This window comes from Coptis chinensis, chromosome 7, assembly GCF_015680905.1.
Source record: "Coptis chinensis isolate HL-2020 chromosome 7, ASM1568090v1, whole genome shotgun sequence".
Lineage (NCBI taxonomy): Eukaryota > Viridiplantae > Streptophyta > Magnoliopsida > Ranunculales > Ranunculaceae > Coptis > Coptis chinensis.
The window spans coordinates 4,431,541-4,498,269 of NC_141462.1; the positions used below are offsets into that span (position 1 = coordinate 4,431,541).

A 66,729-nucleotide genomic window follows, 5' to 3' on the forward strand; every position below is an offset into this window, starting at 1 on the left:
TATAATATTCATTTCAAGCAAAGCAAAAGATTAGCTTAGTCGTTTAATTTCAACTATGCTGATCGGAATATTCAGCTTTGTAAACCTAGGAGGCCCTCATAATTCGTCCGGCTTCCTAAGGGAAACCAAGGGAAAACGCTAACTATGAAGTTGGATGGGGTCACAGCATCAATGGACTTGTGAAGTTGCTGATTAGAAAACTATAACTCTGAAAGTGTGTGTATTTGACTTTAACAACAACAACAAAAGGCCTCAAGTTGAGGATTATACACTTATTATACCGTGTATCATATATTCAGCGGACACGCATTCCAATAGATTCTCCGCAGTGGGTTTATTTTGTTTTTGTCCAAATATATCAACAGCTCAACACACTTTGCCGACCAAAACCACAAAACACGCTTGCAAAACAGACTTTTGATTGCTGGTGTTGTAGGACTTGCAGAGTTGTAGACATTCAGCAACACAAGAGCCTGATATATTGACATCATCCAAATATCCAATGTATCGGACACCTTAATTCGGAAGATATAGATTGTCAGTATATTGTAGAACAAGAGTCCAATATACATTTTGCAATCGCACACAGCTCCAAATGTTTTTATTCATTAATGATGATCGTGAAAGAACCCACATTGTTGCATATGCTCATAAATGAGTTCCAAACTCCAAAGTATCTTTCCAAACCTCCAGTGAAGATCATGGTCTCGCAGCTCAAGGAAATTCAATAATCAAATCCAGTATTGAATATTGATCATCAAAATTGAATGTATTTGTGATCTTATCCCGTCTTTTCTATTTAATTAATTTGCTAGCTAGGCGGACATATACTATGCTATCAATATCGGATATCTAGGCCGATTAATCGCGTATATCTTGTAAATCGATTGTTTTTTACTCATTTTGTAACTTTTCTCACTGAACCGATTTAATCATTGAATTGACCGATTAATCAGCCGAGATGACCGATTTCTCGCTAAACCGAGAAAAATAATATTATTTGAAAATATCGGTTCTCTATCCAAAAAAATACGTAAAATTAATGAATTGGATTCTTAAACCCTATTAATAATAATAAAACCCAATCAATACACAAAACTAAAAATTTACTTATTTTTCTTTTTTAATGAAAATTAAATATATAAATTATTGTATTATCTCTCTAATAAACATTATCGCTTTTCAATCCTCTTATTTATTTAAATATTTAACGTAATTTTTGTGTTTTACATATATGTAATACTTTAAAATTGAACTAGTTAGATGTGATTATGAGAATTTAATATTTTTTATTGTATTTCGGATCACTGTATATAAATATTTAATATGATTATATTATTATATATTTTGAAACCGTCAAATATATACATCCAGTATAACCGATTAATTGCTCCTGAACCGAAAACGATTTTAACTGATTAGGACATATCTAGTACAAGGATGTACCAAATGTAAAATTGGGCCTAAATTTGGGCCTAGTATTTTTCCGATATGAAAGTGTACGGCGATCACATAGGACTTGCGTAACAAAACAAACAACTGCAAACACACGTGGCAGATGTACAGTTATCCAGCTCGAAAACGGACCCACTAAAACAATGAATGGGACCAGTTAAGAAAAACAATCAAGGGTGGAGAATCTGAAGTGGGCCAATCTTAAAACGGCGGGACCAGTGTTTCGTACTTCCATGTGCCTACTACAACAACAACACACACTCTCTCTCCTCCAAGTGCACTCTTCTTTTCTTTCTTTCTTTTAAAAAGAAACCCCCGTCATAAAAAGCCTCTGCCCAATCTTTCATTCACTCAGAAGCTTCCCAAAAACGTAACAAAATAAAGGTAAAAAAACAAACACAGACTCGAATTTATTTACTTTTCCAAATATTTTTATGTGTTTTTTTGGTCGAATCACTATCTTGTTTTTGTTGTTTTGTTTATTTTAATGTGTTTTATTATAGTTGAATTGGTAGGTTTTGGAATGGTTTGTAATATGTTATTGATCTGATCACTCTCTTGAAGTTAGGTTTAAACTACTTATTAGTTGAGAATAGAAAAAAGGTTTATTAACTGATTGAACACTGCATTCAATTTTTTTGGACAGATTAATCAGTGCATACATATATAGGTAATGTGAATAGTAAAGCAAAAGGAGAAGGTTAGGGTGTAGGACGGTTATAACTGTTATTTTACGTATTTGGGCTTAACACTACCCCAATAGTCCAATAACAAGTGAATTAATGACACATTTACCTCGAAAAAGCTTCAAAATTCTGACAGTTAGACGATTAGTCCATCCTTCCTTATTATATAGAAGATAAAATTTTGAATGCATAAACCTTTTTTTTTTTGGTGTTTTGAAATCAAATTTATTTGAATTTCATTGCTCGTACTCTATGAGAATATTTTTAGATTAAAAACATTGATATTAGAGACGGTGGATGTATAAGAAATGGTAACTCTAGAGCTTGTGTTATAGTTATACCCTTGACCTTACTTCACCTTATAGTTTTAATGTTCAAGTGGGTCAGATTATACTTTGATATAGTCCTAATTGAGTAAAGATTACGCTTAGTGTATGCCTTCGGTTTGATTTCATTTGTATCCTGGTAAATTGTTACTCAAACTTGCTCCAAAGTGGAGTGTGACAGCAGAGCTGTCAGTGCCTATGGAGTGTTGATGCATGGACTTTCAGGTGATGGGGAAGGAAGAACATGAGGTTAAATTGTGGGGAGTAAGATCATGAGTTTAGATTGTGGGACTTTTGGTTTGGTAGCTCGATGATGTTGTTGATAATGGGGAAATCTACCGGACTTTTATATTCTGGCTTCTACAACTAGGGCACTCTACTTTCTACCAGTTTGTTATGTTAGTCACCATTTCGTAGTCCATGTTTTAGGTACACGTGGACACACTTGGGTTTTTGTATCAGTTTTATGTAGGCCAGTGAAACTTTGTGCTCATGTTGGACACAATGCACGTGTTCATGTAACTGTTTGCACAGTAAAGACCTTGATATTGTGTTTTTTCACCATGAGATTTCGTTTTTTAAACGAACAGTAGTTATGTCTACTATAAGATCTTGTTTACTTGAAATGGTTGACACTTGCTCATTTTTGTATCTTTTCTAGGTCAATGTTTTAAGCTTAAGGTGGGATTAAAAAGTTACCACATTTCTTCTGCGAGGACCAATCTATTTGTTGAATCTCAAACCATGTCAAGTGGAGAGAACCGAAAGGTCTCACGTGATGACATACAACTGGTAAGAAAATATTTTGAGTTGGTATATACTATGGAATATCTTCTACACTTTCGTAATTTTTTTGATATGTTATGTTGTTTTTGACATTTTTATTCGATGGTATGATATACTTCTGTTGTTTATATTCTTGATTCTTGTCCATCATGTGTTATAATTTCTTTCAAGTTTTCTTATCTTTACAGTTCTGCTTTCATTTGCCTTAGTCTGTTCTTAGTGATATCGTTATTATCCAATACATCTATATCTGTATCCGTATCTTTCTAGGTTAGGCTGTATATTTTTAATTAGATGTTTACTCCTATTATTTTGAGATTTTTATAATCGTTATTACCACAAATGTCTCAATATCAATTACCCCCGCCCTCATTTCACTCCCTACTTTTAGATATTATACAATATTCCAATGTATAAAATTTCTAATAATAAGCTTCTAGTAATTATTAAGCTTCCAAAAAGAAATATCCTTATTTTTTCGTATCTCACAATCTCATAAATTCGGTCTTCTAATAAATTTCTCCCAAGTCCCAACCAAGTTCCTGTCCTAATTTTTACTAATATACAATTTTCAATCCAATTTTTTTTTGGTATATGTGCGATTTTCAGATAAGATTTTCAAGGATTTGTACATCTATATTTTATTTCTATTTTCACTTGTTATCTTATGCTTAGTACTCAACAAGCTATAAATCTTAGTCTATAACTGATTAACTGTTATGGTCTGCTAATATAGATATATGATATGCATACCCAGCAACCTTTTGGATCTACAAAACAACTGTAGTGCAAGAGTTATCCATCCCATGAGTTTTCCTTATGTCTCTGTCCTTGTTATTGCAGGTGCAAAATCTTATTGAACGCTGTCTTCAGCTATACATGAACAGAAAAGAAGTAATAGACACTCTTTTGGCTCAGGCGAAAATCGAGCCTGGTTTTACTGAACTTGGTATTATCATATCTTATTCACTACTTCATATGAGTCTGGAGCATGCGTAGTTGAGTTGATTGGGATTTACTATCTTTTTCTATCCTTCTTATACATTTAATCCTTTTTATAATTTTATCAGTACGCCTATTTCAGTTTTTCAGTTAGTATATACCTGTACTTGATATGTCTCTAATTCTCTATGAAGAGATACGTTCTTGTAGAATATGTTTTTTGTATCATAAACAAGTGATCCACTATCCTTACACTCATCACTCGCCAGTCGGGTTTGGAAGGTGTCTGAGAGGGGGGGGGGGGGGATAGAAAATGGGTTGATGAATTATTATAAAGTCTTCTGGAAATCCGAATATGAACAGTGTCCAATATTCTTGTTCTTGCGTGTGTCTAGTAGATTGGTCAAAGCAAGTTTTGGTTTGGTTATTGCTTATCTTTAAGTTACGAGGCTGGCCTTTAGTAGAGTCAATTGCCATTTTAGCTTATTGGGGTTTGGTCGAGGATTTTTCTATGGTTTAAATCTTTACGATGTTAATTTCAGAAGTAGAGAAGAAATGAACTGATCTTGCCGCAAACTTCAACATGTAATTTGTACTCTCTAGGTATGATGTGTAGAATACTACTATGAGTCTAGGGGTATTCAATTTTCTGATTTAGTTTCGTGCATCAACAGGCTACTTAATTGCAATTTTTCTGCCGTGTATACTAAATTACAAAATAATCATCAAAACCATTCAATGTAGTACCTTGCAGTAGCTTTTGCCATAACATGAAGGATATGGAATGCCATTATTCTTATCAGTATATACTGAATAACACTTAGTTAGTTATTGTCAGCTCTGATATTTAACTACTTATAGAAAAAAGGTTCTGATATTTAACTATGAAAGAATAGTAGTGCAATTTTCGAAAAAAGCAATTTAGTAGTTTACCAAAGCAAGGTCCTTTACCTTGGAAAATGATCCTTCTTTTTGGTGCATCTTGTGCTCTACACTTCTAGATATCTGATGTTCTTTTTTTGTGTTTCATGCTTGAATTTCAGTTTGGCAAAAGCTCGAAGAAGAGAATCGGGAGTTTTTTAAAGCTTACCATGTCCGTTTGATGGTGAAACACCAGATAATGGTTTTCAACAGGCTGCTTGATAGACAGATGGAACTCATGCGCACAATGTATCCAGCTGGAGTAGCTCCTCTATCTATTCCAAATGGATCTCATTCCTCAAGTATGACCTGCTTCACAGTGATGTGTGTTTATATAAAATTTGGTGTTTCACCTGCATGTATTTTTAGTATGGGAAAGATTTTTCAAAAATATATTCTGCATGAAGATCTGATGGTGTGGTTCGCTTGGTAGATCTATTGTTATATACTTTGTTCGACTCAGTTTTTGGGAGTGTTTTATTGCATTTCATTTCTCTACGTGGATGATGCTGCCATGATGTTTGGCTCATGATAAACAGTTTTGTGAACCGAAAATGCTGTGTAGCAAGTTTTGCGCCCTCCTCCATCTTTAATTCAAATACCCTAATTGATCATTCCATATGCTTACCTTTGGTGATTTTTTCTTTCTGTTATAAAAGATATGATAGGTCTTGGAAGTCAATTGTAACTTGGTACTATGGTCTACTATATAATATAAAATCTGGCCAAATTTGTCAACCAGACTGACTTTTGGTGTTTTTCATGGTTGGTCGATATCTGTGGAGTGATTAAGAATGTGCAATTGATCATCGCTAATATGCATGTGACGGCGTTGCCAAGAATAGATTAATTTTTTTGACCTCTGCTTTGAGCCATGCAATAAATAGATTACCGATGAAGAAGTGTGTCTTTTGTGCTACTTATGTAATTACCCTTAGAAAAAGTGTTGGTGTTGATTTACACTGTCAATGACACCTTTCACATGTTTGACAGCTTGTATTGTTCTGACTAGTAAAAAAAAGTGTTTGTGTTGATTTAAACGGACAGTGATACCTTTCACATGTTTGATAGCTTGTATTGTTCTGACTAGTATACTGGGTACAAAAAAAAAAAAAAAAAAGTATACTGGGTACAAAGAAGAAAATATTTGAATCAGGCATCTGTATTTTGTTGGTTTATCCTTTTCTCCTGCCTAATGTTTCTTTTTTTGCCTTTACAGTGCACCAGGGTCAGGCTCCATTCTTTGTTGCAGAGCATGCAGTACCACTTCCAAGGACTGAGAGCATCCATCACCCCATTGGTCCTCCGACTACGTTCTCAAATGGTAGGCCGTCAATACATGGTAACATGCAATCTGTTGATGATACTGCACTTCATGTTGGGAGAATGGATGTATCATCAAACATGCACTCTGCTCAAAATTCACACATGCGGATGATACACGGAATGAATGGGGTTGTGATAAAATCAGAACCCGGCTATGGTGATGGTTCTGCTTTCACATTTGGTGCTGATGGAAATGTCCTCGGGATGCCTCCAACAGTTGGTGATACAGCAGTCCCATCTTTTGGCAGTGTAGAACCTGGTCCTCAACCTCTGAATGGATCACTCTTGGATACCGACACATCTTTATTTGGATTTTTGGGACAAATTCCTCGCAATTTTAGTCTTTCAGATATAGCTGCTGACTTTTCTCAGAGTTCCGGTGAGCACCTTCTGTAGTTTTATTTCCTTTCCTTGCCCTATTTACTTTAGTGCTTTGGACTAACTGCAAATTGAAATGTATGCAAGAAATACTGGAGAGTTACTCAAGATCCCCATTTCTTGGAACTGATGTTGGCGACTTCTTCAATTCCCCAGGAAGAGATTGTCAAGGTGAAATATGTGCATTGAGTCATTGAGTATTCTCTTGGATTTGGTAGCTTATACTTATGTCTTGGTTCTGCAGGAGACAATAGGAGATTGGACACAATATCAGAAGGCTTGAGCTATGATGACTTTTGTAGTGAATGAGTGGATACTTTTGATGGTAAGCTTCCATTGTGCCATAATTTGATGAATCCTCCTATGAAAGACCTTCACTGTGTAAAGCCTAATTGGATACTTCTTGATGGTGTTTTTTATTTTCTTTTTCTCTTTACACTGGCATACCGCTCTTGCTATCAGGACTAATTGTTCACTGTATAAGCCTTGTAGAATTTCAAATATTGGCATTGATAAATTAGGTAGAACAAAACTCAACTTTCTAATTCTAGGAATCCACTCTGAAAGTTTTATATGCCTAAAAGGGGTTGTAGAACAGAACTCAAGTTCTAATTCTAGGAATCCAGCCTGAAATTTTTATGCCTAAATGGGGTGGTTTTGGTTGTTCATCTCATTTTGCGAGTAAATTGTTCGTAAATGAAAAGGCATAAACGTGTAGTATTTACTTCCAATTGTCAAGGATCTTTGATCCTACTCTTTCCAGTAATCTTATCTTTGTATTAATGCGTCTAATCTTAAAAATGTATTAATGGAAATTGTTTCCGGGACTCATTGTTTCTTCTGTTGCTTTTCTTGTTTTTGGCAGGATGAGTAGTTGATCTGTGGACGTAAATATTTGTACATAGCGTTACAGAGTAGAGAGGATTTGTTATCCCTTAGATGGTTTGTTTAGTGTTTAAGCTTTCACTAACTGATTGGCTGTTGAGATGATACCTAAGGAAGGCTTCTGCAAGAGTTCAAACTGTTTGAACCAATGGAATGCATAGAGTGTCATAGTTTGATAATGATGGTGATGGATCAATACAGGGTTGTGGTGTGGTTTCTTACATTAAGAGTGTATGTTATAAAATAAGATACAGGGAAACACTGAAATCATTTTTTGGAAATGTACAATTTTGTGAAATAAGGTGGAGAACAAGATCATTTTTGGCCTTCGATATAGAACTAACAACTGTGGATGCTATTGATTAGTATTATTATTATTTTATTAACAGTTGACTTTGCCTTTATCTTACTATCGCGTCCTAGTTTTAGGAGTCATCGAGCTCTGTAACGGGTAATTTTAAAGTGGGGATCAATTTAATTATTTTCATCTCCACTGGACCTTTTGTCTCGAGTTACTGGTCAATGGAATTATGTACTTCTTCACCTGCACCTTGTCTTTTCTCATCATATATTCATATTTGGAGATGAATTTAGCTCCAGCTTCATTTAGGTAGTGTAAGTCTGTAAAGGCGTTCTTGTGGTATTGGTCTTGGACCCGAAAGGTATACTTATTAGGTTTAGAGATTTGATTCTCAACTGGTATAGACCATCAATAGGTAAACAATGTATCTCTACTATGTTGCTAGTGATCCTCTCTCACCACAGTATACCATTACGTCTAGTAATGGCTTGTGTATGTAACCTCTTTTCTCCTATTAATAAAATTCAATTATCAAAAAAAAAAAAAAGTCTGTAAGAAGCAGAGTTGGGAAATCATTTCTTCCAAATGATTTAGATTTGCCTGAAAAAAAGTAAACATTGACGAAGTCTCCTTATATGAGCTGTCAGTCCTTGAGACGTTTGCGAGCATTTTGCAGTTGAGACCGGTTCCTCTATAACCGGGTACAGAGATTGATCTCTGTACCACACACACACATCTCGTATCTCGCACACACACATTTCGAAGTACACACACAGATATCGAGGTGCACAAACACATTTTGGATTTGAATAAACGGTGAGATAATATGGTTACACAGATAATCTCTGTACCCGGTTGTAGAGATCTCGAGTCCTTTGCAGTTATGTAGGTTTGTACATACGGGAATCAGCAGTGACCTGAGGCTTAAACAAGATGCATTGTCAATTTGTTTAGTGTCATACTTTCGTTCATCACCAGTAGTTTTGGGTTTCAAGACTTGAACCATGCTTCACGCCATCCTCTCACACCACATGGCAAGTGGGTCCAATTTCTCGGTTTACCATTCATTTTAAGCATCTGTTTCATCCACATTTTCTTAGTACCTCTTTAGGCTTATGGCCTAAATTTGTTGATGTTGTGCAGGGACCCTTCACCTGTCTATGTTTAGTTCCTTCTCTGTTCTCATCCACAATTGCATTATATTAGAAGTAGCATTTTATGCATAAAAAATGCAAAAACATTTGAGATGACCAAGACACGAAGTGGCTTCTTCTCATGGACTTACAAACACGTGGGACCATAAGACATACAACGCAGTTATCTTTGTAGGGCCGAGGACCATTTTTTTGGTGTGGCTTAAATTTCTTAATTATCTTTCTAAAGTTTATAGTAAGACTTTAATCCAAGACAAAGTCCCAGAGCATTTCACCTTTTCTTCTTCTATCTTCATATTGATTTATCAATTTATTTTTATGTAACTTGATTGATTTAATTAAAAATAAAATTAAGCTTGTGTGATCATATGATATCATGGCATTGAAAGGTGTGGAGATGTAGACTGTTTACTTTTTATCCCAAGGCTTATCTTGCTTTATTACTCGAATTTATAAGATTCCAAGTGACGTGCCTGTTATTGCCAAGTGGGCCCATAAGCTGATGTGGCTCTCAACCAACCTTATTCTTATGCCACGTGAACATCCCTTTTGACTATATAATCCAAAGTAAGTGACTGTTTATTCTGCCCAAAACAAGTAACAAAATCCAAACAGAAAAAAAAAAAAAGTAGGATCAAACAAACAAACAAACCACTTCTCTTTATCAGCAAATGAAGCAGACTGTTTTCTAGCTATGGCGAAAACCTCAAAGCTTGTTTCTAGATTTTTCAGAACTAATGGGCTTTTAAGTACACTGACAAAAATCAAACCTTTTATGTTCTCTACTTCATTTTCTACCCATGCAACACAAAAAGAAGCTCAAGTATTGGGTTCTAGACAGTGGGGTTTTGAGTTGTTAGGTGTTAGAGAATATGAAGAGTATAGAAGATCACTTTATGGTGATATTACTCATAAAGCTCTTTTAGTTGATGCTGTTGGTACTCTTGTTGTTCCTTCTCAGCCCATGGCTCAAGTTAGTATATTTATTTTATGTAAAGCTATTTGTTTGGTTTGTTTTGTAGATTGTAATTCTCTTTGTTGTTTGGTGTAGATTTATAGAGAGATTGGAGAGAAGTATGGAGTGGAATATTCAGAAGATGAGATACTGAATCGGTATCGATGGGCTTATGGACAGCCATGGGGCAGATCTAGACTAAGGTAACTATGTTTTTCTTCTTAGTCTGTTTCGAAAGATGAAGAAAGAGGTCCTTTTGCAGTGCATTTTATTTTTTATGCTTATTTTTGTTTAGTAATTTATATGTATGAGTTTAGTTTAGCAATTATCTTTTCACTAGACAATAAAATTATTCAATTAGTTGATTGGGAAATTTGTAGTAGGATATTATTGTTAATTGTTATTGGTCTTTTGTTTTCCTTATGAGGGTTAAGATTATTTTTGTTATGTTATTTCTCCATGGTGATTTTTGGACAATGTACTAATATTCAAGGACCAAAATATCGAATTTGGTGAATATCTCGATGTACTCAAAAACCGAAATATATCGGATATATTGGAGATATCTGTTTTTTTGTTGACCAGTCAAAATTTTGTTTTGTATATCGATATATCAAAAATATCGTCAATTATATCGGAAATAGCGGGTCAATATATTTGTCAAAGTCAACAATATTTGGTCAAAGTCAATAATTTATATCGGATATATCGGTCGGTTGATATATATCGTTATATGGGAAATTACAAAATATATCGGAAAAAACATATTCAATATTTGGTTGAGATATATCGGCGATATCTCAGATATCTATTCAATATTTTGGGCCTTGCTAATATTATCTCTGATAGTTGGATAAAAAATATGATATGTATTGGTGGTGAGAAATGAGAGCATAGGTAGGTTATTCATGGCCATATATATGACAAGAAGGTATTAGGGGGTTGAACCTAAGAGTCTGATGATAGTAATTGACTTGCCTTTATCCTCATTCCTCAACATTTAAGCACTGGCCCACTTACTGTATGAACAGCAACGGCAAAGACTTCTTCCAATTTCCAAACGTCTGGGACCGGCTATTGATTTGTTATTAGGTGTTCCTAGTTAGACACCTTCCACACACACACACACACATATATATATATATATCATTCACTGTTCTGATATGGGCAAGTGATGTATTATTTTGTCCTGGTCGGAAAGAAGATATTGAAGTACCCATATAATATGGTCTACTTTTGATTTTGTTTTTTGTTTTTTGTATTTTTGTATTTTTGTTTTTGTTTTTGTTTTTGTTTTTGTTTTTGTTTTGAACTCTTTATACTTACAAAGAGGGTGACTAGCCACAGACCAACGTATCATTGTTATGCATGTTAAAGTTTTCATGCTAATTTAGTTGCATTTACTATAGCAAAGATGCTGGTATTATCCTATGCAGTCTAGTCGTTTAGGTGATTTTTGCAAGCTGAGGTAGATATACTGAATAAAATTGGATAGAAAGATTATGGTTTTTCTGAACTTGCTTTACTGTATAAGTTGGAGTGTATAAATCATGTTTCATCCCAATCGCAGATATGTGGATGACGGAAGAGCCTTTTGGCAGTTTATAGTCAAGTCTTCTACTGGTTGTTCAGACTCTCAGTACTTCGAAGAACTGTATCACTACTATGAAACTGAAAAGGTTCAGATACTCTTACTTTTATTTTTCAAAGGTTCAAGCGCAGTGATACTTGTCGAACGTCCTCTTAGCTATGTTTTTGCTTTGCATGTATTCATAGGCTTGGCACCTCTGTGATCCTGAAACTGAGAGTGTCTTTAAGGCCCTCAGAAAGTCTGGTGTGAAATTGGCTGTTGTGTCAAACTTTGACACACGATTACGACCAGTCTTAAGGGCTTTAAATTGTGATCATTGGTTTGATGCAGTAGCAGTGTCAGCTGAAGTGAGTGATTTCTTCTTTTGGCAGCTTTAGTGTTGCGATAGAGCTTCAGTTCTTGTGGTCATAATGATTCTTACTGCAGGTTGCAGCAGAGAAACCAAACCCAATGATATTTTTAAAGGCTTGTGAGTTACTGGGAGTATCTCCTGAGGATGCTGTGCATGTAGGGGATGATCGCAGAAATGATATTTGGGGTGCTAGAGATGCTGGTTGTGATGCTTGGCTGTGGGGGAGCGACGTTCACTCTTTCAAGGAGGTAAATTTGTTGATGCTGCTGCATTTGTATTGATCAGAACTATGGTTTTGCACTATATACTTGTTGGTATTGTGAATCATAGCATTAATCACATGAATACTTGAACTACTTAACTCGGACATGGAGCATGTGATAGTGCGATAGTGCAGTAAGCGCTGTAAGCAATTGACATTCCAATTTCGTTTGTTCTATTTATTGTGACCAAAAGGGGAACTTGACGCCCCAAGGGATTTGACATTTGAAAAGCTATTCTGCTTTTATGCCTGAAAAGAAAAGATCCTGTTAGTTTTATGATACTGGAACTTAATAGCTTATCCTTGATTTAGTTTTAATCACCATTGCTAAAAGTATGATATTCAGATTATGTCTTCTACAGTTCCACCTTTTGTCTCTGTTTTTTGGGGATAAGAATATATGCGGTCTGTGTAAAAGCATGGGGCTTTGAAGTTGCTGCTATGTACTTGTGAATTCCATGGTGTTTTCCATGGTGTTCGAACATAAATATGGGGACAAGGGTGCTATACAGTTTTTCTTGCTTCTTGGAATTTAAATCTTTTTCTAGTTCGAAGTTCAAACCGTTGCTATAGAATTTTGTTTATATTTATTGATTCCCTCTGTAAACGGACTAAACGCCCATATTTTAGCTAGCTACTTACGAAAAAGAGGTAGTCTAGTCTTTGTATCCTGCAATTTCTTATCCACTAGTCTTTGTACTGAATTACCGATGGTAAGCATCAAAGCTTGAAAATAGCTGCTTGGATGCCCTTTCATGAATGATCTGTTTATATGTAATTGGAAATTATATCCTATTCATTTTCATGTTTCCCTTTCAGAGAAAGAACAGGAAAGCTGTTCGAACATATTTATTTTCTGTAATTGTCTGTGTCTGGTGGTGTTGCATCAAGTGTATGAAGAAAATGAGGATAATTTTGCAGGTTGCTGAAAGGATTGGTGTGCAAGTGTGAGGTGCATCTTCTGCGCAGGTTGCTGAAAGGAGCGGTGCCCGTCTCAGGAAGACTGCAACATCACCGACATTGTGAAAGTGACTACATATTATACAAGTCACCCCTTGTATCGGAGTAGACTTCTAATGTAAATATAGCCTTTTTCTCAACATGTATAGTGACTAAAGCTGAATAATGTAGCAAGTAGAAGAGATTTTACTGGGTGAGACAATAATGAGTTTGTTCCTCCATTAGTGGTCCGACCACCTAACAACATGTTCGCAAAAGCAAAACCTCTTATTTCTACCAGATGCTGCGAGCTTTCATTGGCGCTGGTGGAATAGAAAGACTGGCCTGGTATTGGTTCACCTGTTCTCTGCTTGTTTGATCGGATTAAAGACTGATTTGCTTCACTCCCGAGCATTTGGCTTTGCTGGAACTAACTTCCTATGCCTCTTTCATCCACCGGGAAATGCTCTTTTGGTTTTGTACTTTTTACCATGTTAAACTTTCTAAACTGTTGTAAGGCGGACTGGCCCCTGGCGGATCCTTTGGTTTATTTGGGATAGAAAATATTTTCTAGCTAAAATCTAATGTTGTGATCTTCTTAAATACTCATTTTGTATACGAGAAACACAAACTCTGCAACAACCCCCCCAAAAAAAATGAAAAGAAAAACCATCAGGACGCTCAAGTAATGCTGAAAGTTTTTTATCCCGTCTCACCCTTGGAAACCGTCAACTACATTGAATTCTGTTGGATGAGCTGTTGATTAAACTAGACAGGGAGAGAACCTTCTCAGAATGCAATATCACTTCCTCCCAGTGCCTTTATATAGCATATGTCTTTTTTGTTTTGATAAAGAGGGTAGAGCATAGCACAAAAGAAAGCAAAAGCGTATTAAGAGGGTAGTACATAACACAAAAGTTACAAAAGCCTCAAACAGTGAGTGAGAACCTCACTATTTTACAAATAAAATAAAACAGAACAACATCACTCACTTGTTTACCAATAAAATAAAACATAACAAACTAACTACCCAGCATTACTCTTCTGTTTCCATCACTCACTGTTTTACAAATAAAATAAAACATAACAAACTAACTACCCAGCAAACCCCCAGCATCACTCTTCTGTTAATACATGCGACCAGTCTAAAACAAGGTCTTTGAACCTATAATTCCCTACTCCTAACCTTTAACCTATAAAGGTCTTTGAATATATAATTGTTTTTTGTTAGACGCCATATCTTGTCACTGAAGTATCCCTATCTTCTCCTAGGCCATACTGATAGAAAATCTTGTAAAGATTCAGCTTGATCTGGTGCCTTTGTCATAGCCTCAGTTTAATACTTAAATTCATAGCACAAGGTAACACTGCTACTGTGTACTCCAACTTACATGGACTTACCGTGCACAACATTTGTGAACTCTGATTGTAGTTGTTTCAACAATATCAATATCCAAAATAAAATAAAAATGGTACTCATCTAGTCATCTGCATATAATCACTTCTGTATGATAAATATCTGTTCAACAGTACAGCCAGTAACAGGAATGTAAATGCTATCATTTTTGAATTATTTAACATTTCATATCCATATACTTCAAAAGAGCATAGTTGCATACAACAGTCAGACCTATCTCAATCAACGTTCTCTTTGGTGGTAAGAACTATAAAGCAACAATTAACAAAGAACTCCATTTAACATAGCTCTTCTAACTGCAGGTCAAGTGATGTAATTTGGGGAGTTCTAGTGTCTTTGAGGAATAACAACGCCCTTTTCATGTTCTACTCTCAACTTTTGACAACGGAACAGGCGAACCTTCAGATTTCGGTCTTGCATATCCCAGACTTCTTAGCTTCTGTATGAGTATCTTCTCTGCATCTGCCTGAGAGACACACAATATCAACAACCCTAACAAAAGTGGAAATAAATAAGGAACACGTTATAAGGGCATATGTTCATGTACAGACATAAAGATAAGTTTAAGGTTTCCGTTTAATGAAAATTATCTACAATCTAATTGTACAAATAAATGCAGTAAATCTACTACATAGTTTGATTTGAACATTTGTAGATGGTATAAGACTGTGAATCTATTGTGTATTTAGATGACATTTGCGGTGGTTATGGATGTCAAAATCAGCTAGATTTTGGGAGGATCATAGTACATGATATCATTTTCACAAAAACAGCCACTGACTCAACCTCGGCTCTATGCGACTCCCATGAATGTGCGTCATGAGGAGTCCAAAGGTGATAAAAACGCCATAATAACTTTGGCAGTTGGCCCAAATGGAAAGCCGTCACAAGTGAGCACACACACACACACACACTTATAGAGTACCTCAAGCATTGGGCTGTTTTTCGGAATATTGCAAGCCAGGACTATATTCAGACCAGTCTTCAATACTGTTAAAAAAAAAAAGGCATTCTGGATCAGTAGTCACTTCAAGAAACAATATCAAAATATCACAAGTATATTCATTCTACAGGTACTAGACTTGTACCTAAGCGCCGAGCGATGCTTGAACCTGTGTTATCAGAGGCGCCTCCGAGTATGGAAGCAACACTCACCATGCTGTTCTGAGACTTACGCTGCATAACATGGCATTAACATCAAGTCCAACAAGTATAGGAAACACAAAAGAGCCTAATTCGAATGACACTCACAAGTGCAAAAGGAGCAGCGGCATACAAGTGTCCAAATTTGGCAGAGTTGCAACCAATCCACACAAAAATCTATACAATGAGAAGAAAAACTTAGAATAACAAGCTTGATATGCATCATTTCAACAGAAAGAGAATGAGAACCTGTTTCTGAAGACGAATGATTTGAAAGTGTAGAGTGTAACTTTCCAAATCCTCTGTAAAACAATTTATCTGAACCCCATCTTCATTATTGTCATCACAACTAACTATTTCTGGGTTATGGGTTGATCTCACATCTCCCTCCGCCATTTTTCTCAACTGGTTTATTTTATTAGTTCTTTGAGTTTTTAATTCGAAATTGTTCCGATATATTGGGGTTTCGGTATCGGTTTTTTCATTTTCACTTGATAAGAAAATATCAGAGACCGATATTATGAAATTTCAACAAGTTGACTATTATTCACCTCCATGTAGACAGTATTTTTCTTTTTTTCAACCATTTTGGTGAAAAAAAAGTGAAGCTGCCCAATGCAAAAGTGAATATTAATCTGATGTCAGATTCCATTTGAAGGTAAAAATCGAAAAAACGCTCCGAATGGAATGAAACATCCCATGTGAAATTAAAAAACCCGTATGAAATTTAAAAAAAAAAAAAGAAAAAAGTCGAAAAATCACACGAGACGGAATCCAACATCCCGCCCGAAGTTCACAACTCAACCACTATCTCAGTTGAAGGTTTCACCTTCGTTTTGACTTGGGAAAATAGTCACCACCATATCCACTTTTGCATTGGCAAATGTTTTGAACAAAAAAGAAGTGAATAAAGTCACAAACCCACCATATCTACATGCATTGGTTTCAGGGTAAAAACCATATAAACATTGCTTTTTAAAGTCCATTAAAACCATTACATTCTTTTCAAAGAGCTCGAAATTAAGTAAAACATTGCTTACATGCTGAAGTTGTAGCTAAATGAAATTATCAATACTGGAAATGGTTCTTGCTATTGATTCAATCGTCCAACACAATTTGAGACTAACCAACATTGTTTAAATAGACCTTTTACACCACAAGTGTATTTTAATTACAACAAAAGACAATCAACTCGATAAAAACATAAACACTGATTGACAGGAACAATCATTTAGTGTTTGTGCTCGGATGATTACAAGTAAGTTTTGGCCCCTGTATTTATAACCCCATAGAAAGATTTGGACATTCAAGATTGGCACAAATCCAACGGTTTCCATATAAAATATTCGTCTCTTGAGCATAACTCTGATTACTTTCAAGAATGTGGCTTCGGTCAATTGCATTTTCATTCTCTTTGTCAGTATATTAATTTTCTACCGGAATACACATGAAAAGAAAGACGGAAAAGAAAATATACAGTAGATTAATGGAGAAAACCACAAATGTGAGTAAATGTATATCTACATAATCCCACATCCCTTTTAGCCTCTTCAAACAACATGAATTTCAAAGCACACTACCATGGCTCGGAGTGATTTTCCAAAGAGTTTCTAAAATTTGAAGGCCTGGTCTGACTGTCCTCCATCAAAATGAGGTTAAGACGAGTCTTCAGTTCCTCCACAGCATCGTCCTCCAATCTTTTGAGTTTACTGGAAGACCTCTTTCGTTTCAATGATGATATCTAAAACAGGTAAAAATGAAACTTCTGTATATTAGAATCAGTGTCACATTGATTTCAGGTAATCTTAATAAAAAACAAGCTTTATTTTACCATTGAATTCCTATACTGGCTGAGATAATGTGAAGATTCCTCATAAAATCCGCAATGATAAAGCAAAATGCTGTAATCTCTCAATTCATCCAGATCATAATCCAATAGGATAAGACGTTCAGAGGCTGTCAAAAAAGACAATAAAAACCACTTAATGAAAACGTTGGACAAGAGAATCACGCACAGTGCATTGTTTGAAAAATATATGACATGATTATGAAAACAATTCTTAGTTCTAACAAAATGGTCATTACTTCCATGGTAAGATAATATGACCATAAACTTTGAGTGGCAAAGTTCTGAACATAATAATGTTATGGCTTATGCAGGTCATTTAGAGAGGAAAATCAATATAGAAATAAATAAATGTCAGAACTCACAATGGATATTACACTATTACTATTACCTAGGCACATAACTCCATAAGCAATGATGCAGGAACCTAGCATATTACAACATTCTGATTTATAAGAAAGTGTATCAGTCATTCCAGGTATCAGACACAAGATCACTCTTATAAGGATTGACCAGGATGTTTATTGACGGAACCAAGATTCCAAGTGTGGGTGTGAGTAACAGAACCGTAGAAAAAGAATTTAGAGGAGCAGTAGTAGAACGATAAAGAAAATTTTGGGGGTTTAAAGTTTGGGCAAACTTATAGCTAATTACTAATACAGTAGTAAAGTTTCGCCACAGTAGATTTCCAGTTCCTAATAATGTGCTCTGTCCTTTTCACCATTTACGTATCTCAGTCATAGCTTACCAATCAACAAGAAAAAGAAAAAGGAAGCAACACGCACCAGATAATGCACGCCTCATGTCTCCAAGACAAACACTGGTCCAAACTCCACGTTCTAGCCTATGTTGAGCAGCCTTAGCAGAAGGCACGCTCAAAACCACTGCTCTTAAAAGAATATTGCAAAAACTCAGACAAATTTATTGAGAATGAAATAAACATCAGTTGTGTATGGACTTTACGTTTCTTCTACTGTGTTTGGTCCACTGATACACTTTGCTGCACTTGCCGCCCTTAAAAACAAACTCCTGCTAGGGTCATATCGAAATGGCCAGAAAGCCTCTTTTAGATTTTTCAGTATCTGCACTTATAGCATGGTTTGAGGATCAAAACCTAAGATAAAAAAATCATTCTAAGCTGAAATCTCATCCATTAATTGTAAACTAAACTGTAATAGTCAAACGTACCTGTACTAAGAGGGATTGGGTTGTCAATATATGTGGTTGATCAGAATCTTTGCTTTTCAGTTTGTGGTAGCCTTTAGGAAGACTTACTTGATCATGAGGGCAGTATATCTCCACATCAAACTTCAAAAGTCCCCACAAGCGTAACATTTTTAAAATTTCAGAATAAATAAGTGAAAGCATAACTGCAGAGCCTGAACGATGTGTCAGTACCTGTTACAAGATGACAGAAATATAAAAGAGAACATTATTTTGCTTAACAAAAAAAAAGAAAAAAGAAATGGATGCAGAGGCATACTGAATGAAGATATAAAGCCCGCGATTCAGGAAGGTTGGTACCAGCTCTCTGGAAACCCTGTTTATATAAAAACCACAATCCACATCATGATTCGTGAATTACAAGCGAACAAGTAGTCACCATTTATGAAAGATAAAAAAGCCTCAAAGGCTACTCGAGTCAGTTGTTCATTGAAATATGTTTAGCCTGAATCTGGCTCTTTGGTTCTTGTACAGATATAAGAAAGGAACCCTAGGTACATTCTCCGTACACAACCTAATATAAACCAAAACACAATGTTTAAAAGCAAGTATAGGCACACATCTTCATCCCTGGCTTAGGAGAGCCAGTGGGACAAAGTCAAAGGCAAGGATCCTGAATTTCAATTGTTTACAACCCTCACTGAAGCTCATTCGAAACATGGAATTGCAACTTGGTAATAAAAAGTAATGTTTAGAACATTCAATCGGGGGAAAACTTTTCCTTATAAATTGAGCTCTACCATAAAAATGATTTCCTAACCAACTTGACATAGAATTATGTGTACCACTATATGATGATCAACCACACTCCACAATGATGACTTATCCCCTTAAGTGCATAATATATTTTCCCCCTATACTCTGACATGCCCAAAAGCCTTTCGGTTCCCAACAACATGTCATAAAAGATATAGCCCAGCCTGATGTTTTCTAATGGTATACACTAAACTAGCACGACAAAAATAAGAGAGGGGGAGACTACCTTTCTTTGATCAGGTACTTTGCCTCATTATTTTCTTATACATGAAACCCACCTTCAGAAGAAGACTATCATCTACTGCATTTTCAAGCCATATCAATACGTACAAAGAAAGTCCTTCGTACTTTTTACATAAGGTCTTCAAAACATCAACAATACCACCAGTCCTCAATACACATAGTGCTGTATCTTCTAGGCATTCAAAACACTGTTTTCCAATATTTGCACATGCTTCATTTACATAGACAAATATTTAAAATCTACAGCCAACAAAATGAAGGCCAAATTACAGTAACATTTATCTGCAATTGTAAAAAAAAACACAATATCTCACTGACTTAATACTATACTAATCGAGTGAGCAGAGCGAACGTTCTTGGAACCTAGGAATATAAATTACTCCAACCCCACCTCAAAGTCAATACAAAACATTCAAAAGAACATAAATTTTACCTTATAACCAAACAAAACTTCTCCAAATTTCCCAGAAAATCTTCCGGAGACGCTTTCAACGAGGAGCCATAATATGAACAAAAACCCATAGAAAGATCATCTAACCTTTCAAGAAAAGAAGAAACAGGTAGTGGAACAGAAGAATGAGACACCAATGCATCATCTTCTGCACCAATAAACAAAACAGTCCTTGCTAAATCAATTTTCCTATTCACACATATACTACTATCTCTTTCCACTTCACTCAACCATTCTATTTCATTAACATATCCTTCTCTTGCCACCTACACCAATATAAAAAACACACAACCATTTAGTCACAGTAACTAAACTTAAACAAAAGTGTATAGGAGAAAAAAGTTAGTTTGTGTTACTTTTGCATGGGTGATATCGATTCCGGAACTTTGAAGTGCATCATGGAGAATGAATGGTAGGTGGTTTTTTGATGGTTTTTGAGTTCTGCAGAAGATTGTACGTGATGGATGTGAGTTGGTTTTTGTTATATTTGAGGATGGTGATGGGGAATTTGTAGTGGTGGAGGTGAAAGTGAGGAGGAAAGTTGATGATGATGATGATGTTATCGTGTTCATCATTTTTCTTTCTGATTGTTTTCAACTGGTTCTTTTTTTTTGTTCGTTAAAATTCTGTTTGTTCACGTGTGGTGCACGTGCTTTAAAATGATGCACTTTTGCTGCTACACTGACACAGAAAATTTATCCGACATATCCGATGTGGCAGATGATACATGTCTTGTATCATCATGCTACAAATTATATAATTGTGATACATGTCATATATCATTGTGTAAGAAGGTAATACATGTCACATATCATGTTGATACATAACTTGTAACATCCGCCACGTTACTGTGTCGGATGAATGTGTAAATTTTCTGTGTTAGTGTAGAAATATTGTTCTCTGGGTACATGCCCAAGAGATGCCTTAAAGCTAGGCGTATGTGCTAATTTACTCGGTGGGCTTGTTACTGTTCAAGTGGGTATGTTGTCCTCCTGATATCCCTTGTTGCGCCATTATCAAAGGCCTTGTTGAACTTGAAGCAGCAGTGTGCCTTTGCACTGCCATCAGAGCCAAGAGCCAATGTCTTGGGCATCAATCTTAATGTCCTACTTTCACAGTTTCACTCAGCTTGCTTCTTAACCCTTGTGGAAAGAAGGCCCCAACTGGATTTCAATGTGCTTAAACCTGTTTATTTATCTCTTTGATTCGTCTACCAATTGTTTTTGTATTTTTTTTTTAATCTTATACTGGTATTCAATTGAATTTGATTTATTATGTCAATTATTATTTGTTAAATCAATGAAAGGTGTTATTACATAAATGGAATAATGGTTGTAACTTTTCTTAGACTTCGATTTGTAACTATGTTCTGGAAGGTTTCGAACTTAATCAGCAAATTGCTTCTACCATTGCTCTAATCAAACCTTCCCTTTGATTTCCTTTTTATATTATGCATAAAAAAAACAGAATACCATAATTAATCCGTGTGCAGAAAAAATCACATTACTGCTGAGTTCCTTGCTGAGTCACACCGAGTTCACCACTTTCTCCCACCTGAGTTCACCCCTTTTCTCACACCTGAGATTGTTTTTTCGTATCTAGAATTTGGTAAATCGAATCTAGGTGTTTATTGTTGTTACAGATAGCTGTAGGCTTTGATTGGTTTACTGTGTTAGTTTACGTTCAGTTTAAATGACTGCATATTAAGACACATCTCCACAAGTCCACACGTACTAAGTAAGGAATAAGTTCAATAAGTTTCTTGATTTAAAACCACAGCTTGTGGCCAAGGCTGTGCTCCTTTCACCATCCACGAGTTACCGAACAAATGCAATCAGTGAAAATTCATACGCATGTAAGGCATATTAGTAGTCACTGGTAAATGCACTTAAGTTTACAAATTCTTCGAGATCTTCAACACCTGTTTTATTATGATAAGTAGACAGAACAACAGAAGTAGATAACAGATAGAATGATAGATGAGATGGACTGATAGTTAGACTCTTAATGCTAAAAAAAACTAAAGGGGTACAATTATTATCACTGACTGGTAATGGCAATGCCAATAATTGAAGATATAAATCAAACTCAACGTGCATCCACGAACGATTTGCGTATCCAAACATTTTGATTTGCCAGCAGAACTGTAGAGAAAACGATTTTTTTTTTTCTCTTCCACGTTTAGAGCGCCAACTGCGCCTCAGAGGGACGCGACCTGCGCTTAGCATTCCAGTGTTTTAGGCGCACCTGCGCTCAGAGTAAGCGCGATCTGCGCTCAGCATTCCAGTGTTTTAGGCACACCTGCACTCAGAGTAGGCGCACCTGCGCCCAAGTATGTTTTTCGTGGGCCTCGCTACAGTAACCGCAAAATTTGTTTTTTGGTATAAAAACAAAATTAAGGTTTTGGAAAACCTAACAAAAAGAGAGATTACAAGAGAGCAATTCTTTGTGAGTTGAGTGTTCATTCTTTGTGAGTAAATTTGAGAGACTTGTAACTGTTACTCGGATATCTAGTAAAGCTTGGAACTTCGCGATGTGGACATAGTAGGCAAATTCTTAGAACCACGATATATCTCGCCTTGTGGTTTGTTCTTCTTTTTATATTAATTGTTTTACTTTATATGCTTGTTATTTGATATTGAGAAGTGTTGGGAGATTGCTTGGAGGGTGTTGAAGTCTTGTCTATTGAGAATGATCGATCCTTGTGTTGGATTGATCCGTTTGTTGTGGGTAACGTTGTTTTCGCAGTTTATTATTCACAATAATTGGTATCAGAGCGTAAGTATACGACCTAGGATTTTGAGTTTAGTGTTCGAAATTTGTGTAGACAAGGTGTTCGATTAAATTCCGAGGTGAATTTTTTTTTTTTTTTTTTTGTTATTGTGTGTAACTTGAAAGATGGCTCCCAAGATGTCAAACGCAAGGTTTGAAGTAGAGAAGTTTAATGGGAAGAATAACTTTGGGATTTGGCAAGTCCAAGTAAAGGACATCATCATCCAACAAGGTTTGCACAAGGCTTTAAAGGGAATTAAATCTAAAGGCGGCGAAGTATGAGTAATGATGATTGGGAAGAGTTCGATCTTCGGGCTTGTTCATCAATCCGGTTATGTCTTGCCAATGAGGTCATGTATAGTGTGATGGGAGAAAATACATTGCCGGTATTTGGCTCAAACTAGAGTTTATGTATATGACCAAGAGCATGATTTAACAAGATGTACCTTAAGAAGCGTCTTTATCGGTTACATGATGGTCGATGGTTCAACGATGCAAGAGCACGCGTTAGTGAGTTCCGTTGGCGTCTAGCGGATTATTTGAATGTTGGTATGAAGATGGATAATGAGGATCAAGCGGCATGTTTAATATTCTCTTTGCGAAAAGCTATGAGCATCTAATCTACTACATTTATTAACGAGAAGACGTCGATCTTGACGAAGTTCAGAGTGTACTTCTTTCTTATGAGTTGATGAAGAAGGCACGTGTAGAGAATAGCATTGATGCAGGTCAGGGGCTAGTGGCAAGAGGAAGGTCGTATGAAAAAGCTTCTACAAGCAATGAGAAGTCTAGGTCCAAGTCAAAGAAGCCTTTAACACATGTGAAGTGCTACAATTGTGATGAAAGGGGACATTACGCAAGTAATTGTCCTCACCCGAAGAAAGAGAACAAGAGAGATGGTAAGAAGAAAGGTAAGGCAAAAATTGAGGCAAGTTATGATTCAGGCTCTAAAGGGGACGAGTTGAGTCTCTGTGTGTCCACACAAGACTATATGGCCGAAAAGTGGATTCTTGATTTCGGATGTTCCTACCATATGTGCCCGAATAGAAAGTCGTTTACTTCTTATGAGAGCATTAATGGTGGTTCCGTTTTGATGGGTAATGACATTGCTTGTAAGACGGTAGGAATTTGAACTATACGGGTTAAGATGCATGATGGTATAATGAGGACTTTAACTGATGTGAGGCATGTCCCTGAGCTAAAGAAAAACCTTATTTCTCTTGGTACCTTGGATTCCAAAGGCCACAAGTTTGTGGGCGAAGGTGGAGTCCTAAAGATTGTCAATGGCTCTTTAACAGTTATGAAGGGTCAAAGACACGGAACCTTGTATACTTTGATGGGTAGTACAGTGATAGGCGATGTAGTAGTGGGTGCATGTAGTGATGATTCTGAATGCACTAAGATGTGGCATATGCGACTAGGGCATATGAGTGAAAAGGGTTTGTCTGAGTTGTGCAAGCGAGGGTTCTTGAAAGACTTGAATAAGCCAAGTATGGGTTTCTGTGAGCATTGCGTCTATGGGAAGCAGTGTATAGTCAAGTTCAAGTCAAGCAAGCACACGACCACAGGCATCCTTGACTATGTGCATACGAATGTTTGGGGACCCTCTAAAGTGGCTTCAAAAGGAGGTAACCGCTATTATGTCTCATTCATTGATGATCATACCCGCTGTGGGGGTGTATATGATGAAAACGAAAAGATGAAGTGTTTGAGACATTTAAGAAGTGGAAGGCAAGAGTTGAGAATCGCATTGGATAGAAAGGTAAAGACACTACTACGGTCCCGACAATGGTACGAATATACCTATGGGCCCTTCCAAGAGTTTTGTCGCGAACATGGAATTGCCGATTAATGGACAATCAGGGGCACGCCAAGATAATGGAAATGGCGAGAGAGGATGAATAAAACCTTGCTTAAAAGAGAGAGATGTTTGTTGTCTAATGCTAGTCTAGGCAAAAGATTATTGGGTAGATCACGGTGTCCATGGCGTGTTACACCTATAATAGGTCACCGCCCAAATATAGATTGCAAGACACCTTATGAGGTGTGGTCGGTAACCCAAATTGATTATAGTATTTTCGCGAGTGTTTGGATCGACCGCTTACTACCATGTGAGGGAGAGCAAGCTAGATCCTAGAGCTAAGAAAGCCATATTCTTAGGCTTCGCGAATGGGGTAAAGGGATACTGATTGTGGTGTTTAGAATACCACAAGTTCCTGGTCAGCAGAGATGTTACGTTTGATGAGACTTCCGTGTTATCTTTCTTCGATGGCCGGAAAGAGTTTGCGTAATGGGCGAATGGTGAGTCTATAGAAGTTCAAGCCACCGAGCTTGAGTTGTCCGATCGCCAGATGATCGGTTTGTTTTATGATGAGGTACCAAATCATGGAACCACACAGCAACAGGAAGAAGAGCAAGAGCATCCGCAACTTATATTGGCTGACCCTAGGCCAAAGAGATAAATTAAAGAAGTGCACAAGTATGGGCACGAGAAGTCGGTGAAACACTATGGTCAGGTGGATTTAGTGGCATATGCACTGAATATCGAAGATGATGAGCTAGATAGTTTCAAGGAAGCTGTTAGAGATGCTCATTACAGAGATTGGTTGGTTGCTATGCAACAAGAGATGAAGTCTCTTGATAAAAATAACACATGGGACCTAGTTTTATCGCCAAAGGGCAAAAGGACTATCGGCAGTAAATGGGTGTTCAGAAAGAAAGAGGTCCTTCCTGAGTCCGACAGTACTGGGTATAAGGCAAGAGTAGTAGCAAAGGGTTTCTCACAGAAGGAAGGAGTCGACTACAATGAGGTATTTTCCCCGGTGGTTAAACATACTTCCATTTGTGTGTTATTGAGTTTAGTTGTTCACTTCGACTTGGAGTTAGAGCAACTTGATGTGAAAACCGCTTTGCATGGGGACACGGAGGAAGAGATCTATATGAGACAACCTGAAGGGTTTGTTGTTGCTGAGAAAGAAGATCATGTATGCAAATTGAATCGGTCATTGTATGGGTTAAAGCAATCGCCAAGGCAATGGTACAAGCGCTTTGACACATTTATGATGCAATATGAGTACACCCAAAGTAAGTATGACTGCTGTGTCTACTTTAGAAGGCTTCGTGGTAATGACTTCATCTATCTCCTACTTTATGTGGATGACATGCTTATTGCTTCCAAAAGCATGATGGAGATAGACAAGTTGAAATCTCAACTTAGCTCTGAGTTTGAGATGAAAGACTTAGGTGGAGCCAAGAAGATACTGGGCATGGAGATTGACAGAGATAGGAAGAAGCGACGGATAGTTGTATCTCAGAAGAAATACCTTCAGAAAGTAATTTCACGATTTGGTATGGAGAATGCAAAGTCGGTTTCTACACCTTTAGCTGGGCATTTTAGGCTTTCAGCTAAGTTCTCTCCTAGTTCGGTGGAGGAACAAAAGCATATGGCTAATGTTCCTTATGCAAGTGGTGTAGGTAGTTTGATGTATGCTATGGTGTGCACACTCCCAGACATTTCACAGGCAGTTAGTGTTGTAAACAGGTATATGGCAAATCCTGGGAAGCAGCATTGGGAGGCAGTGAAATGGGTACTAAGGTACTTGAAGGGTACCTTGGATGTGGGATTAGCTTATGGTGGAGGCACTTGTTATGTCAGTGGGTTTATGGATTCTGATTATGCAGGTGATCTAGATAGACGACGATCGACTCATCGGTTATGTGTTTATGATGCATGGTGCACGGTTAGTTGGAGGTCTATGCTACAAAGCTATAATTGCTCTATCTACTCTTGAGGCGAGTATATGGCGCGTGCGCGAGCGATGAAAGAGGCACTATGGCTTCGAGGTCTTCTAGATGATATGGGTATTGAAAGCAAAAACGGTGTTGCTTTATATTGTGATAGTCGAGTGCTATTCATTTTGGCGAAGAACCAAGTTCATCATGCTCGGACCAAGCATATTGATGTCCGTTATCACTTTATACGGGATGTCGTTGAGGATGGTGATGTAGCACTTGAGAAAGTGGACACCCATGACAATCCTGCTGATATGCTGACGAAAGTTGTCACCGGAGTTAAGTTCCAACACTGTTTGGACTTGCTCCAAATCCTACATGTTTGAAAGAGCCTTGTGTGGGCATAGCCGCCCGAGGCGATTGATTCGCGAAGTCTTCCTTTTTGCTTTGGATGTGTTCCTACTGGATGTGTTCTTGCTGGATGTGTTCGGCTTGGTTTTATGTGTTAAAACCTCACCGAGGTGGAGAATGTAGAGAAAACGGGATTTTTTTTTTCTCTTCCACGTTTAGAAATTTTCCGCCTCGGGAGGGACCTGCGCTTCGGCATTCCGTGTTTTAGGCGCTTTTCGCTTTCGAGTAAACGCGACTGCGCTCAACGTTCAGTGTTTTAGGCGACTGCGTTGTGAGTAAAGCGCTTTGCTTCCAAGTCTATTTTTTGTGGGCCTCACTACAGTAACCGCGAAATTTGTTTTTTGGTATAAAAACAAAATCAAGGTTTTGGAAAACCTAACTTTTTCCAAAACCAAGAAAGAGAGATTACAAGAGAGCAATTCTTTGTGAGTTGAGTGTTCATTCTTTGTGAGTGAATTGAGAGACTTGTAATCTGTTACTCCGGACATCTAGTAAAGCTTGGAACTCGCAGTGTGGACGTAGGCAAATTGCCGAACCACGATATATCTCGTCTTGTGGTTTGTTTTTCTTTTACACTAATTGTTTTACTTTATATGCTTGTTATTTGATATTGAGAAGTGTTGGGAGATTGCTTTGAGGGTGTTGAAGTCTTGTCTATTGAGAATGATCGATCCTTGTGTTGGATTGATCCGTTTGTTGTGGGTTTCAATAACTCACCATTGATAAAACCCTTCAACTTTATTTGTTGTTTAATAATAGAAGTTTGATTGAAGTTTTGTGAGATTATTTAATAAGACGAAGTTCATATTGAAGCTACTTGAATAGCAATGTGTTCTCAATTATACGAAAAAGATAAGATAAACACCGTTTTAAATGCAAAACTATACTTATCGAGACATTCCCATAACATATAACACAACTATATTTTGAGGTTAGTTCAATGCATTTGCATCCAGTTTCTGATTTTCTGTTATTTATTTTTTGAGGTTAGTTCAATGCAGTTGCATCTAGTATCTGATTTCTTGTTAATTATTATTTGCAGTTAGTTTAATGCATTTGCATCCAATTTCAAATTTCCTGCTAATTATTCTTCGAGCTCAGTTCAATGCATTTGCATCCAGTTTCCGATTTTCCGTTAATCATTTTTTGAGATTAGCTCAATACATTTGCATCCAGCAGTTTTCGATTTCTCATTTATTATTCAATGAGGTTGCATTTGCATCTAGTTTCTGATTTCCCATTAGTTATTGTTTGAGGTTAGTTCAATGAATTTGCATCCAGTTTTTGATTTTCCGTTAATTATTTCTTGAGGTTAATTCAATGCATTTGCATCCAATTTATTTTTTGAAATTAGTTTAGTGTAGTTGCATCCGGTTTCCGATTTTTTGTTAATTATTTTTAAAGATTAGTTTTACGCATTTGCATCCTGTTTCTAATTTATAGTTATTTTATTTTAGGTTAATTCAATACAGTTGCATCGAGTTTCTGATTTCCTGTTAATTTAATCTCTGAGGGTTAGTTCAATGCATTTGCATCCAGTTTCCGATTTCCCAACAATTATTTTTTGGTGTTAGTTCGATGTATTTGCATTCAAGTTTTGATTTCCCGTTAATTATTCTTTGAGGTTAGTTTAATGCAATTATATCAATATTCCGATTGTCTATTAATTAATTTTTAAGATTAGTTTAATGCTTACATGTGCATCCAATTTCCGATTTTCCGTTAAATATTATTTGAGGTTAGTTCGATGCATTTGCATCTAGTTTTCTGTTTCTCGTTAATTGTTCTTTGACGTTAGTTTCATGCAGTACTATATATATTTTAAAAATATTTGTTAATATTGGGGTTTTTTTTTTTTTTTTTTTTTTTTTTCCATTTGCTATTATATATTTTGTGATGTTATTTTTTGTATAATTTAATTTTTCACATGTAATTTGTTTTGGCTTGGTTTGGTATATAATTTATTTAAGCCCAACGTCCACTTTAACTAAAACGATAGTTATATAATTTATTTAGGTCAACGTCTGTTTTAACTGAATCTCGTTATTTCGCTAAAATTGGAAAATATAAAATTCATAAATTTAATTAGAATATGTCGTAATTATTGTGGCATGTGGTTTTTGAAATCCTTAACTATGATAAATGTTTAAATCCCACAGTGGATGACACCTCAAATTGATCCAACTTTATTTGTTAGGCCCATATATATAGTGCATACAATACAATTTTATTTGTTTTGGGTGTACACTATTGTTTATTTTATTATTAGTTTATTATTATTATTATTTTTTTTTATTATTTTTTTTTCCAATCACATGTGTGGTTAACAAATGCATAAAGTAAATGTTCAAGCAACTCAGTTCATTTTTTCCTATGTTCTTTCATAGTTTCATTATCATTTTCTAGAAAGAAACTTTGTTATGTTAAACTTCACCTGAGATTAGTGTAAAAACTATTCTTTGTGGTGTAAGGTGGGAAGGGTTTTAAGAAAATCGTTTTTGGTTGAAAATATTGGTTTTCGCAATTTAGTTTTTTTTTTTTTTATAATTAGGTATATTGTTTATGAAAAGTTGGAGACTCTGTGAAACTCTAGATGAGATTGTTTCTTTATTTATATCCTATTTTTTTCATAATTAGTAATAGAGTTTAGAAAAAATTGAAATCTTTGTGAGTGCTCCAAAAAATAGATTGGTGAGAGTATAACTATAATATACTAGCTATGTAGCTTATGGCCGCCAGGCTAGTTAATTTAAGGTCTGTTACTTTAGGTCCTTATATATGTTGGGTCTGTTATTTGTGGGCAATTTTTTTTTTTTTTGCAATAGTTTGTACTGATAGGCCTGTTAATTTAAATCCTGTTAATTTGTATTTCAGCTTTTTATGTGGTTGGGTCAATGACTTTCTGATAGATATAGCTATATGGGGCATACTTTTATGTATTAGATAAAGTAGGCGTTAAGATTAGATAAGTAAGAACAATAGAACTATTAATAAAGGGTTCATCTCCATTTAAATCCTCTCGAGTGATGTGTCACAGTTCATTCAACGTGTTACATAAGATATTTATACACCTAATTTGCTGACTTCAATCTCAGAAAATGGGTTCACTTTTATGTATTAGCTTAAGTTGGTAAAAAATATCCTAAGTTTTCCCGTACTAAGCCCATGCAGATGGGAAAAAATATATGTATAAAATAGTTGTCAAATAAAAGGCAATCGGGACAATGCAATCATCTCTATGGTTAAAAGCCTATGCCCAAAAAAATCTCTATGGTTAAGCTAAATAGGCCATTAATCTGAATTAAAATGCGAAAATATCGAACCATATCTATTATATTCAACATGATTTTGGTGTAATATGTTTCACTTCTGCATTTTCAACTTAAATATATTATTTGATATATGTTGTTCTAACCTTGACATATATGTTATTACTATTCGTTGAAAACTACTATTTAAGCCACAAAAAGCAAAATCAATGTGAAGGTATTATAAAATTTAGTCATTTATCTACTTGAATCAATAAGAGAAAATAGGGCAGATTGCACTTTAAAATCAATGTAATCGAAATGTGTTGTCATTAAAAACAACAGTTTTGAATCCACACATACATATAGAAGAAAACTATAAGTGAAACATCATTTTCTAAAATATAATATAAGACATAAAAAAAATAAACATTGGTCGCACATATGGCAAACCGGCCTGCATGCTATTTCAGCAAGAAAAGTTCACAATTATCATGTGCATTGTAATTTGTACATCCGATATACCAAATTATTATGCTTGCCTATTTTGGCCATATATATAATATAAGTTACATTCCAAGGTTTTAATATTTGGGAATTGGGTTTTGAGATTACAACACACAATTGATTGAAGCATTGCTATACTAACACGTAATAATAAGGTTAATTCACTTAGAATGGAAAAAGAGTGAACATATTCATATAGGTGTGTAACTTTTTTTTACTGAAATTTGATCAATATAGTTTCCGGTAGCAAATCAAACACATCAACTTCCATGGTTTATTAGCACCTTTGAAGGCTAGCCAATGCGCACCAACCCTCACTATGAATTGACATATTCATATATCAAATCTGGTGCGCATGACATATAACCAATTAACCAAAACATTCTCACATTAAAACCGACACAAAAATCAAAACATGAGTGAGCATTACCAAAGAAAGATCAAAGGATGACGACCACTTAATATCCTCAACACACTTATGTTCACTCTACTTGGTGCAACATTCAATTCTTATAAAGAAAGAGATATATCATCCCCGGCCACTTGCCAGTAAAGTCCCAAGCTCATCATCTAAAGGATGATTCTAACCGTGTCCTCCAGAAACAATGCTACTACCATAGCCGCTGCCACTTGCACCACCACTAAAAAAGTTATCACTGCCACCTCCATTAGTGACACCATACTCTCCACCGCTTCCACCATAACCACCAGCATTAGCACTTCCATCAAAATTGCTTCTACTACTATAGACACCACCTCCACTGCTACCACCACTTCCACCACCACCACCATAGTCTCCGCTGCAATTGTGTAGTCCTCCTGACCGATCTGTTGCAAAATTTACCCTTATCTTTCTGCTATGATGTTCCTGTTGGTACATGGTCTGTATAGCACTCTGTGCATTCTCATGAGATGCGTACTCAATGAAACCAAAACCTCTGGACTTGCATAGTCTCACGATCCATGCACAATTGTTAAAAGTATTCTTTAAAATGAAAGAAATATCAACTATATTGCATTGATTTATAATATGAATGAGACAAATGTTTCACTTGGATGAAGATGGCATGGGACTTTTTAAACTCTTCAAAAAAAATTCAAAGTTTAGGAGAGCTAAGTTCACTTGCTGCATTAATAGGTTATATGTTTAAATCAACATAAGATGAAAGTGTACGTCCCATGACTGGTAAAAGAGGTGAAACACCCTCCATTAGGTTTCCTTCTAAAACCGTGCAGAAGGACTTAGAAGCTTGGATGAGTTGTTCTCATTGAAGACAAATAACAATAAAAAGTAGAGATTTAAGAAAAAATGATGAACACCATACCAGTTGTCTAAAATCTTATGTTAACTTTGAATGTTGTACCCACATAATGTTACCCTTTTGACTGAAACATAACATCAACACATCAGTACCTATTAAAATAAAAATAAAACACAGGTGGGGGTCTGCCTTAACCCCATAACCATTTCAAATATATATAGTCATGCAAAGAGCAAAATAACTCGAGCTGACTCACCTCGCATCCCGACTGCAATGCAAGCTTGAACAATCCGAGTGAAACTGAGTGCTTTGCAGTTGACTCAGAGAGTGGGATCTGTGATAACCAATATGAAGCTGAGGATATAAGAATGAACTTCCTTCTGCTCATTGAAACTCGTTTTTCACTACTACTCCCTTGCCCTTTGCTAGATATCATTTTTGAATTGGTCTTTAACTTAAACAACTTAAAGCTTATCTAGTACTTATTTTGACTTTTTTGGAGAAACCAAAAGATGATCCTAAAACCCTGGATATCTTATCAGATGGTTAAGATTGTCAGTCCATACAACTATACTTCCTAAGACTTGTACAATCCATCAAAACAAAGTTTTGATATGGCTAGCTGAAATTACTCTTTGACCCATCTATATTAATAAATAGGATATGATATAAACCAACTAAAAGTAATGTACACACAGGAACAAAGAGTAAAGTAGACACTTCTTAAAATGACATTCTAAGCAAGATGACTAACGCACTTTAGGTATTAATAGGAAACAAATGCATATCATTGAGGAAAACAAAATTTTACTATTGAACATTGAAGTAGTGATGAGCAATACTTTAACATAAACAGGATATATTCGCTAACCAATGTTTTTTACAGTTCCAATTACCTGCTGTCATTTATCTCCATGAATTGTAGCTGCTAGAAAACCATTCGAGCACAACCAATATTCCAGTGAGTCAGCTCCTTTCTATGTCTCGACAAAAACTGAAGTAAGAGCTTGCTGTGAAATCAATAATAGGAATCACTATACAACAATTTACACTATCAAATATTAAATAAACCAAGTCAGAAAGGGGAAAATAACCTAGGAAGAATAATAGAAAAAGGACAGATTTCCAAGAGAGTGAGGAACAGCTCCTGCGAACCCCGCAAAAGAGAGATAAAAATATATCAACAATTTGAATTCGCCAATGAATAGGGGAATTTCACTTGCTGAAAAATTGTTAATACTCAAGTCCAAGTATTCCAAATGCTTCAGCTTCATTAGTGAAGGATTTACCTCACTGGCAACTAACCAAGTACTCTCGTGAAGTGAAGAATATTCATTGTTTGGATTTCGAAGGTCGAGTTTGATGACTTGCCCTGTGTTGTTGTCGCACTCCACTCCAACCCAGATGCAGCAATCTTCGCCCACCCAAGAGGAGAGTCTGTTTGAAGGATCTGTGAAAGATTGCTTGAGGTCATGAAGAGCTGGTTTCTCTATTTCGATGCACCAACTGAAGTCAAAACAAAACACAACCAAAGCCAAAGCCAGCAGAACCAAGTGAATATTATGACGGGACCTCATTCCCTTGATTATATATGCAACACTAAACCAATCAGTTCCCCTGGTTTCTGATCAAGTGCAACAAAGCGAAACCTTTTCTTATGTGTACAAGGCAAAATGCAAATTGCAAAGTGCATGCCAACGCATGGTAGTTCTATACTTCTATTTATAATAGGACACTGCGTCGGTGCTCTAAAGCTTATTAAAAATAGTCAAAATTTGAATAGCTAATTGGTTACGCATGTACTTTAACAAATACAACTCACAACTAAACATGATAGCCAGTTCATACTTGATAGTCTTCAATTAGGTTACTTGTGGTCTTCTTATGAATGGCAGATGATTGGTGAAGGTTTGTTAAAATAAAATCATTACCTTAAAATTGCTGAAAGGAAGATTGGAGGAAAAGGAAAATTCTTCAAATCAGGTGAAAGCTATATGAAACAGCTCATATCAACCGTACTACCTTTCCATGAGTATCATTCTTAACCTATGAGGTCCTCCTAAAGAACCAAGTGGGACAATTGTTTTTAGCTAAGAATTAGAATTAGATTTTCAGGAATCTCTCCTGATAATTGACACAGTTCCCTGTCTTTAGGGTTTGTAAAGTGGCACTAGTACTTTTCCCACTTTGGATGTTTTTTTGTGGAGTGAATGAACAATGAAAGCATGGCTAACTTTTAAATTCCCTAGTATAGTGATAGTCCCACATTGCTGAAGAAACAGAGCACAAAGTTCAGTGTTAGTATATAGTAAGCTACTCTTTTTCTTCAAAACCACGCAGTTACGCAGTGAGCACAGAGCGAACTATTCTTTCGCCTTTTACTAAAGAATACCGTGTGCTCGCTGCACATAGTAGCATACGCCAATTTTTGGAGGGCTTTTCAGTTTGAAAGGCCCTAACAATACAAAATGAAAAATGTTTTGCCAGTGCTCTTGTTATTTTCGTTGGGTCTTGAGTAGGGGTGTCTCTTTTTGCCGAATTTTTTGATTTTTTTGAAATCCGACCTGAAATTGGTCTGGCTTTGGGTGTAGTTTTCATGGGCTGATTTTTTTATTTTCCGATTTTTGAAAATTCCGAAAAAAAATTGGATCGGATTTGGATATAATTCTAAAATCTAGTTTTTACTTTTTAAAACAAAATTTAAAAATAATCTAGCACTATCTACTTAATTGGACCACATCTAAGCATTTTTACATTTACATAACAACAATGATAAAAAAATGTCATTGAGCCATACAATGACTTCTAGACCAATCCAAAAGCTAAAAAAATGTCATTGAGCCATACAATGACTTCTAGACCAATCCAAAAGCTAAATTCCAATAGATAGAATATTATGTAAAGCTACTTAGAGTGGATATGGAGTGGAGTTGTTGCCTCCGTAGTAATGTCTTGACTCTTGACCCTTCGGGATTAAAAACTTATTGCTAAATTTTAAAATTCAATTTTAAAAAGAGAGAGTGAGGTCTATCAACTGATCGAGTTGGCAAGCAGATTACAATTTGAAAGGATCCTAAGCGTTGAAATATTCAAGATGGGCCATGATAATAATTATGTTAGGAAAGGCCTTGGACTTTCATGGGTTCCCAATGTAATTGTGGTGGCTAATCTTAATATCGTAGCCTTAATAATATGGCCTGGAGCCCTGGACATCGTTGACATCAAGGTGGGCATACGTTTGGCAACTGCTTGTGTGTGTGTGAGTGACGATCAGAGAGCGACATTTTGGAATACCAAGAGCATTGCTTTGATGTGAATTGTCTTACATATTCACCTGATTCACAGCTGCCTACTGGAGCTGATGTCTTGCATTGCATAGTTGCATGTTTGAGCTTGCAATTTAATATGCTATATTGGCTCTATTGATCTAATTTATTTAATTGCATTTAGATGAGGAAGGCATCAAGACTCAAGAGAGCTCACGGAGTTAACCAAAAGTACTACGATACTAACGATTTGTCCGTTCTACACAAGCCTAGAAGAGCACCCATTCAGCTTTTAAGAACCAAACCCCACCCCCAAAAAATGACTTCCAACCCAGTTCTTTGCTTTTTTAGGTCGCCCCTTAAAACTTCATGAACATGACCGAATCAACTAGGGTTGATCAGATCCTTCCATCCAAATCACATGAAATGTCCTAAGTACCCTTTGGAGCATGAAATTACACAAATACCCCTTGACTCTCTCAAAACCAAAAGGGAGTTAATGACACGTGTCAAGATATCAAACACTTAAATCAACAGCTATTGGTATCTCTTTTGCGCCATTCGAGATCAATCCTACGGCTAACTCATCTTCTTCTCTATCTTGCCAAAAAAATTCATCTTTGAAACTTCTTATTTTGATTTCCCAATTCAATTTCATTTTCCATTTTCAATGTGTATCAATAACTTAATCAACAATGAACTAACCAATCACCATTAATATTCTATTTAGTTTTTATGGGATTTGATCCAACTTAGGAAGGTTATTATGCTTTAATTTGAAGATTGGTTTTTTCTAGCAGTACCTACAAAACTTAGTTTTTACCCCAAACCTAATTAGAGGCGGTAGTGATGTTGCAAACTCTTAAAAATTAGTTCTTGAGAATAGGGGGGGGGGGGGGGGTTAATACTAATAACACTTTTTTTGTGGTTTTTCAATATTAATTTAGATTAAGTTTGTAAAATAGTGGCACGTGTTCTGTGTTTTGACTTGATTAAATTGTAGCCATTGATTTAGGTGTTTGAGATCTTGACACGTGTCATTAACTCTATTTTGGTTTTGAGAGAGTAAAGTGGTATTTGTGTAATTTCATGTTCTAAATGGTACTTAAGACATTTCATGTGATTTGGATATAAGGATCATGGTCAACCATAGTTGACTCGGTCCTACTGTGAGTCTTGGGGGGAGTCTAAAAACCTGCACCAATTATGGTCGAATGTTATTGGACTGCACCGTCAAATGACATGACAAATATCAATACTACGGTTCCTCCTTGGGGAACTTGGGACATTCAGGTTAGGGTGGAGTATTCAAAGATAATAGTGAGAAACTGAAACATCATAGGTGTATATTGGTGGCTTGGGTGTTGAGAACAGTTATGTTGCGGAAACACAAGTCATAGTGCAATGTATTGCAAAAGCAGTTGGTTTGGGCATGACTTAGGTTAATGATCGACTCTGACTCGGGCAATTGTTGTTCAAGCTAGTTGGAGGGAAGCAAATTATTAAGACGTGTCTCAATGGAGGGAGCAGTAGACCAACCTTTCTTACTAGAATTACGTATTTTTCTTTTTCCTTTAATACAATAGGTTAGACGCTTTTATAAATCATGGCTATTATATGCCTTAATTTATTTATTCAAACCCATAGTTCTTTTCTTTCATTATGAGCAAGCGCTTTTTGCATGTTAATAATTTTCATTAATTTGGTAGAGGCCGAGCCCAAGCCCAAGCAAAGTGCAAACAATGGACTCTTGAAGGACTCAATAGCAAGCTATTGTGGCAAACCTCCCCAATCAAAAATTAATTTAATATCGTGTGAGGCAATGCCTCACATATCGAATATTAAACCGATAAGAACAGATACTACACTTGATCTTAGCCAAAAGGCCGAAAAGGTATGAATTGTTTATTGTTCAATGTCCGCTTTTGTATCCTATTGCTCTGCAAATATATTTTGTATGCGTTAGCCGATGTGGGAGTAAACACATAGTTTGTGTACAAGTCCGCAACAGCCCTTGGGCGTAAGAATGATATTCTAACATAAACGAACATAATATAAATCTGGAAAAAGTTGTAATCCACAAGGTTAAGAATGTGAACGGATCGTAAATGCACCTGACGCATTTAAAGAGAGAATGAAGTCTCAAGATAATTATGCTTTGATTTAAAACAAATAAGAGATGCATATTTAGGTTGGGAACTTCGGGCAATTCAGGTTGGGGTGGTGTATTCGAGAGACAACAAATGGAAAAACCGAACATCATAGGTGTATATTGGTGGTTTGGGTGTTGAGAACAGTTATGTTGTAGAAACACAAATCATAGTGTAATGTATTGCAAAAGTAGTTGATTTGGGCATGACTAAGTTCTTGATCGAATTTGAGAAAAGGGTTTCATGAGGGGTGGGATTGACGATGGTTTTTTTGCTCTAGTCATTTTTATAGTGTGACCAAGGGTTTTCAATTTTTAGGTTTGTATTACTAACGCGAACAGTAGAATCATGTGTGAGTTTTTTTTTTTTTTTTCTCGAAATATTTGAAAAGACCAAAAAGTGTTTTAAGAAATTACAAATTACACCAATATTAAGGAGGGGTAATACTAATAACACTTTTTTGTGGTTTTTCAATATCAATTTAGATTAAGTTTGTAAAATAGTGGCACGTGTTCTGTGTTTTGACTTGATTAAATTGTAGCCATTGATTTAGGTGTTTGAGATCTTGACACGTGTCATTAACTCTATTTTGGTTTTGAGAGAGTAAAGTGGTATTTGTGTAATTTCATGTTCTAAATGGTACTTAAGACATTTCATGTGATTTGGATATAAGGATCACGGTCAACCATAGTTGACTTCGGTCCTAATGTGAGTCTTGGGGAGTCTTAAAACCTGCACCAATTATGGTCGAATGTTATTGGATTTTACCATCAAATGACATGACAAATATCAATACTACGGTTCCTCCTTGGGGAACTTCGGGACATTCAGTTCTAGGGTGGAGTATTCAAAGACAATAGTGAGAAACTGAAACATCATAGGTGTATATTGGTGGCTTGGGTGTTGAGAACAGTTATGTTGCGGAAACACAAGTCATAGTGCAATGTATTGCAAAAGCAGTTGGTTTGGGCATGACTAAGTTAATGATTGACTCTGACTCGGGCAATTGTTGTTCAAGCTAGTTGGAGGGAAGCAAATTATTAAGACGTGTCTCAATGGAGGGAGCAGTAGACCAACCTTTCTTACTAGAATTGCGTATTTTTCTTTTTCCTTTAATCCAATAGGTTAGACGCTTTTATAAATCATGGCTATTGCGTATGCCTTCGCCCTATTTATTTATTCAAACCCATAGTTCTTTTCTTTCATTATGAGCAAGCAGCTTTTGCATGTTAATAATTTTCATTAATTTGGTAGGGCGAGCCAGGCCCAAGCAGTAGTGTAACGAATGGGCGACTCTTGAAGGACTCAATAGCAAGCTATTGTGGCAAACCTCCCCCAATCAAAAATTAATTTAATATCGTGTGAGGCAATGCCTCACATATCAGATATTAAACTGATAAGAACAGATACTACACTTGATCTTAGCCAAAAGGCCGAGAAAGGTATGAATTGTTTATTGTTCAATGTCTGCTTTTGTATCCTATTGCTCTGCAAATATATTTTGTACGTAGCCGATGTGGGAGTAAACACATAGTTTGTGTACAAGTCACAGCACGCCCTTGGACGTAAGAATGATATTCTAACATAAACGAACATAATATAAATCCTGGAAAAAGTTGTAATCCACAAGGTTAAGAATGTGAACGGATCGTAAATGCACACAGACAAAAAGAGAGAATGAAGTCTCAAGATAATTATGCTTTGATTTAAACAGTCAAGAGATGCATATTTAGGTTGGGAACTCGGGCAATTCAGGTTGGGGTCAACAGTGAGAAACTGAGAACATCATAGGTGTATATTGGTGGTTTGGGTGTTGAGAACAGCTTATGTTGTAGAAACACAAATCATAGTGTAATGTATTGCAAAAGTAGTTGATTTGGGCATGACTAAGTTATTGATCGAATTTGAGAAAAGGGTTTCATGAGGGGGGTGGGATTGACGATGGTTTTTTTGTTCTAGTCATTTTTATAGTGTGACCAAGGGTTTTCAATTTTTAGGTTTGTATTACTAACGAGCAAGAGAATCATGTGTGAGTTTTGTTTTTTTTTACGAAATATTTGAAAAGACCAAAAAGTGTTTTAAGAAATTACAAATTACACCAATATTAAGGAGGGGTAATACTAATAACACTTTTTGTGGTTTTCAAAATATCAATTTAGATTAAGTTTGTAAAATAGTGGCACGGTTTACGTGTTTTGACTTGATTAAATTGTAGCCATTGATTTAGGTGTTTGAGATCTTGACACGTGTCATTAACTCTATTTTGGTTTTGAGAGAGTAAAAGTGGTATTTGTGTAATTTCATGTTCTAAATGGTACTTAAGACATTTCATGTGATTTGGATATAAGGATCACGGTCAACCATAGTTGACTCGGTCCTAATGTGAGTCTTGGGGAGTCTTAAAACCCTGCACCAATTATGGTCGAATGTTATTGGACTAATGTTATCAAATGACATGACAAATATCAATACTACGGTTCCTCCTTGGGGAACTTCGGGACATTCAGTTAGGGTGGAGTATTCAAAGACAATAGTGAGAAACCTGAAACATCATAGGTGTATATTGGTGGCTTGGGTGTTGAGAAACGTTATGTTATGGAAACACAAGTCATAGTGCAATGTATTGCAAAAACAGTTGGTTTGGGCATGACTAAGTTAATGATCGACTCTAACTTTCGGGCAATTGTTGTTCAAGCTAGTTGGAGGGAAGCAAATTATTAAGGCGGTCTCAATGGAGGAGCATGAGACCAACCTTTCTTACTAGAATTGCGTATATTTCTTTTTTTGTTTTAATCCAATAGGTTAGACGCTTTTATAAATCATGGCTATTATGGCGTATGCCTTTGCCCTATTTATTTATTCAAACCCATAGTTCTTTTCTTTCATTATGAGCAAGCGGCTTTTGCATGTTAATAATTTTCATTAATTTGGTAGAGGCGAGCCAGCCCCAAGCAAATAGTGTAACGAATGGGCTTAACTCTTGAAGGACTCAATAGCAAGCTATTGTGGCAAACCTCCCCAATCAAAAATTAATTTAATATCGTCGTGTGAGGCAATGCCTCACATATCGATATTAAACCCGATAAGAACAGATACTACACTTGATCTTAGCCAAAAGGCCGAAAGGTATGAATTGTTTATTGTTCAATGTCCGCTTTTGTATCCTATTGCTCTGCAAATATATTTTGTAATGAGCCGATGTGGGAGTAAACACATAGTTTGTGTACAAGTCACAAAGACGCCCTTGGACGTAAGAATGATATTCTAACATAAACGAACATAATATAAATCCTGGAAAAAGTTGTAATCCACAAGGTTAAGAATGTGAACGGATCGTAAATGCACACAGACAGAAAGAGAGAATGAAGTCTCAAGATAATTATGCTTTGATTTAAACAGTCAAGAGATGCATATTTAGGTTGGGAACTCGGGCAATTCAGGTTGGGGTGGTGTATTCAGAGACAACAGTGAGAAACTGAGAACATCATAGGTGTATATTGGTGGTTTGGGTGTTGAGAACAGTTATGTTGTAGAAACACAAATCATAGTGTAATGTATTGCAAAAGTAGTTGATTTGGGCATGACTAAGTTCTTGATCGAATTTGAGAAAAGGGTTTCATGAGGGGTGGGATTGACGATGGTTTTTTTGCTCTAGTCATTTTTATAGTGTGACCAAGGGTTTTCAATTTTTAGGTTTGTATTACTAACGCGAACAGTAGAATCATGTGTGAGTTTTGTTTTTTTTTTTTTCTCGAAATATTTGAAAAGACCAAAAAGTGTTTTAAGAAATTACAAATTACACCAATATTAAGGAGGGGTAATACTAATAACACTTTTTTGTGGTTTTTCAATATCAATTTAGATTAAGTTTGTAAAATAGTGGCACGTGTTCTGTGTTTTGACTTGATTAAATTGTAGCCATTGATTTAGGTGTTTGAGATCTTGACACGTGTCATTAACTCTATTTTTGGTTTTGAGAGAGTAAAGTGGTATTTGTGTAATTTCATGTTCTAAATGGTACTTAAGACATTTCATGTGATTTGGATATAAGGATCACGGTCAACCATAGTTGACTCGGTCCTAATGTGAGTCTTGGGGGGAGTCTTAAAACCTGCACCAATTATGGTCGAATGTTATTGGACTGCACCGTCAAATGACATGACAAATATCAATACTACGGTTCCTCCTTGGGGAACTCGGGACATTCAGGTTAGGGTGGAGTATTCAAAGACAATAGTGAGAAACTGAAACATCATAGGTGTATATTGGTGGCTTGGGTGTTGAGAACAGTTATGTTGCGGAAACACAAGTCATAGTGCAATGTATTGCAAAAGCAGTTGGTTTGGGCATGACTAAGTTAATGATCGACTCTGACTCGGGCAATTGTTGTTCAAGCTAGTTGGAGGGAAGCAAATTATTAAGACGTGTCTCAATGGAGGGAGCAGTAGACCAACCTTTCTTACTAGAATTGCGTATATTTCTTTTTTCCTTTAATCCAATAGGTTAGACGCTTTTATAAATCATGGCTATTGCGTATGCCTTTGCCCTATTTATTTATTCAAACCCATAGTTCTTTTCTTTCATTATGAGCAAGCAGCTTTTGCATGTTAATAATTTTCATTAATTTGGTAGGGCGAGCCAGGCCCAAGCAGTAGTGTAACGAATGGGCGACTCTTGAAGGACTCAATAGCAAGCTATTGTGGCAAACCTCCCCCAATCAAAAATTAATTTAATATCGTGTGAGGCAATGCCTCACATATCAGATATTAAACTGATAAGAACAGATACTACACTTGATCTTAGCCAAAAGGCCGAGAAAGGTATGAATTGTTTATTGTTCAATGTCTGCTTTTGTATCCTATTGCTCTGCAAATATATTTTGTACGTAGCCGATGTGGGAGTAAACACATAGTTTGTGTACAAGTCACAAAGACGCCTTGGGCGTAAGAATGATATTCTAACATAAACGAACATAATATAAATCCTGGAAAAAGTTGTAATCCACAAGGTTAAGAATGTGAACGGATCGTAAATGCACACAGACAGAAAGAGAGAATGAAGTCTCAAGATAATTATGCTTTGATTTAAACAGTCAAGAGATGCATATTTAGGTTGGGAACTCGGGCAATTCAGGTTGGGGTGGTGTATTCAGAGACAACAGTGAGAAACTGAGAACATCATAGGTGTATATTGGTGGTTTGGGTGTTGAGAACAGTTATGTTGTAGAAACACAAATCATAGTGTAATGTATTGCAAAAGTAGTTGATTTGGGCATGACTAAGTTCTTGATCGAATTTGAGAAAAGGGTTTCATGAGGGGTGGGATTGACGATGGTTTTTTTGCTCTAGTCATTTTTATAGTGTGACCAAGGGTTTTCAATTTTTAGGTTTGTATTACTAACGCGAACAGTAGAATCATGTGTGAGTTTTGTTTTTTTTTTTTTCTCGAAATATTTGAAAAGACCAAAAAGTGTTTTAAGAAATTACAAATTACACCAATATTAAGGAGGGGTAATACTAATAACACTTTTTTGTGGTTTTTCAATATCAATTTAGATTAAGTTTGTAAAATAGTGGCACGTGTTCTGTGTTTTGACTTGATTAAATTGTAGCCATTGATTTAGGTGTTTGAGATCTTGACACATGTTATTAACTCTATTTTGGTGTTGAGAGAGTAAAGTGGTATTTGTGTAATTTCATGTTCTAAATGGTACTTAAGACATTTCATGTGATTTGGATATAAGGATCACGGTCAACCATAGTTGACTCGGTCCTAATGTGAGTCTTGGGGGGAGTCTTAAAACCTGCACCAATTATGGTCGAATGTTATTGGACTAATGTTATTGGACTGCACCGTCAAATGACATGACAAATATCAATACTACGGTTCCTCCTTGGGGAACTCGGGACATTCAGGTTAGGGTGGAGTATTCAAAGACAATAGTGAGAAACTGAAACATCATAGGTGTATATTGGTGGCTTGGGTGTTGAGAACAGTTATGTTGCGGAAACACAAGTCATAGTGCAATGTATTGCAAAAACAGTTGGTTTGGGCATGACTAAGTTAATGATCGACTCTAACTCGGGCAATTGTTGTTCAAGCTAGTTGGAGGGAAGCAAATTATTAAGACGTGTCTCAATGGAGGGAGCAGTAGACCAACCTTTCTTACTAGAATTGCGTATATTTCTTTTTTCCTTTAATCCAATAGGTTAGACGCTTTTATAAATCATGGCTATTGCGTATGCCTTTGCCCTATTTATTTATTCAAACCCATAGTTCTTTTCTTTCATTATGAGCAAGCAGCTTTTGCATGTTAATAATTTTCATTAATTTGGTAGGGCGAGCCAGGCCCAAGCAGTAGTGTAACGAATGGGCTTAATCTTGAAGGACTCAATAGCAAGCTATTGTGGCAAACCTCCCCAATCAAAAATTAATTTAATATCGTGTGTGAGGCAATGCCTCACATATCGATATTAAACCCGATAAGAACAGATACTACACTTGATCTTAGCCAAAAGGCCGAGAAAGGTATGAATTGTTTATTGTTCAATGTCTGCTTTTGTATCCTATTGCTCTGCAAATATATTTTGTACGTAGCCGATGTGGGAGTAAACACATAGTTTGTGTACAAGTCACAGCACGCCCTTGGACGTAAGAATGATATTCTAACATAAACGAACATAATATAAATCCTGGAAAAAGTTGTAATCCACAAGGTTAAGAATGTGAACGGATCGTAAATGCACACAGACAGAAAGAGAGAATGAAGTCTCAAGATAATTATGCTTTGATTTAAACAGTCAAGAGATGCATATTTAGGTTGGGAACTCGGGCAATTCAGGTTGGGGTGGTGTATTCAGAGACAACAGTGAGAAACTGAGAACATCATAGGTGTATATTGGTGGTTTGGGTGTTGAGAACAGTTATGTTGTAGAAACACAAATCATAGTGTAATGTATTGCAAAAGTAGTTGATTTGGGCATGACTAAGTTCTTGATCGAATTTGAGAAAAGGGTTTCATGAGGGGGGTGGGATTGACGATGGTTTTTTTGTTCTAGTCATTTTTATAGTGTGACCAAGGGTTTTCAATTTTTAGGTATGTATTACTAACGCGAACAGTAGAATCATGTGTGAGTTTTGTTTTTTTTTTCTCGAAATATTTGAAAAGACCAAAAAGTGTTTTAAGAAATTACAAATTACACCAATATTAAGGAGGGGTAATACTAATAACACTTTTTTGTGGTTTTTCAATATCAATTTAGATTAAGTTTGTAAAATAGTGGCACGTGTTCTGTGTTTTGACTTGATTAAATTGTAGCCATTGATTTAGGTGTTTGAGATCTTGACACGTGTCATTAACTCTATTTTTGGTTTTGAGAGAGTAAAGTGGTATTTGTGTAATTTCATGTTCTAAATGGTACTTAAGACATTTCATGTGATTTGGATATAAGGATCACGGTCAACCATAGTTGACTCGGTCCTAATGTGAGTCTTGGGGGGAGTCTTAAAACCTGCACCAATTATGGTCGAATGTTATTGGACTGCACCGTCAAATGACATGACAAATATCAATACTACGGTTCCTCCTTGGGGAACTCGGGACATTCAGGTTAGGGTGGAGTATTCAAAGACAATAGTGAGAAACTGAAACATCATAGGTGTATATTGGTGGCTTGGGTGTTGAGAACAGTTATGTTCTTGGAAAACACAAGTCATAGTGCAATGTATTGCAAAAGCAGTTGGTTTGGGCATGACTAAGTTAATGATCGACTCTGACTCGGGCAATTGTTGTTCAAGCTAGTTGGAGGGAAGCAAATTATTAAGACGTGTCTCAATGGAGGGAGCAGTAGACCAACCTTTCTTACTAGAATTGCGTATATTTCTTTTTTCCTTTAATCCAATAGGTTAGACGCTTTTATAAATCATGGCTATTGCGTATGCCTTTGCCCTATTTATTTATTCAAACCCATAGTTCTTTTCTTTCATTATGAGCAAGCAGCTTTTGCATGTTAATAATTTTCATTAATTTGGTAGGGCGAGCCAGGCCCAAGCAGTAGTGTAACGAATGGGCGACTCTTGAAGGACTCAATAGCAAGCTATTGTGGCAAACCTCCCCCAATCAAAAATTAATTTAATATCGTGTGAGGCAATGCCTCACATATCAGATATTAAACTGATAAGAACAGATACTACACTTGATCTTAGCCAAAAGGCCGAGAAAGGTATGAATTGTTTATTGTTCAATGTCTGCTTTTGTATCCTATTGCTCTCAAAATATATTTTGTGCGTTAGCCGATGTGGGAGTAAACACATAGTTTGTGTACAAGTCACAGCACGCCCTTGGACGTAAGAATGATATTCTAACATAAACGAACATAATATAAATCCTGGAAAAAGTTGTAATCCACAAGGTTAAGAATGTGAACGGATCGTAAATGCACCTGACGCATTTAAAGAGAGAATGAAGTCTCAAGATAATTATGCTTTGATTTAAACAGTCAAGAGATGCATATTTAGGTTGGGAACTTCGGGCAATTCAGGTTGGGGTGGTGTATTCGTGAGACAACAAAGGAGAAACTGAGAACATCATAGGTGTATATTGGTGGTTTGGGTGTTGAGAACAGTTATGTTGTAGAAACACAAATCATAGTGTAATGTATTGCAAAAGTAGTTGATTTGGGCATGACTAAGTTCTTGATCGAATTTGAGAAAAGGGTTTCATGAGGGGTGGGATTGACGATGGTTTTTTTGCTCTAGTCATTTTTATAGTGTGACCAAGGGTTTTCAATTTTTAGGTTTGTATTACTAACGAACAAAGAGAATCATGTGTGAGTTTTGTTTTTTTTTTTTTCTCGATATATTTGAAAAGACCAAAAAGTGTTTTAAGAAATTACAAATTACACCAATATTAAGGAGGGGTAATACTAATAACACTTTTTTGTGGTTTTTCAATATCAATTTAGATTAAGTTTGTAAAATAGTGGCACGTGTTCTGTGTTTTGACTTGATTAAATTGTAGCCATTGATTTAGGTGTTTGAGATCTTGACACGTGTCATTAACTCTATTTTGGTTTTGAGAGAGTAAAGTGGTATTTGTGTAATTTCATGTTCTAAATGGTACTTAAGACATTTCATGTGATTTGGATATAAGGATCACGGTCAACCATAGTTGACTCGGTCCTAATGTGAGTCTTGGGGAGTCTTAAAACCCGCACCAATTATGGTCGAATGTTATTGGACTAATGTTACCGCCAAATGACATGACAAATATCAATACTCACGGTTCCTCCTTGGGGAACTTCGGGACATTCGTGTTAGGGTGGAGTATTCAAAGACAATAGTGAGAAAAACAAAACATCATAGGTGTATATTGGTGGCTTGGGTGTTGAGAACGGTTATGTTATTGGAAACACAAGTCATAGTGCAATGTATTGCAAAAAAACAGGTTGGTTTGGGCATGACTAAGTTAATGATCGACTCTAACTTCGGGCAATTGTTGTTCAAGCTAGTTGGAGGGAAGCAAATTATTAAGGCGTGTCTCAATGGAGGGAGCGATGGACCAACCTTTCTTACTAGAATTGTGTATTTTTTTTTTCCTTTAATCCAATAGGTTAGACGGCTTTAATAAATCATGGCTATTATTATGCCTTTGCCCTATTTATTTATTCAAACCCATAGTTCTTTTCTTTCATTATGAGCAAGCGGCTTTTGCATGTTAATAATTTTCATTAATTTGGTAGAGGCGAGCCAAGCCCAAGCAAAATAGTGTAACGAATGGGCTTACTCTTGAAGGACTCAATAGCAAGCTATTGTGGCAAACCTCCCCCAATCAAAAATTAATTTAATATCGTGTGAGGCAATGCCTCACATATCAGATATTAAACTGATAAGAACAGATACTACACTTGATCTTAGCCAAAAGGCCGAGAAAGGTATGAATTGTTTATTGTTCAATGTCTGCTTTTGTATCCTATTGCTCTGCAAATATATTTTGTACGTAGCCGATGTGGGAGTAAACACATAGTTTGTGTACAAGTCACAGCACGCCCTTAGACGTAAGAATGATATTCTAACATAAACGAACATAATATAAATCCTGGAAAAAGTTGTAATCCACAAGGTTAAGAATGTGAACGGATCGTAAATGCACACAGACAGAAAGAGAGAATGAAGTCTCAAGATAATTATGCTTTGATTTAAACAGTCAAGAGATGCATATTTAGGTTGGGAACTCGGGCAATTCAGGTTGGGGTGGTGTATTCAGAGACAACAGTGAGAAACTGAGAACATCATAGGTGTATATTGGTGGTTTGGGTGTTGAGAACAGTTATGTTGCAAAAACACAAATCATAGTGTAATGTATTGCAAAAGTAGTTGATTTGGGCATGACTAAGTTATTGATCGAATTTGAGAAAAGGGTTTCATGAGGGGTGGGATTGACGATGGTTTTTTTGCTCTAGTCATTTTTATAGTGTGACCAAGGGTTTTCAATTTTTAGGTTTGTATTACTAACGCGAACAGTAGAATCATGCGTGAGTTTTGTTTTTTTTTTTCGAAATATTTGAAAAGACCAAAAAGTGTTTTAAGAAATTACAAATTACACCAATATTAAGGAGGGGTAATACTAATAACACTTTTTTGTGGTTTTTCAATATCAATTTAGATTAAGTTTGTAAAATAGTGGCACGTGTTCTGTGTTTTGACTTGATTAAATTGTAGCCATTGATTTAGGTGTTTGAGATCTTGACACGTGTCATTAACTCTATTTTGGTTTTGAGAGAGTAAAGTGGTATTTGTGTAATTTCATGTTCTAAATGGTACTTAAGACATTTCATGTGATTTGGATATAAGGATCACGGTCAACCATAGTTGACTTCGGTCCTAATGTGAGTCTTGGGGAGTCTTAAAACCTGCACCAATTATGGTCGAATGTTATTGGACCGCACCATCAAATGACATGACAAATATCAATACTACGGTTCCTCCTTGGGAACTTCGGGACATTCGTGTTAGGGTGGAGTATTCAAAGACAATAGTGAGAAACCTGAAACATCATAGGTGTATATTGGTGGCTTGGGTGTTGAGAACGGTTATGTTCTGGAAACACAAGTCATAGTGCAATGTATTGCAAAAAGCAGTTGGTTTGGGGCATGACTAAGTTAATGATCGACTCGACTTTCGGGCAATTGTTGTTCAAGCTAGTTGGAGGGAAGCAAATTATTAAGGCGTGTCTCAATGGAGGGAGCAAGATAGACCAACCTTTCTTACTAGAATTTGCGTATTTTTTTTTTTTCCTTTAATCCAATAGGTTAGACGCTTTTATAAATCATGGCTATTGTGTATGCCTTCGCCCTATTTATTTATTCAAACCCATAGTTCTTTTCTTTCATTATGAGCAAGCAGCCTTTGCATGTTAATAATTTTCATTAATTTGGTAGGGCGAGCCAGGCCCAAGCAGTAGTGCAACGAATGGGCGACTCTTGAAGGACTCAATAGCAAGCTATTGTGGCAAACCTCCCCCAATCAAAAATTAATTTAATATCGTGTGAGGCAATGCCTCACATATCAGATATTAAACTGATAAGAACAGATACTACACTTGATCTTAGCCAAAAGGCCGAGAAAGGTATGAATTGTTTATTGTTCAATGTCAGCTTTTGTATCCTATTGCTCTGCAAATATATTTTGTACTTAGCCGATGAGGGAGTAAACACATAGTTTGTGTACAAGTCACAAAGACCTTTGGCGTAAGAATGATATTCTAACATAAACGAACATAATATAAATCCCGAAAAAGTTGTAATCCACAAGGTTAAGAATGTGAGCGGATCGTAAAATGCACCTGCATTTAAAGAGAGAATGAAGTCTCAAAATAATTATGCTTTGATTTAAAACAGTCAAGAGATGCATATTTAGGTTGGGAACTTCGGGCAATTCAGGTTGGGGTGGTGTATTCAGAGACAACAGTGAGAAACTGAGAACATCATAGGTGTATATTGGTGGTTTGGGTGTTGAGAACAGTTATGTTGCAAAAACACAAATCATATATAGTGTAATGTATTGCAAAAGTAGTTGATTTGGGCATGACTAAGTTCTTGATCGAATTTGAGAAAAGGGTTTCATGAGGGGTGGGATTGACGATGGTTTTTTTGCTCTAGTCATTTTTATAGTGTGACCAAGGGTTTTCAATTTTTAGGTTTGTATTACTAACGCGAACAGTAGAATCATGCGTGAGTTTTGTTTTTTTTTTTTCGAAATATTTGAAAAGACCAAAAAGTGTTTTAAGAAATTACAAATTACACCAATATTAAGGTTAGTTTGGTAATTACATAATTAATTATTTTTTAAGTGGGGACTATTTTAAAATTTTGGCTGAAGTGGCTCACTATGAGCATTCTGAGAGAATGGATATTAATGTAGGTAGGATATCTAAGGATTTGGAATTTCATTTTTTTCGTAATTAGCATTAGTGTTTACAAAAAGTTAGAGACTTTATGAAGTCTTGAAAAATAGAGCCAAGAGAGTATAGCTATAATATATATCTAAAGATAAGTTCAATAAGTTTCTTGATTTAAAACCACAGGCTTATGGCCAAGGCTGTGCTACTTTCACCACGAGTTACCGAACAAATGCAATCAGTGAAAATTCATAGGCATATAAGGCATATTAGTAGTCACTGGTAAATGTACTTAAGTTTACAAATTCTTCGAGATCTTCAACACCTGTTTTATTATGATAAGTAGACAGAACAACAGAAGTAGATAACAGATAGAATGATAGATGAGATGGACTGATAGTTAGACTCTTAATGCTAAAAAAAACTGAAGGGGTACAATTATTATCACTGACTGGTAATGGCAATGCCAATAATTGAAGATATAAATCAAACTCAACGTGCATCCACGAACGATTTGCGTATCCAAACATTTTGATTTGCCAGCAGAACCATAGCTGAACATGGCTGCATTGCTGATTAATCTAAATTACCAATTTTACAAAAATTCCCCCACTTTGAATGCCTATTAATACACTCCTGAATCCATTCCCTCCATCACACACCACCTTTCTCGCCCTTCAATTATATTCTCGCTACAACTATTACTACAGTACTACCACAAACATTTAAAACAAAGCAATTAAAATGGCTTTCAAGAACTCTACATCAGCTGTTTTGTTTCTTTCACTAAACATTCTCTTCTTTGCAGTAGTCACTGCTTGCTCTCACCCTCCTAAGCAAGCACCAAACCCTTATGTCCCAACTCCTAGCACTCCCACACCTGCTTCCAAGGGTACATGCCCAAGAGATGCCTTAAAGCTAGGCGTCTGTGCTAATTTACTTGGTGGGCTTGTTACTGTTCAAGTGGGTAGTCCTCCTGATATCCCTTGTTGCACCCTTATCAAAGGCCTTGTTGACCTTGAAGCAGCAGTGTGCCTTTGCACTGCCATCAGAGCCAATGTCTTGGGCATCAATCTTAATGTCCCACTTTCACTCAGCTTGCTTCTTAACACTTGTGGAAAGAAGGCCCCAACTGGATTTCAATGTGCTTAAACCTGTTTATTCATCTCTTTGATTCGTCTACCAATTGTTTTTGTATTTTTTTTTAATCTTATACTGGTATTCAATTGAATTTGATTTATTATGTCAATTATTATTTGTTAAATCAATGAAAGGTGTTATTACATAAATAAATGGAATAATGGTTGTACCTTTTCTTAGACTTCGATTTGTAACTATGTTCTTGAAGGTTTCGAACTTAATCACCAAATTGGAGATTTGAATTCGTATATATCTCCCCCAAGTCCCCAACGAAAACGTAAATGCAAAACTATAACTAGGCTCTATCACCAATTTCTATTAGTACTTGTAAAGGCTATATGGGCACCTACAGTACGTATTAGCTGACCTCTACTTACATTGACTTAAAATTTATCAACTTCAACATGGAAATTTACAAAATTTATTTGTAGAAGTATATCATCATGGCATAAAAATAGGAAAAAGGAAATTGACAAACAAACAAGAAACAACAAAGAAAGAGGCATGCTCAGTCCACTATAAAACCCGCAAATTTAGTGGCACCTTGAATACCTGTTAAAAGGTAAAGAACAAAAAGATGGATGCTTAATTTGGGGGGTTCCGACCCTTCAGTGTGCCCGTTTGGGTTTTACACGTCCGATTGCAGCTTGCAATCAGTTTGACCAATCGTTTAACGGTCAAGCCTCTGTTCCAGGCGGCGAAACTAACCAACATGGCTGAGTCCACTAGCAAACATGGCTAAGTATCTGTGGTCAGCAAGTCCCTTACACAACATTGAGGACGCACGCGATCAATGTCAGAACCCCTATTGCAACAATTCATCCACTTTAATGCCCCCACTTGGGTTACAAGCCCACGTTACAAAGCTCAGCGCTGTCTAGAGAAATATAAAGACATCAACTTAGAAGTAAGTGACTGATGTGGGACTAAAGTCTACTTGCCCGCTGAAAAATATAGTTGCTGACTTGCTGATTGTTTATCTCGGTTCATCAATTTCGTAATTGATATCGGTATTACCGGTAGAACAAAGATTAAGTACAAATGTAATTTAGGATTCTATCAGTATTCAGTAACTGTCTTCTAAGCTAATTTTAGGATATGCTATAACCTCTTTTAATCATTTATAAGTCCAAGAAGTTACAGTTTTGATACTAGGTTTTTCCAAAATTAGTATTTTGTATCTAGGTGAAGTATCTTTACCCTGCAAACTTCGGCTTTGAAAGGCTGATTTTTATTTATTTTTGAAAAAAAGCCTGATATTTCGTTTAGGTGTAGTTTGCACCTCAAAGGCTCAAACAGTTCCGCTGGGTCACATAGAAGAGTCACAAGCCCGAGTGACTTGGCTCGGAGTTATAATGTCCGAAAATCGGAGTTATAATTTGAAGTTGGTTTGTGTAAAGGTGTGTTTTGGTTTTGCTTTATAGATCGTGACAAGAAGGGAATGGGTTGAGATTTTTTGGGGAGACCGAGTTCGCTGATGAGCGAGCTGCCTACGTATCCTCTCTTGATTTTTTAGGGGAGAGAGGAATCAGGCCTTACGTAGTTCAAATAGGTGGTATTTATAGGCTTGCGAAGTTTCAATCCTAGAGGCACGTGTGCTACCTGCACACGTGTAAGGTGGAGATTGTGAATGAGTGTTGGGCTGGTTTCAGTACAAGTCGTATTCTGATTGGGAGTTGGTGCGGTAGTCCCTATTTCCCAGTGGTGGGAAATACAAGTAAGATTTTGGTAATGATTATCCCTGGTGGTGACCTTATTTGAGTCGTTCTGTCTCTGGCCATGTGTTCGTACTTAGACATCTTAGTTCATACCACCTACATGAAAGGAGTTGCTCACAGATCGGTCTTGGAGGTCGATGTTTTGGGTTCACCTATGCTGTGCGCGTATGTCTTCACAAGGGGCTGCTCGCCAAAGGTCGGTCTTAAAGGCCGATGTCCCGAAGTTAAACTTATGCTTCACGCCGTCGTAATAATAATCCTTAATGAGGATATTACTCCCCTACACAGCCCCCTCTCAGTAGATTGTTTATGTCGCGGGAAACGATCTGTTGAGAGAAAAATGGAAGAACGTGTGGAGCATGAGCGAGCTGCGGTGGACGATCTGACTGAGATGGCGCAAATTTTGAATCCTGTGGCATAATGATTTGGTGGGAAAGGGAAGTTGTTCCATAATTGGCACGTGACTGAATCATAGCAGTTGGCGAAGAAACGTGTCGCCGCGTTATTCGAACTACTTGAAAAGACAGTCCTTGGACACGTGCGGGCTAGAGCATAGGTCGTAATCATAACTTCTTGGTAACTGAACGGGCGGTTTATACAAAATCAAATTTGGGACAACCAAAAAAGGTATTTCTGTTTTCTTCTTCTGCAAAAGCGCAAGCTAGGGTTCCTCAGGTGAGTGCTTTTGCTGCTGTTAGCTTTCCATTTTCAATTTGCTTTCCTCTCTTTCAAGTGCGATTTGTTAAGTAGGTAGGTTAGTGTAAGGTTGTAGGGTTTAAGCGTGAGTAATTGATAAAAAGGAAACGTTATAATGTCTGATTCTGATGATACTCGATCGGAAGAGGTTCGGGAGATATCATTAAGTTGTGGAGAGTATGAGGATGAAGAATCAGTGAGTGTTGGCATTGAGGCTGAGTTGGATAAGGGAGTTAGGGTAGATGAGGGTAATACCCGATCTAGGTCAGAAGGTGGCGTGGCCAGTACGTCAGGTCGAGGGGAGATGTCGTCATCAAGTGAGTTGCCCCTTAGAACGGTAAACCGTCGTGCTACAAACTCGTTCCCCGAACTTAGGGCAGCGTATGGGATCAATATCCCCGACCTGGAGATATACGAGCCACGGTTTAGTGAAAATGTACGTAGTGAGGAGTACAACCCGCCGAATGGTGGAATAATCATCTGTGAGGGCCAGCTAAGAGCACATATGCAAATACCGTTCTCGAAACTGGTATGTGACTTCTTGGCCCATTGTTGGAAGTCACCTTGTCAGTTCATTGGTAACACCTGGCGATTGTTTAAGGTGTTTGACCTGTTGAATGCGAGTGGGGAATACGACATAGGGGTGTCCGACATAGTTGAGCATTATGTTGTGAGGCGATCTGGTAATTTGAACTTTAGCTTACAAACGATGACGATCGCTTCTCTCATTGATCGACGGTGTAAACAACGAGGCCCGACAAAGAGGCCGTTCTTTGCTAGTTAAGCAACCATCGCGTGCTCCACGGATGTAGGTTGCAAACTAGGATTTGTAACATATCCGGTGGGTAGGAATATTTTTCTTTTGTTGCTTTACATAACGAGTGATAGCTATTCTAACAGGCCCATGTTTTGCTTTGTCTGTAGATTTCTCTGTGAAGAGGCGGACTGATTGTGGGGAGATAGAAAGGTTCGCACGGCTGACTCGAGAAGAAAAGAAAGTGAAGCTGCCTGAGGTTGCTCATTTCTTTGTGGAAAAAGGTGGGCCTGCGATCCGGGAAAAAAGAAAAGTTCAAAAAGACCGAGCTCGAGGTCAGTCAAGGCGAGAGATGATGGAGACGTGAACGAGTGAGTTGGTAACACGGGAAGATAGGAATCAGGCGCATGGCGGCGCGAGGCGACCTGTTAGGGGTGGTGCCTCAGGAGCTGGGGGGTCGAGCTCCCGACCTGAAGGGGGTTCGATCGATGCTCCGGTAGAGTTGGAAACAATTGTTTTCAACCCACGTACGAGGAACAGGTTGGAGAAGAGACATCGCGTGATGCCTCGATCCACGAGGTCGTCGAAGTTCGCAGCAAATGACACGCTCTTGGGGAAAGCTCGGGCGCAGGGGGCGGTTCTGATGGTGGCCCGGCTGGGGCTACGGCTTCTCGCCGGAGTCGGGCGCGACCCGAGCAGGTGATGGACTTGGCCACTTTTGGGGTAGGGCCTAGTCCGTCTCAGGGGCGTGAACCGAGTCCGCTGGCGAAAGCAAAGGCGCCGCGCAAAGCGAGTGGAAAAGCTGTTGTGATCGGTGACGACCTAGAGGGACAGTTTGTGTATCTGGATGAGCATGGGGCGCAACGTACTGTGAAGCGAAGTGATTGTAGCCGAGGGTCGAGTAAAGGTATTGGCCGTCTGTTGGAACAAATAGCTCTCGGGCCGAACCGTAAGGAGCCGGATGAGAAAGGGCTAGTGATAACCCGGTTTAAATGGAAATCATGCAATGTTTGAGTACGCGAAGTTTGTCTTGTTTTGATATAACGGCTCACCTATACATGTTGTTACGTTGTGTTTATTAACCATATGTGTGTAATTGCAGCTGGTAAGTGGATTTCAGAAATTGAAGGAGATTGCTCAGTTCGCAGAGGCAGATAGAGAATCTGTAGTGAAGCTGTCTGACGAGCTGAAAAATGTTCAGGAGGCCGCGAAGATGGAACGCGAGGAACTGGAAGATCTGAAGAAAGCACATCAAGCTCGAAGTCCGCCAAGATGCTTTGAAAAATACCGGGCGTAAGAACCGAGGCAAAAAAGCTACAGGGAGCGGAAGAGAATGTTCTGGCAGCGACTGTGGAAATTGGTAGGCTGAACGACTATACCATACACTGCAGGAAGGTTGTTCAGGACGCTACCAAGGCCTATGACGTTCTGGATACGGACTTTGTTGAACTGGAAGCGGACTATAACGCTTTGAAGGAAGACCATGCACGCTGTACATCTCGGACCGTGGTAGAAACAGTGTGGAGATGCCGGCCAGTGTGCTTGCTTCTTCAGTGATCATTCCAGAAGTCGTGGTACCGCGAGTTGAAGCTGCTGCGTCTGATATGCTAATGAGTTTGAACTTTGATGGAGTGACGGTTGTAGTGGATGGGAGGGATGCTGAAATTGATGAATCGCTCGTGCCTGGAGAATTAACCGTCGTGCCCAGAGAGGACAAGCTGTAAATTTGATTTGTTATGTTGTCAGCTTATAAGTTGTGATACAATAGAGCTAGTTTCCTGGGGTAACCTGGGCAGTTCGTCTTTTTATTTGTATGTGCCATTACTGTGAGCGATCTGGTACCTCGTTCTGGTTTGAGGTAACCATGTGATGACGAACATTGTTTAGCCTGGTTGGATTTCCTGAGTAGTCTCAGCAACTCGGCTAAAGAACGAATGATAGTTCAGGTCTGTTAGGACAGGTCGTTGTATGCTTATATACCATGTTCTTTGTTTGTTTCTTCACTGTGCGGGTATACCGCTTGCTTAATTGTGTTTACGAATGATTATACTGCTATAGCTATGCATAGTTGTTGTGCTGCGGTGATAACTGCGTTGCTAATAACTGGGAAGCTTGGATGATCGTCCTGTTGTTAACTTGTTTGCAACTGTTCGGCGGCGCTCGGGATGATGTGATGACATCGTTGGGCTCTCGTTCAGGACGAAGTGTGTTGTGTTCAGTGCCGCAGACGGTAATATTCCCACATGTGCGCAACACGTGTAAGAAGACGAGCAGTTCAAAGGACATAATGATGGCGGGCAGATGGCGTTTGGCGTCTCAAGATATTTATGAGGCGCTTAGGGAAAAGACATTTTATATTAAATAAAACTGTCCATAGAATACCAAAAAAAAAAAGGTATTTGCTCATCGTCTTGTCGTTGCTTGTCTCTGCCTTCTCGCTCTGCCCTATCGCTGTGCACTACCTTCGTTTCTGCTTCTTCAGGTACGTTCATTCTTATCTGTGAATGTTATTCCATTGAGAAGGACTTGGAGTAAAGCTTTAGCTCATGCCACAGTATCTTTGTTCCAAGGTTTGATCATGGCTAGATGTCGCCCGTACGTTGGAGGAGAAGGGAGTATGAGGGAAATGTCGCCTCTGATCATGGATGAGATGGAGTTTGATCCTCCCGTACATGGTGATCGCGGTAAGAGGAAAGCTGCTGCTGTAGAGGCGAAAGGTCATAAACGACCTAGGAGGGTTGGTCGTCCGGCTGGCGGCATTATGTTTAGATCGCCGCAGCGGGTAGGGCGACACGATCATCTCTTCTTGAAGTGTAGCGACTGACGAGGGCAAGGTTGCCCAGTCGCTGGTGAGAGTTCGTCCCCGCGATGTGGGGATGTAGGGAGCAAATTCTACTACCTGGGGAAGACGGGGAAGAAGCGTATGGTGAAACGCTCAGACTGTAGCTTCCACTCAGCGCCCATAGCGACTAGCGTTTTGAAGGGGATTGTGCTGGATGGTGATAAGGCAGAGGTGAAAGATGAGGACATGGAGACGCTGCTGGGGACGATAGACATGGCCGCTTGTTTGGTGAGTTCATGACGCACTAGGTTGTTATGTCGGTTTCCAAGGCGATCTGATGCTTTAACTTCGTTCGTGCAGTTTCTTGCAGGATACGATAAGTTGAAAGATGTTGTGCAAAACACGGAGACTGATGATAACCCTCACGTCGAGCTAGGGTGTATACGAGCTGCGTGGGGGGCTGACAAGAGAAAGCTGGAAGTGATGATGACCAAGTACCAGAACGTTGCTCGAATATCTTGATTAGTGGTGACGTGGACGGAGCTAGAAAGGGAATTAGCTGTAGTGACTGCTTATGCTAAAAAATGCCAAAAGGTGGCGCGCAAAGCACAGAAGGCGTATACCAAAGCCTGTGTTGCATATGCCGCTCTGGACGAGAAGTATGACGCCTTGAAGAAAGCGGTAATCGCGATGAGCGAGGGGGTAGGGGATGTGTGTGATCTTTGAGATCTGCCCGGCACCATTTTCTTTAACGCTAACGCGACACCAGAAAATAAGCATGTCCTAACTGATATTTGATGATGTGCTCGACCTTTGTCTTAGTCAGCAACAATTTGTAAGTGTTGTTTACATTCTCCTCTCTTATATAAGAGTCAACAATAGAGCTGTGTCTTCAGGCTTGCCTGAGCAGTTCGCCCTTTTAGTACAGAGAACTGGTTTCCACGGAAGTGGCAGTTCGATACTGTGTTATTTTTGTAATAGACACCGATCTGGATTTTCTGAGTAATCCCAGCAGATCGGTGAATATAGTTGTTGTGGCGATTGGTCACATATTGTTACTGGTTATGCTCCGAATGCATGTTGCTGCTTAGTTGTTGGTATCTAGCGTCTTGCTTATTATGCATGTGGCTTACAATAACTGAGGAGCTTGAAATTAAGTTTAGAAAGATGATCTGCTTGTACTTAGCACTGTCTTTCTTGTTTATCATGTTATAAGAGCAGAGATGTTAGGAGTATGCTAGATGCCCTGAGTCTAGGACTGAGAGTTCTTCCTTAAGTGCATTGCGCTGAGTTTTAGAAGTAAGACTCAAAAGAATGCTCTAGTCAGACTGAACGTGTGGGCCTGTATAAGCGTGAAGCACATGGAGAACGCTTTCGTATAGTCGATTCTAGGGGTATAGGATCGTCGTCGAACGATGCTCTGGGAGGGTTTGTGGAGTCTGCGAGCTCCAGAGAGCTGTCTGCTCGCAGAGAGCGTTCTTGTTTAGTCGATCCTAGAAATATAGGTCATCGACGTGACAAGAATTGGATAGGCTATGGAGCCTGTAAGCTCCAGAGAGCTGTTTGCTCGCGGAGAACGTTCTCGTTTAGTCGATCCTAGAAATATAGGTCCTCGATGTGACAAGAATTGGAGAGACTATGGAGCATGTAAGCTCCGAGAGTCATCGCTCCGCGGGAGAGCATTCTCGTTTAGTCGATCCTAAATATAGGTCCTCGGCGTGACAAGAATTGGAGAGGCTATGGAGCATGTAAGCTCCGTGAGAGATCGTCTTCGGAGAAGCGTTCTCGTTTAGTCGATCCTAGAAATATAGGTCCTCGACGTGACAATAATTGGAGAGGCTATGGAGCCTATAAACTCCAGAGAGCTGTCTGCTCGCAGAGAGCGTTCTCGTTTATGAGAGCGTATGGCGCGCTAAGCGTGTTGGATCAGGGAAGTATACTGGTCGTGCATCTGATGCGAGCTGTAGGGCTGTTTGATGCAAGTAAATGGAATACCTTATACTAGGTAACATAAACATTTAACCTTAAACTTACAGTACTTTGAAAAACAATTTATGCGACAACAATGGCTTTATTGATAAAATCTTTTCAACAGATAAGTATTCCATGGGCGAGGTAACAATTTGCCTTCTTGAGTTTTTATCCAGTACGCTCCATTTCCTACAACGCGTTCCACGATATATGGGCCTTCCCATGTAGGGGCTAACTTGGAATCGTCTTGTGTCTTTTTTAACACTAGATCACCAGGCTGGAAAGATCGAGGATGCACCCGTTTATTGTAGGAGTTCTTCAAGGTTTGCTGATAAGATGCGACTCTGATGGCGGCTAAGTCACGCCGTTCTTCTAGCAAATCGACTTCTCGTGCTAAAACATAATCATTGTTTCCCGTTTCGACGAGCTCAGATCGAGTCGTAGTGACTGTTAGCTCGGTAGGAATTACAACTTCTGTGCCATAACACAAGGAGAATGGAGATTCGCCTGTACTGGACCGCGCTGTGGTGCGATGAGCCCACAAAATCTTCTCCAACTGATTTGGCCATTGGCACTTGTTTCTTTCAATCTTTTTCTTCAAATTCTCTAAGATGGCCTTGTTGCTGGCTTCTGCTTGACCATTACTCTGAGCATATTGTGGAGTAGAGAACGCATGAACTATCTTCCATTTGGCTAGAAATTCTTTAATTGTTCTGCCTTTGAATTGGGGTCCATTGTTCATCACTAATGTATGTGGCAAACCAAATCTGGTGATGATGGGAGTCCAGATGAAGTTTCGGACATGTGATTCTTTGACATGTGCTAAAAGAATGGACTCGACCCACTTGGTGAAATAGTCTGTTGCAGCTAAGACGAACCGAAAACCGGTACTTTTCTGTGGGAAGAATGGTCCCATGATGTCCATTCCCCACATGTGAAATGGCCATGGGCTTGCTATACTGATTAGCTCTCGAGCGGGCTGAATGATGTTGTGGCCAAACGTTTGACATTTTAAGCACCTGAGGACGTATGCTTTGGCATCGATCTGCATACGGGACCAAAAGTAACCTTGCGAAATTGCCTTGTGGGCTAAAGAGCGACCTCGGGCATGATTTCCGCATTCTCCTTCATGGATTTCGCAAAATATCAAAATGGCCCCGCTTGCGGAGTAATGCATCGCAAGTGCGGTCCACCAGTAGATTTTCTGAACAACTTATTGTGCAATATGCAATAACGACGGGCTTGATATGGGATTTGTCTGGCTTTGGCACGTTCTGCAGGGAGCGCGCCATGTTGGATGTAGTCCATGATGGGCTGCATCCAGGTCTGGCTCAGCTGATCTTTGGAGAGAGGGAACAGATCGGTTATAACTAGGGCATGCTCGACCTGGTATGCAGGTCGGTCGACTACCTCAATGAGGAGTTGTCGGGGAACGCAACTCGGTGTTTGAGTGGCTAAGTAAGCTAGACTGTCTGCGTGACGGTTCTCCTCACACAAAAAATGATGTATGGTAGACTTCTTAAAAGAAGGCAATAAATGATGAACGACTTGAAGATATTTCGTAAGGTTACCTTCATAAGTCGTGTATTCTTTAGCAATCTGGCGAACGACCAGTTGCGAGTCACTAAAGACTTGAAGTTCTTGCACACCGAGTTGTAGCGCCATACGAAGGCCCATGATCAACGCTTCGTACTCTGCCTCGTTGTTGGAAGATGCAAAGTCGAGTTGAACTGATTTTTCAACCATAATCCCTTCGGGAGACACTAAGACGACTCCGATGCCATTGCCTCCAGGGTTGCTAGAGCCATTGACAAAGAGAGACCATATTGATTTGGCACGTTCCTTGGCGTCTACGAGTTCCATCTCTGGTTCCCAGTATGGGTCTTTAACAGGGAAATCTGCTAGGAAATCGGCGACGACTTGACCTTTCTGAGAGGTGCGAGGTACAAACTCCATGCGGTGTTCACCAAATGCAATGTCGACGGTACAGCTTGCATTTGGTGGATCCATCGTCATCCTAGTATGGCGTTATAGGACGACTTGATGTCCAGAACGCTGAAACTTGTATTGTAGCTGACTTTGTCCTCTTTAGAGCCTACTGATACTGGAAGGATGATATCAGCGACAGGGTCGGCTCTGGAGCCATTAAACCCATAAAGGGGAGCAATCGGATCTATAAGAACTGACTTGGGTAAACTCATTTCTTGGACGGTGTGAAAGAATAAAATGTCACACGAACTCCCCGGGTCGATCAAGACGCGCTTTACGGTCCAGTCGCTAATTTTGACGTGGACGACCAGTGCGTCATTGTGAGGAAGGCATACCTTGTTGAGGTCGGCCTCTGTGAAAATGATATCTCCTGAATGGCGACCTGAGCTGCGCGGAGCGTGTGCTGCCTGGGAAGTAAAATGATACACTTCCTGAAAAGCGCCGACTCGACGTCTTTTCTCTCTGGATGAGGTGACGGAATCATCAGGGAAAGTAATCATGTGAATCGTGAGCGTTCTAGCATTGTCCGCGATCGAGGAGTGTTAATCACTTTTCGTGGCGAAACGGTCTCCTCGACGCCCTCATCGTGGGGGCGAGCTTGAAACTCTTGATGGTGACGGCGAGGTGGAGATCGACTGCGCACTCGGCGAGCCATGAGCTTATGGCGCAAATCACCGTAAAAAATGTTGGTGTACTGTTTAATATGACCAGCTTCGACAAGGTCTTGGAAATAGTGCTTAAGCCCCCAGCACGCATTGGTTTCATGACATTTTGCTTTGTGGAATGCACATTACAGCTTGTCGGGTCGATCTACTGGCTGCCTCACCTCTGGGCGGAAGTATGAGGCTCGCTGGATCTTGTCCGCCAATATGTAGCTAGGGGAGCGTGTCAAGACAGCGAACTCTCTGTTATTATCCTGCCGAAAGTACCGCCCCGGTACCCGGCTGACTTGGATCGCTTTTGGCACCGGGGTATGATCGAAATCATTTGCCACCTCCTGTACCTCGGCTAAACCACTGGACTTCAAACTTTCTTGCAACTTGATATACTTTGTCGACCGCGGCGCATCTTCCGAATAACGTTTACGGCGTTCTTTCATCAGCGATCTGGAGAGGTCGGTATTACGCACTCGACAGTTAGAAAATGCCGATGTGGCAAAAGACTCTTTCATCCGCTTTCCATACAACAAGTTCGACCTTGAACCGTCCTAAGAATTGGGCGAATGGTTTCATCTTCCCTCGAATGACCAACCGGAACAAATAATCAAGATCTGCCTTCTTTCGATGCATTTGTACGCGTCTTGGCTAGCAAACAGATCGATAAGATGCTCAAAAGTTTTAATAGAATCGGGTTCAAGAGAGAGAACCAATCAAGTCGCCATCCCAAGACCGGCCGAAATAGTCGGCGATGAAGATGATCAAACTCGGGAGAACTGTAGAGGCCGGACTTTGAATGTATCGAGCCACATCTTTGGCGAGGCATGTCTTTACCATCATACATGGGGAAGCGTGGGTGGATAAAATCTTGAGGAGAGGGTTTACCGAGAACTTCAAAGATCGAACGGGGGATGCGGTATGTCTTGAACATCTTTTGAACAATTTGGGTCGCATCCTTTCCACCGCGACTCCGCCTATCCCGTGGTGATAATTCATTAATCTGTTGATTAACCTCATTGATGCCGTTTTCAGCAACGTTACCGACTGGTTGCTGTTGGTAGGCGTCTACTTGGGCCCGTAAAGCAGCATTTTCTTGCCTGAGCAAGGAAATGCTCTCGTTTGTGAAACCCAGTTGTTCTGCAAGGTTTTGAACTTGAGCTTCGAGGCTGACCATGCTTCGTGGGCTTGAGAATTATAGTTGTTTGAGTTGGGTTAATGTGATTTCTCAAGTAATCGAAACCACAGACGGCGCCAATGTAAAAATGTGTTTTGGTTTTGCTTTACAGATCGTGACAAGAAGGGAATGGGTTGAGATTTTTTGGGGAGACCGAGTTCGCTGATGAGCGAGCTGCCTACGTATCCTCTCTTGATTTTTTAGGGGAGAGAGGAATCAGGCCTCACGTAGTTCAAATAGGTGGTATTTATAGGCTTGCGAAGTTTCAATTCTAGAGGCACGTATGCTACCTGCACACGTGTAAGGTATAGATTGTGAATGAGTGTTGGGCTGGTTTTGTTAGGAATATACACAACTTAATTGTACTTACTCTTTACCAATTACCAAACTATACAAACCTTTTGTCTTGTAAGTGTCTTGTACTTCTTAATTAAATCCGAGCCTAGTGTAGATACACTATGTCCTTAAGACATTTTTTCCCCTCACGGTGCTTGAAGGTTGATGGGAAACTATCTCCCAAGATAGAACGGATTTCCTTCTATAGAAAGCTAGCACTTCAATTCTATAGACTCAGCGAACACAACATAGTATTTGACTAAGAACAGATGGAGAAGAGAAATATCAGAACTCTGTGTGATCTGGTATCTTTTTCTTTCCAAATTCATCCACTATTTATAGGTGAGTGGTGCCTTTTCGAAACAACACAGTGACTCTTGGGAAAAAGTAAGCAACTCTTTGAAAAGTCACATGTTTGAAAGGACACACCATTTCGACATATAGCATTTTTTTCGAACCGGTGCCTATTTCAAAGGTTGCACCTTTTCGGCATGATGCATTTGTTTCAAACCGGTGCACATTTCAAAAGGTCGCACCTTTTCGACATAATGCAATCTTGTTTCAAACAAATGCATCATTTTAAAAAGGTTTTCTCTCACATTACGCATCTTGTTTCAAGAAAAACCCATTTCATCTTAAGTGGGGTAACTTGGGAGACAAACTACTCATTCATATTTAAATGGATTTGAGCAAATCATTTTTCTAACAATCCCCACATGAATGAAAATTTGGCTTCTTCTATCATAAACATCGGTTTACGTTCTTTTACAAATGAAAAGATACCGCGATCGTCAAGTAGCATGGGAGGCCTTGAACTTACCTTAGTGAAAGACGATCGGATTTAATTGGACGATCGGTGGACTTCAATTAATGTCCTTGAACCTGTCGGTACCGCTTTGTATAAACCTAGACAATCATCTTCATGCAAAGATCGCCTCTCGAATCTTTGTTGGTTCTCACGTTTGTGGTCATTTTGGCCTTGAACACTTCTTGGTTTCAGATAGTGCTTTTGAGACATTTGTCTTTAAAATTCTCATAGAAGCGGCCCCACTTCGCACTAACATAGGTGATTTCTATAAAGAATATCCTGCAATACTCCACTTGGATAACATAACTTTTCAAGATATAGTAAATCATTAAAAGCTTGACTTATCCTGGTTCTCGCGGCAGATATGCACTGTCTTATATAGGAATGGGTTAGAGTATAATATTACTCTCCAGTGCTAACTGAGTCACAAACATAATTCAGTTGGCCTATTGAACCTAGATCTTGGGATCTCCAGTAAACTAGGTTGGTTTTTCCATTATGATGACTCTTGGTTGATTATCTCAAAAACTTTAAGCCCATTCCCCTTGATAATCTTTCTACTTGCTCTCTTGTTAAACCTTTTGTAAGCGGATCCGCAATGTTATCTTTTGACCTTACATAGTCGATTGAGATAACTCCATTTGAGAACAATTGTCTAATCGGTATTATGTCTACGACGTATATGTCGAGACTTCCCGTTATACATGCTACTCTGGCTCTACCAATAGCAGATTAGGTACATCACGGTGTATACACATGCACACGAGTTTAGCCCCTTTTGGAATATCCTCTAAGAAATTTGAAGTCATTCAAATTTCTTCTCGAGCTTTGTCCAACGCTATGAATTCGATTCCATAGTGGACCTTACTATGCTGCGTTTGCTTTGAGGATTTCCAAGAAATTTATGCATCTCTCCTAGAGTAAAACACCACATTTGATGTCTTTTGAGTAATGCTTCAACAAATTTCCAATTTTTAATTAATTAATTCAAGAAGATACATAATCCCCACATTTTTCCAATTTCTCATGACAAAGTCAATAAATTGGAAAACCATTTAGATATATGTTTTTTCAAGTGAGGCTTCTTGTTAAAGAATGTCACATATCATTCATATAGTGTCGAAAACACTTCTAAGACCTCAATTTTGCTTACAAGTATGCTTATAAAACAATATCTTAAGCAATCTTCTTTATTGACACTCTTTTGGCTTAATAGTAAAACACATACATCTTACAAATAATACAATATTTTTAGAACCCTTTTTAGCACCCGACCATTCCTAACATCCGGAATGAAGCAAGGATTCTCGAATCTTGGATCATAATTCCCCCAGTGTGGCATTACCACCACCTTGTTTGCTTTCAAGAAGTCCATTCCAAGAATGACTTGAAAATGGTCTAAGCGAGCTACCATCAGTCTCTACCTTTCCTCGCCGGTTATTGCATCTTAATGTCAACTTCCAAAGCGAGTCCTTTCACCGTTCGACTTCTTGGTTCAAGCCTCTCATAGAGCTGTACATTCTGCTAGTTTCAATCCAATAGCCTCGTTATACATACTTTCGAGATTAACGCATTATGAGTTGAACCAAGATCTACCATTGCTAGTATACACCCGTAGTTATTGAGTTCCACTTCTACGAACATAAAGTCGTCATCGGGGGACCAAAATGTTCATACCATTCAACGAACTAGTAGGTCTAACAAATGAAATAGGAACAACATGAATAGGAGAACTCGGTGGTGTTGTCATTTCTATTCTAAAATAGAAACACACCTTCGTTATTTCCTTAAACCAAAAAAAAAAAGAAAACAAAACAAATTACGTTGGGTAAAGAAGAAGAAGAAAAAGGGAATCTGTCTTAAGTTGTTAGGAATATACACAACTTAATTGTACTTACTCTTTACCAATTACGAAACTATACAAACCTTTTGTCTTGTAAGTGTCTTGTACTTCTTAATTAAATCCGAGCCTAATGTAGATACACTATGTCCTTAAGACAGATTTTCCCCTCACGGTGCTTGAAGGTTGATGGGAAACTATCTCCCAAGATAGAACGGTTTCCTTCTATAGAAAGCTAGCACTTCAATTCTATAGACTCGTAACACAACATAATATTTGACTAAGAACGGAGGGAAGAGAAAGATCGAACTCGTGTGATCGGTATCTTTTCTCTCCAAATTCATCCACTATTTATAGGTGAGTGGTGCCTTTTCAAAACAACACGGTGACTCTTGGGAAAAAAGTAAGCAACTCTTTGAAAAGTCACATGTTTGAAAGGACACACCATTTCGGCATAAAGCAGATTGTTTTGAACCGGTGCCTATTTCAAAAGGTTGCACCTTTTCGGCATGATGCACCGTTTCAAACCCGGTGCACATTTTCAAAGGTCGCACCTTTTCGGCATAATGCAATTGTTTCAAACAAATGCATCATTTTTAAAGGTTTTTCTCACATTACGTACTGTTTCAAGAAAAAACCCATTTCATCTTAAGTGGGGTAACTTGGGAGACAAACTACTCATTCATATTTAAATGGATTTGAGTAAATCATTTTTCTAACAGGTTTTAGTATAAGTCGTGTTTTGATTGGGAGTTGGCGCGGTAGTCCCTATTTCCCAGTG

General features: G+C 38.0%; 4 protein-coding genes, 1 long non-coding RNA gene, 9 other non-coding genes and 1 pseudogene across 16 annotated transcripts; 4 read left to right on the top strand and 11 right to left on the bottom strand.

Annotated features, from left to right (window-relative positions):
• The first annotated feature begins 1,686 nt into the window (after nt 1-1,686).
• LOC147485387 (histidine-tRNA ligase) lies at nt 1,687-8,093 on the top strand. Its single transcript, XM_086575126.1, has 8 exons — nt 1,687-1,839; nt 3,129-3,259; nt 4,097-4,202; nt 5,239-5,418; nt 6,336-6,821; nt 6,908-6,991; nt 7,065-7,145; nt 7,686-8,093. The coding sequence occupies exons 2-7, from the start codon at nt 3,212-3,214 to the stop codon at nt 7,127-7,129; spliced, it is 969 nt and encodes a 322-aa protein (XP_086431252.1). The 5' UTR covers nt 1,687-1,839; nt 3,129-3,211; the 3' UTR covers nt 7,130-7,145; nt 7,686-8,093.
• A 1,639-nt stretch (nt 8,094-9,732) lies between these two features.
• On the top strand, nt 9,733-13,839 carry LOC147485388 (Haloacid dehalogenase-like hydrolase (HAD) superfamily protein). The gene is made up of 6 exons (XM_086575310.1): nt 9,733-10,133; nt 10,212-10,318; nt 11,686-11,794; nt 11,892-12,053; nt 12,133-12,306; nt 13,242-13,839. The coding sequence occupies exons 1-6, from the start codon at nt 9,855-9,857 to the stop codon at nt 13,269-13,271; spliced, it is 861 nt and encodes a 286-aa protein (XP_086431436.1). The 5' UTR covers nt 9,733-9,854; the 3' UTR covers nt 13,272-13,839.
• A 909-nt stretch (nt 13,840-14,748) lies between these two features.
• LOC147485389 (proteasome assembly chaperone) lies at nt 14,749-16,241 on the bottom strand. Its single transcript, XM_086575311.1, has 5 exons — nt 16,069-16,241; nt 15,928-15,996; nt 15,765-15,852; nt 15,602-15,666; nt 14,749-15,142 (listed from the first exon to the last, which is right to left on the bottom strand). Exons 1-5 carry the CDS (start codon nt 16,213-16,215, stop codon nt 15,035-15,037), a joined length of 477 nt encoding a protein of 158 aa, XP_086431437.1. The 5' UTR covers nt 16,216-16,241; the 3' UTR covers nt 14,749-15,034.
• A 1,040-nt stretch (nt 16,242-17,281) lies between these two features.
• LOC147485390 (transglutaminase family protein) lies at nt 17,282-20,973 on the bottom strand. Its single transcript, XM_086572914.1, is given in 10 exon segments — nt 17,282-17,560; nt 17,651-17,775; nt 18,451-18,532; nt 18,534-18,549; nt 18,629-18,747; nt 18,854-19,063; nt 19,149-19,205; nt 20,322-20,338; nt 20,341-20,605; nt 20,696-20,973. Coding segments are annotated over 10 exon segments (1,275 nt in total). The 5' UTR covers nt 20,915-20,973; the 3' UTR covers nt 17,282-17,395.
• A 10,232-nt stretch (nt 20,974-31,205) lies between these two features.
• On the bottom strand, nt 31,206-34,777 carry LOC147485391 (uncharacterized). Of its 3 annotated transcripts, none has more exons than XR_015203146.1 (5): nt 33,561-34,777; nt 33,366-33,418; nt 33,168-33,281; nt 32,528-32,605; nt 31,206-32,395 (listed from the first exon to the last, which is right to left on the bottom strand). It is a non-coding gene; the product is annotated as an uncharacterized LOC147485391 (long non-coding RNA). The 3 variants fall into 3 exon arrangements; XR_015203147.1 differs by having other exon boundaries at nt 31,206-32,605; nt 33,561-33,721; nt 34,203-34,775; XR_015203145.1 differs by having other exon boundaries at nt 31,206-32,605; nt 33,561-34,774.
• On the top strand, nt 34,610-34,726 carry LOC147485392 (U5 spliceosomal RNA). Its single transcript, XR_015203440.1, has one exon. It is a non-coding gene; the product is annotated as a U5 spliceosomal RNA (small nuclear RNA).
• A 2,467-nt stretch (nt 34,778-37,244) lies between the features above and the next one.
• Nucleotides 37,245-37,435, bottom strand: LOC147485393 (U2 spliceosomal RNA). The gene has a single exon (XR_015203318.1). It is a non-coding gene; the product is annotated as a U2 spliceosomal RNA (small nuclear RNA).
• Nucleotides 37,436-38,937: 1,502 nt separating this feature from the next.
• On the bottom strand, nt 38,938-39,133 carry LOC147485394 (U2 spliceosomal RNA). Its single transcript, XR_015203456.1, has one exon. It is a non-coding gene; the product is annotated as a U2 spliceosomal RNA (small nuclear RNA).
• A 1,485-nt stretch (nt 39,134-40,618) lies between these two features.
• On the bottom strand, nt 40,619-40,817 carry LOC147485395 (U2 spliceosomal RNA). Its single transcript, XR_015203320.1, has one exon. It is a non-coding gene; the product is annotated as a U2 spliceosomal RNA (small nuclear RNA).
• A 1,498-nt stretch (nt 40,818-42,315) lies between these two features.
• LOC147485396 (U2 spliceosomal RNA) lies at nt 42,316-42,511 on the bottom strand. The gene has a single exon (XR_015203457.1). It is a non-coding gene; the product is annotated as a U2 spliceosomal RNA (small nuclear RNA).
• A 1,510-nt stretch (nt 42,512-44,021) lies between these two features.
• Nucleotides 44,022-44,219, bottom strand: LOC147485397 (U2 spliceosomal RNA). The gene has a single exon (XR_015203319.1). It is a non-coding gene; the product is annotated as a U2 spliceosomal RNA (small nuclear RNA).
• A 1,498-nt stretch (nt 44,220-45,717) lies between these two features.
• LOC147485398 (U2 spliceosomal RNA) lies at nt 45,718-45,913 on the bottom strand. Its single transcript, XR_015203459.1, has one exon. It is a non-coding gene; the product is annotated as a U2 spliceosomal RNA (small nuclear RNA).
• A 1,511-nt stretch (nt 45,914-47,424) lies between these two features.
• On the bottom strand, nt 47,425-47,623 carry LOC147485399 (U2 spliceosomal RNA). Its single transcript, XR_015203460.1, has one exon. It is a non-coding gene; the product is annotated as a U2 spliceosomal RNA (small nuclear RNA).
• A 1,498-nt stretch (nt 47,624-49,121) lies between these two features.
• LOC147485400 (U2 spliceosomal RNA) lies at nt 49,122-49,317 on the bottom strand. The gene has a single exon (XR_015203455.1). It is a non-coding gene; the product is annotated as a U2 spliceosomal RNA (small nuclear RNA).
• A 1,435-nt stretch (nt 49,318-50,752) lies between these two features.
• Nucleotides 50,753-51,396, top strand: LOC147485401 (pEARLI1-like lipid transfer protein 3 pseudogene; annotated as a pseudogene).
• The last annotated feature ends 15,333 nt before the right edge of the window (nt 51,397-66,729 follow it).

What these genes read in the sequence shown, in the direction of transcription:
- LOC147485387 (XM_086575126.1), top strand. Translation starts at nt 3,212, where the DNA reads ATGTCAAGTGGAGAGAACCGAAAGGTCTCACGTGATGACATACAACTG. An exon ending in AAATGGATCTCATTCCTCAA is followed by an intron (nt 5,419 to 6,335) that starts GTATGACCTGCT and finishes TTGCCTTTACAG; the next exon opens with TGCACCAGGGTCAGGCTCCA. An exon ending in TGACTTTTCTCAGAGTTCCG is followed by an intron (nt 6,822 to 6,907) that starts GTGAGCACCTTC and finishes AATGTATGCAAG; the next exon opens with AAATACTGGAGAGTTACTCA.
- LOC147485388 (XM_086575310.1), top strand. Translation starts at nt 9,855, where the DNA reads ATGGCGAAAACCTCAAAGCTTGTTTCTAGATTTTTCAGAACTAATGGG. An exon ending in CAGTAGCAGTGTCAGCTGAA is followed by an intron (nt 12,054 to 12,132) that starts GTGAGTGATTTC and finishes TTCTTACTGCAG; the next exon opens with GTTGCAGCAGAGAAACCAAA. An exon ending in ACGTTCACTCTTTCAAGGAG is followed by an intron (nt 12,307 to 13,241) that starts GTAAATTTGTTG and finishes ATAATTTTGCAG; the next exon opens with GTTGCTGAAAGGATTGGTGT.
- LOC147485389 (XM_086575311.1), bottom strand. Translation starts at nt 16,215, where the DNA reads ATGGCGGAGGGAGATGTGAGATCAACCCATAACCCAGAAATAGTTAGT. An exon ending in TCATTCGTCTTCAGAAACAG is followed by an intron (nt 15,997 to 16,068) that starts GTTCTCATTCTC and finishes CTCATTGTATAG; the next exon opens with ATTTTTGTGTGGATTGGTTG. An exon ending in CCGCTGCTCCTTTTGCACTT is followed by an intron (nt 15,853 to 15,927) that starts GTGAGTGTCATT and finishes CATGTTATGCAG; the next exon opens with CGTAAGTCTCAGAACAGCAT.